Source organism: Erinaceus europaeus, chromosome 10, assembly GCF_950295315.1.
Source record: "Erinaceus europaeus chromosome 10, mEriEur2.1, whole genome shotgun sequence".
In the NCBI taxonomy this organism is placed as follows: domain Eukaryota; kingdom Metazoa; phylum Chordata; class Mammalia; order Eulipotyphla; family Erinaceidae; genus Erinaceus; species Erinaceus europaeus.
In genome coordinates, this window is record NC_080171.1 from 26,600,520 (window position 1) to 26,670,302 (window position 69,783).

The following is a 69,783-nucleotide window of genomic DNA, read 5'->3' on the forward strand; positions in this document are numbered from 1 at the left end:
AGAGACATCTAGAGACACTAGAGTGTAGCACTGCTGTAGTACTCTCCAAGCTCCCCCGCCCCCGCAGGTGGGGGTCGGGGGTCAAAGGCTTCAACCCAGGTCCTTAGGCATGGTAACATGTGCACTCTACTAGGTGCAACATGGAGAGGAGTTCGTTTTTAATTAGTGAGGAGGCCCACGCTGGAGGCCAGATTTCCCTGAATGTCCACTCAATGGGGTGAGCCACATAGGAAGGGGGTGCAGCATCGGAAGTGACTGAAGCAGAAGGTACTGTGCCCACTACCTTCTCCCCCGCTGGAAACAACACACAGCTCTTCAGCCAGAACCTCCTCCAAAACCTGCCTCCAGCTGTTGCAGGGACAGTCGGAGACTTGGGGAATTTCTGAAACTGGGGTTTTGATCCAGGGCAGGTCACCCAGTCAGTCATCAGTTTCCTCACCTGGAGACCTGGGACAGGATAAAGTCCGAATGGGTGGCTACGAGGCTGCTTGGGCTCAGCAGAGACCCCGGTTTGACTCACTAATATAAAGACGTGTGCATTTCGGGCAGCCGTGCTCCCGCCTCACCTGAAATAAACCCAGTGAACCCAGGGGCCTGGCGTGGATCCAGCCCACACGAGGAAACTCTTGCTGCCAACCTAGCAGCTGAACCCAGAAAAACTTGCTTTGTTGCTGACATTTTATTGGGGTGCACCCAGCTTAAGTTACAGCCGAGTAAAAGGATTCTTATGTATGCACCCAAGCAAGATCTGCAACGTGTCCGTAAACTGTCTTCAAATCCAGAAAAACAAAAAGAGGGGGATAGGTTCTGGTTTTCACCTCTCCTAGAATCTTAGGTGAGACACTTTGAGGTGGTGCCTGGCTGCCCCCACTGAGTAGATGGGGAAACTGAGGCTGGGGGCCGCGACACGGCCTTGGGTTCTTGCCGGCAGCGAGAACTTAAAGCTGGGAATGCAGAGAGCCCAAGGCGCTCGGGCGCGCGCGCCCCTGAGAACGAGAAGGGGCGGGAAGCCAGGGGGCGGTGCCCAGACGGGGGGCGCGGCTGAGCGCGGCTCCTCCTCGGGCGGGGCCCCCCTGCGCGCGCGCCGACGCCCCGCCCCCGCCGCCCGCGCGCGCCCTCGCCCGGCTAATTAGGCGCGCGGTTTGTTTACAAACACGGGCACCCCGCAGGTGCGCCCCGCCCCGGCCCTGAGCTGTCCGGGTCTCCCAGGGCCACCTCGGGCGCCCAGAACCCCGATGCGGGAGCGGCGCAGAGGCCGGCCGCATTCCCGCCTTTTCCGCGCCTCCCGGGGGCCCCCGGAGAGTCGCCCGCGGCGCGCGTCCGCGGCCTCGGGAGGGCGGGCTGCCCGGGTCCTCGCGTCGCCGCCACGCCCCGCCCCCGCGCGCCCCCCGGGCCAGCCCCGCTCGCGGCCGGGTCGGTGGGGCGGGGGCGCGCGGGGCGGGGCGCGGCGCCGGGGGGACCGGGACATGTAGTCCGCACGGCGCGGCCTCCCCTGGGCGGTCCCGGCGCGGGGTCGGCTTTGGACTACTACTCCCGCCAGGCGCTGCGGCGCAGCGCATGAGCCCTGCTCGGCTCGGCGCGTCTATTATGCTGCCCGGGCCGGCGAGCCAGAGAGGAGCCGGCCGCGCGGGCCGGGAGGGGACGGCTGCCGCAGCTGCCGAGGCCAAGTACGCCTTTCTCTTGCTTCCTTGCGCGCGCGGGGCGGAGGGCGGCACGGCGGCGACGGCGGGCCGGGCCGGCCGGGAGGGCGGGCGGGCGGGCAGGCCGGGGAGCGCGCTCCGGGCGCCCCGCGCAGGCCGCCGGCGAGTCCAGGGATCCGGGCGCCCCGGGTGCCGCTGCCACCGCCGCCTTTGTGCGCGGCCACGATGCAACAAAGCGCGGCGGCCGCCCGGGGCCCGCGCCCGCCTGGCCCGTCCGCGGCTCGGGCTCGGGGGCGTCGCCGTGGCCGGGGCGCGCAGCCGGAGTTGGCAGGGCCCCCCGCGCTCCTCCCGCCACCGCAGGGCTCCCCCCGCTCGCTCTGCCCGCCATCTTCCGAGCGGGGTGAGCGGGAGGCGGCGCTCGGGAAGCGGTGTCGTGCGCTCCCGGGCCGTGCTGGCTCCGTGGCTGCAGGCGGCTGGCGGGGGCCAGGCTGGGCTCTTCCCTCCCCACAGCCCGCGGCTGTGCGCGGGGGGCGGCTTGCACCGGGTCAGGCACCCCGAGCAGACTTGGAGCCGCTCTGAGTTGTGGATCGCGGCAGCCAGGCTCGCAGGACGCTAATCCCATCTTAATAATCGGGCAAGGTGGAGGTGGAGGCGTGGGGTGCTGCCTCTCTTTTCTCTGGGGGTGGGCACGGCATGACAGCGTGGCATAAGACCCCCCTGCGGGAGGAAGCCCCCCCACCCAAAGTCGCACACCCACACGGCCCTGGAGGGCTCCCCTGTGAATAAAACTGGGGCTGTGCACGGTCCTGTCTCCCCACCAGTTGCTCACGCGGGCAGGGCTAGGTTGGGGGGAGGGGGAGCGAGCCTTGGAGAGGTGAAAATGGGGGGCACCCAAAAGGGGTTGATTGTCAGCTGGGGCATGGCCTTGTCGTCCAACTTCCTTCTGCTCAGCTCAGTCGCCATTGACCTGCAACCCTTCATTTTGGATGAGAGATTTTCTGCTCAGGAGTGTCTTAATTGGCGTCCTTCCACGAAGATCTATGTGGGTTTTACCCCAAAGTTACACAGGAGTGATCTTATCAACCTCCATGGGCAAGCTAAGAGCTGAGTGGAGGAGGGGGAAGGGAGGAAGAATTCCTGCTCTTGCTAGCCCCTCCCTTCGAGGATTCTGAATAAAGTTTTCTTATCCCTGTTGTTTTGTAGACTTTCAGTCCTATTCTTTCCCAATGGGGGTCCTATCCCTGGGTCCCCTGGAGCGACCCAGGGTAGATCCTGACTCTAGGTGAAGTTGTGTGCGGTGGGAGAGGTTGTTTTGGCTTTTAAGGGGATAAAAAGCCTTGGTCCCCAGTGAGGATCAGTCCGAGAGGGTTAGGGACCTCCGTCCCCTCCCTCCAGGCAGCCCTGGGGCAGCCCGGGAATGTGGTCTCTCATTTGCAAATAAAGCTTAGTGTTTGCCATTTTCTGTCTTAATAAGTGCTGGCAGCTAGTGCGGGAGACTGGGCAGGAGGGCTCTTGAAGGCCCCTGTAACCTGAGGGCTTTGCACCTCAGTCCAAGGGTCTGGAATTCACCTCTAGCCTCTGAGCTGAGCTGCAGTACCAGCCCCAGCCCCAGCCCCAGCCTGGAAGTCCAGGGAGGACGGACTTCAGAAGTGTCCTCAGGGTACACATGCCTTGCTCAGTTCTTGTTTTGTTTGTAAGAAGTAGAGTACTGCCACGCATGCTTCGGAAGTGAGCTTTCAATAAAGGGCTGAATTTGTAAACACTCTGTTCCCGCCTTCTACTAGGAGAGGATCAGTCCTTGCAGGAAAGTGAAAGTGGAGGGGGGTGGGGGAGATGTTACACAGTGATCCGCCCAGCCCAGGGCTGCCACCCACCACTCCTTCCTGCACCCTCTTCCTCCAGCTGGGCGAGTTGCCAGCCCCAAGTCCAGTGCCCAGCAAGTGGTGAGGTGCATGGCCACTTCCTGGTTCTCGATGGCAAAGAGCCTGGGGGAGTGCCGGCCACAGCCCCCAAGTGGTTCCGTTGGTACAGGACTGACAGGACTGTTCAGCCTATAGGGGGGCCCTGGGGGCGGTGGGGCACCACCCAGACACCCTTCAGCAGCCATCGGACCTACCGGACCTACCCAAAGTTGCTTGCTCTCAAGGTGCTTAGTCTTGATTAAGTCATATGGGTTGGCAAAGGTGCCTGTTCCTTTTCTTGTCCTCAGGATCTTCGAGCACCTCGGCTTGAAGCAGCTATCACTGGACCTGGGCCACATGGCTTGGAGGTCAGAGGGACCAGACTGGCACATGCGACCGTTTGCACAGCCCCTGGCAGTCAAGTCCCCTGGCTCCTGCACCCTGCTTAGAGGATCCGCAACCCCTCCATCTGAGAAGTGGGGAGGCTTGCAGTCCTGTCTTGGGGTTACTCCCACCTGCAGCGTCCCTCCCTGGGGACAGAGTGTGTTTGGGGCAGAGATAACTTGAGCTGTGTGTTGTTTTTGTGCTGTGTTGACCTCTTTGGGACTTTTAAAATATATATTGGATAGAGACAGAAATTGAGAGGGAAAGGGGAGATGGGGCGGGGGAGAAAGAGACCTGCAGCACTGCTTGGAAAGCTTCCCCTGCTGCAGGTAATATATATATTTTTTATGAGAATCAGTTCTCCAGCTGACTGCTGGTTAGGATCTTTGTGACTGTACTGTGGGGCCAGGCCAAAACCATTTTAGCATTTTTGCAGACCACTGAAGTCTGAGAGAGACCATCAGGGGTTAAGTAGGGTCTGGGCTGTTCTTCCAGCACATTGGAGGCTGCTGTACTGGGGTACATGGCACCGGTTACCTCATCTAAGTATCCCTTGCGTGCCTGGCAGCTGAACTTGGCTTGGCGCTTGGTGTGATGTTGAGGCGCACACAGATAGGGCTGCAGTGGGGGCACCATGTGGCTACTGTGAGGCTGCGGGGCCTGGGAGCTCCCATCCCTGGAGCCTGGCTGTAGAGGAAAGATGACACTCGGCCTCTTGGCAGGAGAGTGTGTGCACAGTCTTGCAGGAGGGCTCTGGCTGAGCAGAAACTCACCAGGAGGAAGGACGCTTCTCTACACGGACTGAGAGGACCCTCCGACCCCAACACACACACACACACACACACACACACACACACACACACACACACACTTTATTAACAGGGCGAAAGATACATGATGTGACCAAGGGTGAGACGGGGCATGATCCTGCTGGGACAGGTGCTTGTCCTCTGCTCCTGCCATCTCATGGACACCTGAGGACATGGGCCAGGCACTCGGTGCTGCCCTGGGGTACAGCAGGAAGAGGTGGTTCAGAATTAACGGGGGTCCATTTTGGACTCAGGCAGAGCCCTCTGTGGTGGGGGTCACAGGGACCCTGTGCCCATCTCTGTAGAGGTAGATGCTCCCTGGCAGGCAGCATTCACGTTGATAGTGAGAGGGGAGCTCATGGGGGGGCACTGTCCCTCCAACCTCAAAGGCTGGTCTTAGTGGAGTGTCCCCGTGTTCTCTGGGTGACCCCTGTCAGGGTTCTGGGCTCCTACAGCCTTTCCATGGGCAGGAAGGTGTGTCCAGCTCCTGCTCTAGGGAAGCCTAGATATGGCTTCTGCATGGGGAGTCTGGTTTGGAGACCCCGCTAAGCCCCCGATTTACCCAAGGCTAATGCTACCTTCATGAGGGCAGGGCCAGTTGCCTCTTACTTTGGAAATGGACTGGGACTTGGTGCTCCTGGTCCCCCACTCTCCTTTGCCTTCAGTCTCACCTGCTAGATGGGGTGCTAGCTAACAGGGTGGGGTAGTCAATTTCCCAGTCCACCTTGCTGCCTCTTGGGCATCACTGGGGGGACACTGTATCCAGGTGGTCACTGGCCCTCCCCAGCAGGTGGCAGGAGTGGCTGTTGTATGTCTCTGGTCCTTAGTGTGGGTAGGGAGCTCTGGGTCCCCCAACCCTGACCCTTTGCAGTCCCAAGGGGTGGCTTCAGAGAGGCCTGGTAAGGCTGTACGGGTGGCTCTGTAGGGCCTGGCACAGGCGGCGCAGTGACTAGGCTCCAGGACCCTGACAACCAGGATGGTGACAGCACAGGCCAGGTGTAGGGCTTCAGGGCAGAGAGAGTATGTGGCCACCCCCTGGGCCCCAGAACAGCTTTGTTCTGGAAAGTGCTGGAGTTGGAGTCTCAGGCACATGACACTGAGCCCTGATGCTTAAAGCACTGACCCTGTCTATGTGGGACTGTGAGGGGCAGGGACAGAGAAATCAGTGGAACATGTCCTCCCCAGCACCCCTGGGCCAAGGGGCCTCCTAACACTTCCTCTTGCCTTACTGTGTCCTGGGGAGAGTTGGGGACGCTCGGTCTGCTGGCAGGGGGTGGGTGTTGTCTGTCCCATCTCTGGAGCCTCCTGTTGGTGTGTGTGTGTGGGGATTACACCTCTAGAAAGCAACCATGGTGTAGCATCTCTGTTCCTGGGATTGTTTTTCTGTATTGAGGGGTACCCTACCCTTGCCCCCTTTGGTTGAACTGTCACCACACTGCTGTTCCTGTAGCATGTTTTGGGGTACTGGTTGAGACTGACATCCCAACAAGAAGGGGCTCCTCAGAGGTGGGCTCCTACGGGTGGGAGGGTTGAGCGAGCCAGGGCTTCTAGGGTAGCCAAGGTGCATTCCTGTACATTGGGTGACCCTGGCCTGTTGGTGTTGGGGACCCTGCACTCAGAGAGCAGGGGTGCTGGGGCAAGTCTGGGCAGGGTCTGCGTGTCCCTGGAGTGGGTGCTGGGCTAGAGGCAGTAGCTGGTAGTATCCAGCAAGTGGGGCTCCCACCTGCCTGCTGCCTGCCCTTGGGCCCCTCGCTTGGCCCTCCCTGGTCTTGAAGAAGGCAGCTGGCCCTGTCTGTCTCCAAAGCCACCCTGCCTGCATAGATCTGGTTTCCTGTGGCTTGGGGGCCAGGCAGATGGCTGCTGCCTGTGTGGGGCTGCCTGTCCACCATTGGATGAGCTGGTCTTGTAGGATTGTCCCAGGATGTCCTGGCCTTCTCACTTTGTGCCCTTTCACCTCTGGGCCTGCACCTCCCCCTCCTCCATACGGAGCCCACAGGACCCCATCATGTCAAGAACAGAGGAGACCAGGGCAGTATGAGGCAGCAGACCCCTTGGGTTACAGAGCCCTCCCTCCTTCTTAGACTCCCCTGCTCAGGGGCTACCTCTCTGCAGGTCATTTTTGCTGGTGATCTGAGCAGGGCCAGGCACACCAAGGGATGATGTCTCCCCCCCATCTCTGCCTACATTAGGGTCGCTGTGTACACTGGGTGCTGCAGTGGCAGGGTGTTAGGCCATAATGGTCACAGGTAGGGCCCCCCATTTCTCCCGCATCTGTTGGGGGAACCCCAAAGACGGCCTGGAGTGTTTTTCTTTTTTTCTTCTTTTTTAAGAATTTATTCATTATTCGTGAGAGAGATAGGAGAGAGAAAGAACCAGATATCACTCTGGTACATGTGCTGCTACGGGTTGAACTCGAGACCTCATGGTTGAGAGTCCAATGCTTTAACCACTGGGCCACCTCCCGGACTGCTTCCTGGAGTGTTTTCTGACAGGCCCCAGGTCTAGTCAGTCTGCGGGGCTAGGTTGAGTCTTGTTCTGATTTCCAGCTCCAAAGAAGGAGTCAGCTCTCAGTCTAGTGGGCCCTGGGGAAGTAGCTGGGGAGAGACCCACTGCTGGGGGGGGTGTCGGGAGGGGTAGACCACCCCACCTGCATGTTGGCCTGCAGGCTCCTCCCCAAGTTCTAGCTCTTGGGGATCTCCCTGAACCCCAGCTCTGGGGTTTTCGCCTGGTGCTTGAGGGCTTTTGTGGTTTGCACATTTCCGCTTTGGGCAGTTCCAGATCCCCTCCATCAAAGGCAAGCTGTCTGACTTTCACCCAGATTTGCCTGTGCTGCTGCCCTGCTCTGGGAGAGGAACAGCAAGCAGGTCCCCTGAGCCTCAGTTTCTCCTGCCTTGCTATGCTTGACCCTGAGTGCACACTGCGTAAGGACTGTGCCATGTCCCCACAGCAGCACCAGCTTTGGGGTTGGGGTTTGGTAGGGTTGCTACAAGACAGGAGCCCTAGCATCATTTTGAGGGACTGCCCACCCTGAAGAGCATGTGGTCTATACCACAGGTCTGCTGCAGTGAAGGGGTGCTGGGTGCCGGTGCTTGGTGTTGGCTCGCCCCAGGAGGTCTGAATGTAGACCTCAGGCTCTTAACTCCAGCCCTGCCTGAGGCTCTTACACCCTCAACATGTGACATTGCCCACCCCCCCAGGGCAGGCGGGGGCCAGATGTTGCTTCTCACAGAGCTCAGGTGTCTTGTGTCTTAGAATATTCTGGTCTTAGAATACTGGAGTCCCTGACCTCCCCACCCCTACCCCCAGCAGTCCTGCTGTGTCCCAGCTGAATCCATCCCCCCTTCCTATCCTTTTCCCGGACAGGTGAGAAAGGTGCTGTCCCCCCAAGTTCCGGTTGTTATGCATAGGGGACACAGGAGCCTGAGCAGCTGAGGTAAAGGGGTCCACCCTCTTCTGGTGGTATGGAAGATTTCAAGCTGGGGGCACAGGGAGGAGCCCCCAGGTACACATCTGCCACTGGGATCATGCCTGTCCCATCCATGCCTCCATGCCCTATGGACTTCATTGATGAGCCCTTCAGGGCTTAGCTGGGGAAGATGAGCATGGAGAGAAATCATAACTGCAGCCCGGAATGTTAACATGGGTCTCAGTAGCTTAGCTTGCATTGGGTTGGTGAGGGTGTGAGCACCCCACTGTTCCCTACTTCCCATCAGCTGCATTTATGGCAAACCAGCTCCAGAGCCTCCTGCTGCCACCTCCCTCAGTACCCTTGGTGGCCAAGCCCAGGTGGCCAGGACTTAGGGGTGTCCTATGGGCCTTCTTCCCGGGGTGCCTCCAGTGGGTCAGCCAGCTGGGTTGGGGGGTCAGACTGGCCCAGGTTGTCCCCCCCACTGCCCAGGGCTCCTGCTGGCCTCTCCTCAGAGGAGGTTGCCAGTGGCCGAGAGTAGAGTAGACTTGGGAGGCCTTGAGCTTTATTATGCTCTGTCTGCCTGCAGTTTACCATCCTCCCTCCCCACGGAGCTGGCTCCTCAGCAGCCCCAGTGAGGAAGGCACGGTCAGCAAGGGACCTGTAGGACCGAGTATGTGTGAGCCCCCATTTCAGGCGGTGGAAGACAGCAGTGATGTCAGAGCGCATGACCTCTCAGCCACACACACCCTGCTGGGAGGACAGGGAGAGTCTGTGTGAGGAGCTCCTGTCCACAGCTTCTAGGGAACAGTGTGTCTCCTGGTGCTGGGTCCAGGGTGCCAAGGCTGTTCCTGGAGTCCTAGCAGCACCCCTCGATGCTTTGTCTGTGGAGCCCTGGGAGGGAAAGGTAGAGGCCCAGGTTGAGGGTCCGTATGGCAGCCTCAGCGTTTCCCCAAGCAAGCAAGCAAGGGTTTCCCGCTCGGGAATGGGAGCGAGTGTGTTCTGGGCTCAGTGATGGTGGACAGGGTGAACCAGGGTGCTCTGAAGGCTCCGTGTGTGGTATCCTTAGCTCGTGAGGCACTCATCAGTGTAAGGCCAGGATGAAGTGCCACCCACCCCTCCCCCAGATGTCACCTGGAGTCAGGGTTGATGTGCAGCCCCCCCCCCCCACTTTGGGCTCAGGCCCTGTGAACAAAAGTGGGGCCCTGGATTTCTCTTTATAAAAGATGGTGGGGGGGAGTCGGGCTGTAGCGCAGCGGGTTAAGCGCAGGTGGCGCAAAGCACAAGGACCGGCATAAGGATCCCGGTTCGAACCCCGGCTCCCCACCTGCAGGGGAGTCACTTCACAGGCGGTGAAGCAGGTCTGCAGGTGTCTATCTTTCTCTCCTCCTCTCTGTCTTCCCCTCCTCTCTCCATTTCTCTCTGTCCTATCCAACAACGACAACAACAATAATAACTACGACAATAAAACAACAAGGGCAACAAAAGGGAATAAATAAATAAAATAAATATTTAAAAAAATGAAAAAAAATGGTGACTTCACCATTTTAAAAAAAAAGATGGTGGGGGGTTTCATAGTGGGGTCACCTGCCTGAGTTCCCTTTGGAGGCATGCTGGACCATGGTGGCGTCTTCTCTGCCAGCCACGTGCTACGGGAATAGGTGGGGATGGAGGTGTGGCCTGCAGCTGCCTCTTCTCCAACCCTCCGCATTGGGTGAGGCCCTGGCCACCATCACCAACTAGAGCTGGTTCTTGTGATTACGATAGAACTTCACTCCCTCAAGAGGGTGTCGTCGCTCCTGTAGCCCATGCTTCTGAGAACCCTCGCCTGGCTCTGCTGGGTCCAGGTGCTAACTACTGCTTGTGAAACCCCCTACCCCCAAGCACCACAATTGCCAGGCCAAGAGTAGTGTCGAGTCAGCCTGTCACAGGCAGGCTGGTAGACCGTGCGCTGAGAGTGGCCCTGCTCCTATCTCACCCCCACAGCTCGCTCTGGTCCCACCCTCATGGTCCCCCCACCTGCCTGAGTGGCGCATCTCCTGTCTTCTCTTCATCTCACACACCCATACCACCCCTAGCTCCCACCCCCAACTCAGGAGCTGAAGTTAACAGTGGTTGAGAGTCGGGTGGTAGCACAATAGGTTAAGCGCAAGTGGCACAAAGTGTAAGGACCAGCATAAGGATCCCGGTTTGAGCCCCCAGCTCCCCACCTGCAGGGGAGTCGCTTCACAGGTGGTGAAGCAGGTCTGCAGGTGTCTTTCTTTCTCTCCCCCCTCTGTCTTTCCCTCCTCTCTCCATTTCTCTTCTGTCCTATCTAACAATGACGACATCAATAACAACAACAGTAATAACTACAACAACAATAAATAAGAGAAAATAAATTAAAAAAAAATTATAAAACAGTGGTTCTGTGATAGGTGAGGGTCAGCATGACTCTGACAAGTGGTGGGGACATTTATGGTGCCCACTGAGTGTGCTCAGGATACCTGCAGTGACCGGCCCCTCTTCTATGCCTGTTCAGGTGCTGGGGCCCGGAAATGGGATGCCACGCCCCCAAGGGGAGCACCGAGCACATCAGCACCTCCTTGAGCCGTTGCTGTGACAACTAGTGAGTGAGCAGCCGGAGAATGTCCACCACCACCGTGGTCGCCCCCACGGGCATCCCGGCAGCCCCGGGCCCTGTGAACCCGCCCCCCCCAGAGGTCTCCAACCCTGCCAAGCCAGGCCGCAAGACTAACCAGCTGCAGTACATGCAGAATGTCGTGGTGAAGACGCTCTGGAAACACCAGTTTGCCTGGCCCTTCTACCAACCCGTGGATGCCATCAAGCTCAACCTGCCTGTGAGTAGCTGCTTTGGCCTGCCTTATGTGCCCCCGTCCCCCGTACTGACTGCTCTTGTGGATTTGGCAAGGGTGCTGCCAGGCATGTTGGCCCATGGCCTGCAGTGACCAAAGAAGAGATGGATTGTTTGGGGTGTTGGGGGACTTGTGGCTTCATCAGGGGAAAAGATGGGGCCCTGTGGCCGGCGGGGTCAGGAGGTCAAAGCAGGGGAGCAGGGCCTCCATGTCTGCTCACTGCTCCAGGTCATCCCCTGCAGAATGATGCCTGTGTCCACTGAGGTTAGGGGCTCAACTGGTGAAGCTGCTTCCAGGAGCCACTGGTCTGACCCTCAGGCAGTTTTCTTGCTTGAAGCCCAGTTGGGAAACCCTGAACATTGTAAACAGCAGCCCTGGCTGGCGCTTGGAGCCTGGAGCCTGACCCTGCTCAGTCCCTGGCTCCATATTACCCCCTGATCATAGTTTGAGTGCAGGAGGGGCTTGGTCACATCTGTGACAAGCAGACCAGCTCTGGGGGCTGTCTCAGCTCCACAGCTCTGTGTCTGTGACAGTGGTCGCATAAAGCCCTTGGAGGGGTGAGGGGATTGACAGGAGATTGGATCGGGTCTGAGTGTTACCTCCTGCCCAAACTACACACCCACCTGTGCTTGGGTGACTAGATCTGGACCCTGCCCACCAACCAGCTCCCCCAGGAAGGCTGCTCTGTATACGGTCACCATGCTGGGGAATCTTGGAAATAGTTCTGTTGAACCCCCAGGTAACACATCAATCATCTCTTTCCTAGGATTATCATAAAATAATCAAAAACCCAATGGATATGGGGACTATTAAGAAGAGACTAGAAAATAATTATTATTGGAGTGCAAGTGAATGTATGCAGGATTTCAACACCATGTTTACAAATTGTTATATTTATAACAAGGTAAGAGGGTGAGTGCAGCATGGGCCCCGAAACTGTGTGTGTGTGCGTGCGTGTGTGAGAGACTGACCTGGCTCAAGGCTCCTCCTGGGCCATGGTGTCATGTGTGACTATCATGTGCTGCCCACCCTGGTCTGTGCCTTCTGTGGACCTCATTCCCATTGGCAGAAGAGGGAATTTAAAGAGCTCGTGTGTGTCCTTTGGTGAGGGGGGCTGATACATACCCCCAAAACGATCATACTGTGATGCAGAAATTCCATCATTCTTACTACGTGCACTTAACTGGGCCGGGTGTGCCACCGCGTGGCATCATTCAAGTGCTAAAGCAGCCACAGGAGGCTCCCATGTTGGATGGAATTTCTACCTCCACATATAATGCATCTCTTCATGATAAGGGGGACTCACGGATGGCTTTTAGCAAAAAGCAGGTTAGAGATGTTCCATGTAACTCTAGTTTTTGTTTTTTTTTTTAAGTATTTATAATTATGTGAGAAAGATACAGAGAAAGCTCATCTTGGCTGATGGTGGCACTGGGGACTGAACCTAGAACCTCACAGCCTCAGGCATGGAAGTCTTTTTTTTTTTTTTTTTGCCTCCAGGGTTATCGCTGGACTGAGTGCCTGCACTATGAATCCACTGCTCTTGGTGGCCTTCCCCCCCCCCCCACTTTTGTTGTTATTAGCTTGGACAGAGAGAAATTGAGAGAGGAGGGGAAAATAAAGAGGGGGAGAGAAAGACACCTGCAGACCTGTTTCACCGCTTGTGAAGCGACCCATGTGCAGGTGGGGAGCTGGGGGCTTGAATCCAGATACTTGCCTGGTCCTTGCGCTTCATACTATGTGTGCTTAACCCTGTGCGCCTTGGCATGGGAGTCTTCTGCAGAGCCCTTATGTAGTCTCCCCAGCCTATCTTTGTGGTATATTTAATAATTGTGGTCAAGTCTGTTTGACCAGAAAGCCGGCTGTGGGGAAGACTCTTCACGTGTTGAGTGGTGTTCTCTCTCTCCCTTTCCTTCTCCCTCTCTCTCTCTCTGTCTCTACCCGAGCACTGGCCAGCTCTGGTTTATGGTGGTCCCAAACCACACAGATATTTATTTCTTTACATTTTTTCAAGATGGATTTACTGTGTGAGAATGTGCTTCACACACGACAGAGTGAGGAGCCAGAGCCCCAGTCTGGTGTGAACTGTGCCTGGGTCTCAGGCATGCAAGTAATTTCCCCAGTTAACACAGATTTCTTAAAGGCTTATTTACTGTGCATATGTGAAAAAACTCCACGAAAGAGAGAGAGAGAGAGAGACAAGCCAGAGTACCGTTTTAGTACTTGTGACACTAGAAAGCAAACCAGGAACCTCCAGCCTGAAAGTTGATGGCTCTGCCAGTTGGGTTGTTTCTGTAGTCCAGAAGACATTTAGAGATTTATTTATTTAAATTCTTTTTGTATTTATTTATTTATTCCCTTTAGTTGCCCTTGTTGTTTTATTGTTGTAGTTGTTGTTGTTACTGATGTCGTTGTTATTGGATATGACAGAGAGAAATGGAGAGAGGAGGGGAAGACAAAAGGGGAGAGAAAGACAGACACCTGCAGACCTACTTCACTGCCTGTGAAGCGACTCCCCTGCAGGTGGGGAGCCGGGGGCTCGAACCAGGATCCTTCCGTGGGTTCTTGCGCTTTGCGCCACATGCGCTTAACCTGCTGCGCTACTGTCCAACTCCTGAGATTTATTTATTTAATGAGAAAGAGAAACAGATCATTGCTGTGGTACATCTGATGCTGGGGATAGTAGTTGAGACCTCATGCTCTTGGTCTAATGTCTTTTTTAAAAACATTTATTTATTTATCATTTGATAGAGACAGATAAATTGGGAGGGGTGGGGGAGATAGAGGGGGATAGAGACAGAGAGACACCTGCAGCCCTGCTTCTCCACTCGTGAAGCTTTCCCCATGCAGGTAGGACCAGGGGCTTGAACCCAGGGCCTTGCACATTGTTATGTGTGTATTTAACCAGGTGTGCCACCACCTGGCTCCTTTTGGGTCTAATGTTTAGCCACTGCACTACCTCCTGATTGACCCAACAGATTAAATTTTTTTTTTTTTGAAGATTTGTTTGTTAATGAGAGAGAGAGAGTGAAAGAACCAGAGTATTAACTCTGGCACATGGGTGCTGGGGGTTGAACTCAGGATCTCATGCTTGAGTGTCCAATGCTTTCCCCACTGTTCCCCCTTCTAGGTCCACAACAAGTTTGCAAATAAATGTTTTTCATGAGATACAGCCAGTGATACTTTCTGCAAATGCCTGGCTCCTTTCCCAACATGTAACCATAGCTCTCCCTGTGTCTTCAGCCCACAGATGACATAGTGCTAATGGCCCAAGCCTTAGAGAAAATTTTTCTGCAGAAAGTAGCCCAGATGCCCCAAGAGGAAGTTGAATTACTACCCCCTGCTCCCAAGGGCAAAGGCCGGAAACCGGCTGCGGGAACCCAGAGCACAGGTAAAGAAAAGAGTAGATGGATGGTGGATGGGTGTGGGCAGATACACTGTGTCCCCTGGGTCCCTTGGCTCCTGTCTGGGACCTGGTGGCAGCACTGAGATGATCCTGTGATGGTGGGACTATTTGTCCATTCTGCGGAGGGACTCATGACCTCACCGTAGTCCCAACCCTACTCTGAGTCCACTTGTTCCAGAAGCCTGGACAGACGCCATGGCCTTCATGCCCTCCTAGGGCTCTGTAGCCCATGTTGTGTTCTCTGTGACAGGAGTGGGCTGTGTTACCTATTGGGGAGCACAGGGAGGACCAGTATGGACACCTGGCTGGGAACCTGGAACCCAGATGCATCCTGATGGGGAGAGGCTGCTGGGTCACTCATTGGGGTCATTCCAGCTGGAGATAGGCACTCAGGGGCAAGCTGTTGGTTTGAGGAGCACCTGCAGGGGCAGCCCCGATACAAGACAGGGCTGGGTTCTCTGCTAAAGGGGCTCTTTTCCCCTCTGACATGCCCCAGAGGTTTCTAGACATGTCAGCCTCTCTCTCCCTGGCTGGCAGAGCCTTACACACTCAACCTCTTTTCTTGTCTCCAAGGTACGCAGCAAGTGGCGGCCGTGTCCTCGGTCTCCCCGGCGACCCCCTTTCAGAACGTTCCCCCCACTGTCTCCCAGACACCCGTCATTGCTGCCACCCCTGTGCCAACCATCACTGCAAATGTTACGTCAGTCCCCGTACTCCCAGCTGCTGCCCCGCCTCCTCCCACGACACCCATCATCCCTGTGGTCCCACCCACACCGCCTGTGATCAAGGTGAGCCAGGGGTCCAGGACCCAGAAGGTGGCCTCCTCTGCCTCTCTCCCCAGGTGTTGATGGCTTTTCACACAGGGGGCTGTTCTCTCTGCTCCTTGCAAGGTGGCCCAGTGCTCCCAAGCAGGTGGGGGCTCAGGGAGCTGAGGTCACACAGCTGGTATAGGTGGGCCATGCTTAACCACAGACTGGCTGGCCTCAAAACCCTAGCCTTGCAGTGCTTCGGGCCAGGGGGATGAGGGCCAAAGGTGAGGGATGGAGGGTGCCTTAGGGTCTTAGTGGTAGGGGAGAGCAGGCTGGCAGTCAGCTGCACCCAGCTGAGTGCAGGTGAGGTGCCAGCCCCTCGGCTCCCGCAGTTCCCGCTTCCTCAGTGCTCCTTAGCCCCAGTGCCTGTGTGTCTGCATCCCCTGCTTTCTGGGGGCTTCTCGAGGTAGGGCCCATCCTGGCCCAGTCAGGGATTGGAGGGTCTTACCCCCAGCCCCGCCCCCCCAATCTGATGTCTGTCGTCTTCTTCAATTTAACCCTCACAGCGGCCCAGTGGGGCAGACAGTATTTGCCCCATGTTACAGATGAGGAAGCAGGCACTCAGAGGGGTTACATGGCTCTCTCAAGGTAAACGCCACCCCGCCTGCTCTCCCTACCCTGTGGCCTTCTCTGCCTGTGCGTCTGGATGGCGCCTGGCCAGGCTGCTTCTCCCCGGCCCTTGGCTGGTTTTGGAGCATGTCCCATTCGTCATGGCCAGATGAGCCCGCAGCCCTCGGTGGCACACACTTGACATCCTGTGGGCCCCTCCCTGCCCTGGGGATGGCAGCTCCCCAGCCATGCCACTGTGCTGGAGCCTGGTACTGCCTGAGCTGAGGTGGGGGAGTGCTCTGAGCTGGTCTTGAGGAGGACCAGGCCCCAGGGCCAGGCTATGGCCCCAGAAACACGCTGGACCAGGACCTTGGCTCGTGCTGATATGTCCCTCAGAGGTCCTGCCCTGCCCCACCCCTCAGCATCTCTGTGGGTGCAGTGCTGACCATCCACTCACTGTGCCCCCGGGCTCCTTGGTCCTGACCTGCCACCACTGCCCAGCTCCTGCCCGCATGCCCTCCTGCCTCCTGCTTCCTGCACAGCTGCCTGTTTCCACAGAGCCTGTTTGAGACCCTGGCAGGGGGCTTCCCCAAGGCCTGTAATGGCAAGGAGCTCCTCTCCTTTGCTGTTCCTGAGCCTGGGTCCCACTTGGGGTCACAGCCAGCTGTGGAGGCCTTGGGCTCACAGCTGGTCAGGGCTGCTGGGCAGCTGCCGGTGGCTGCATGCTGTACCTCAGGGTGTGGAGGCCCCAGAGCTGGGGTGACTCCTTGGCCCTGGCAGTGCCCTATCGTTTGGAGCCCTCCCCACCACCAGCTGTGTGACCTTGGGACCCTCTCCTGCAGGAGCAGCTCGGGCAGGCATGATGTGGCTTCCCTGGGCGGGGTGGGTGGTCCAGCTCTCAAAGTGCTCCTGTCCCACGTACCTGGGTCGCATCTTCACCGCCCGCTCCCCTGTTGCAGAAGAAGGGTGTGAAACGGAAAGCAGACACCACCACACCCACCACATCCGCCATCACCGCCAGCCGCAGTGAGTCACCCCCACCACTGTCGGACCCCAAGCAGGCCAAGGTGGTGGCCCGGCGGGAGAGTGGGGGCCGTCCCATCAAGCCCCCCAAGAAGGACCTGGAGGATGGTGAGGTGCCCCAGCACGCGGGCAAGAAGGGCAAGCTGTCGGAGCACCTGCGGCACTGTGACAGCATCCTCAAGGAGATGCTGTCCAAGAAGCACGCTGCCTACGCCTGGCCCTTCTACAAGCCAGTGGATGCTGAGGCCCTGGAGCTGCATGATTACCATGACATCATCAAGCACCCCATGGACCTCAGTACCGTCAAGGTACGGTGGTGGCATCCTTGTTGCACTGGGAGTGGGTGCTGGGCTATGGGCAGCTGGTGGGGCTGCGGTGGCCATGTCTGTGTGACCTTGGTGTCAGGCCACCTGCCCTGTCTGCATCCTGGGTATTTGCTGTGGCCACCAGTGGCACAAAAGGGTCTCATCAGGCTGAGATAAGCAGGGCCCAGAAGCAAAGAGGAATTCTGCCTGCTGGTCACAAAACACCACTCCACGCTGTCATTTATTTACCTGGGCCAGCTTTCATTCCATGCTTCCCTTTTCCCATCCTGGTACATTTTCAGGTAACAGACAAGTGGGACTCTAGGGGTGGCACTTTTGTCCCCACAGGAGGGAAGGTGGCAGAGCAGAGACGTGGAGCCTGGCCCTCTTGTCCCATTCTAGCACTTCCCAGGGTCTTGCTGTAAGTCAAAGCCACTTGGGTCCAGGGTAAGAGTGGGATAGAGCCCATCTGTGATGGCAGGACCCTGGCTGGGCTAGGTCCTGAGTACCTGCAGAGGGGCTCCAAGCTCCTGGTCTGCCTTGGGCCTGGCACCCCTGCCCCCTGATGTGAATCAGCCTGGTCTAATGTGTGGTATTGTGAGGAATGCCATGGCAAAAGAGAAGCTCTGTCTGTCTCTGTCTCTTCTCCTTCTCCTCCTTCTCCCCCTTCTCTCCCTCTCTCTTTCTGTCAGGTTTAGGCTAGGGGCTCAGCTGCTTTGACACCAACCCGGGGCAAATTCCCCTTGGAAGCCTGTGGGCTCGGAGGCCAGATTGACCCGGCTGTCCAGGGCCATGGTCTTGATGATCCAGCACAGGGTTGGTCAGCCTGGTGGGTCTGTGGTGGCCACTGAGAAGGCTGCAGCCCTCTAAGTCCTATCACAACCCACAATGTCCTTCCTGCCTCCACTAGAGCCTGCCACTGTGCCTGTCTTTCCTCGTGAGTCGCTCACCCACGTGGCCGAGACCAGAGACCAGAGGGTGGTGGTGAAGGTGGAAGCCCAGCAGTGGCAGGTGGAGAATAGCCCCCCCCCCCATCGTGTATGCTTAGGCCTCAGCTTATTCCTCAGCCCCAGGAGAGTGGCCATTGGTCAAACTGGGACCAGAACTCAAGAGTCTCAGAGAGATCTGTGCACCTTGTGTGCCAGCTGGATCTCCATGTCTGGGCCACTCTGCTCCAGTAGGAAGGCCATACCAGGGGCCAGGGCCATGCAGCATAGGCACTACCGGGGCATTCTCCAAGGGTCAGGGTAGGGCATGCACTGAGACTGGGTTCTGGATGTATTCAGCCCCTCTGTAGGTCCAGGATGCTGGTAGGTAGGGTCCGACTCAGTCCATGTTGCAGTACAGACAGACACCCTCAAAGGGCCCTGACTGATGAGCTCTAGAAGTTGTTCCACGGTGGGGTGCTCCTCCTCTCCAGGCAGCTTACCTTCTTAAGTGTGTCCCTAACGCTGCCACCTTGTGGCGTGTCTTACATCTCACGCCCAGTTACTTGTGTGTTACAGAAGAAGATGGACAGCCGCGAGTATCCAGACGCCCAGGGCTTTGCTGCTGACATCCGGTTAATGTTCTCCAACTGTTACAAGTACAACCCCCCAGACCATGAGGTGGTGGCCATGGCCAGGAAGCTCCAGGTAATGCAGGATTCCCAGGGTGGGGGGGGGGGCACAGGGCTGGCACTGCAGAAAGACACCAGTGTCTCAGGACATCCACTCTGGAAGGCTGATGGCCAGCAGAGTGATGCTGAGAGGCCCTTGGTGGCCAGCAGGCCACCACAACCTTCCAAGAGTGCTGACTCAGGGCAGTGGGCACCTGTTCAGGCGGGAGGGAGAGAGGAAGAGTGGGTGGAGGCGGGCACAGGCTAATTGCTGGGGCCTGGGGCTGCTGTCTGGGTGCTGCTTGTTTGCACATGTGTGCAGCCTTCTGGTTTTCTGACAACAAAGGCAGACGGCACGTGGGAGGAATGTGGGAGCTGTTGGCAAGTGTAAGGAAAACAGTGCTTGGGACTGGCCTTCGACGCAGGGGCCTGCCATCCTCAGACACATGCCTCACAGATGTTTGCGTGCGCGCGTGTTCGCCCATGTGCGTGACCTGCTGCCAAAGGCCGGCCGCCCCCATGCTTTTCTCTACAGATCAATACACGGAATCCCTCAGTGTGAGCTGTTGCTTTTATTTATTATTATTTTTTTTACATTTTATTTTTTTATATTTATTTATTCCCTTTTGTTGCCCTTGTTTCATTGTTGTAGTTATTATTGTTGTTATTGTTGTAGTCATTGTTGGATAGGACAGAGAGAAATGGAGAGAGGAGGGGAAGACAGAGAGGGGGAGAGAAAGACAGACACCTGCAGACCTGCTTCACCGCCTGTGAGGTGACTCCCCTGCTGGTGGGGAGCTGGAGGCTTGAACCAGGATCCTTGAGCAGGTCCTTGCGCTTTGCGCCACTTGCGCTTAACCCACTATGCTACCGGCCGACTCCCTGTTGCTTTTACTTTAAAAAGCACCAGCGTTTCATTTTAGTATTGTTGTTTTTAAAGACATGCCTATTTTCTGAGGGGGAGGGAGCATCTGCTCTGCACATAGCATTCCAGCCAGCGCATTACCCTGGGGCCTCAGGCAGCACGTCCTGCACCTTCTTGCTGAGCCACCTTCCTGGCCACTGTTCCATTTTTAATTCTGTTGCTGGTGAGTGAACTCAGCCTTGTGTGTGCTCATTGAGCCGAGCATCATTCCTGGGTCTGATGTCTCCGTTTTTTATATAGAGGGAGGCAGGAGAGACACCATGGAACCACTCCACTATCTACGGAGCTTTTCTAGTGTTGGCCATGGTGGTCCCATGTGTGTAGGAGCTTGAACCCAGGACCTTCTTCATGGTAAAGGGCATGCTGTATTGGGTCAGCCATCTCCTGATCCCACCAACACTTTTTTCCCCCCTTTATTGGGGGATTAATGTTTTACATTCAACAGTAAATACAATAGTTTGTACATGTATAACATTTCCCAGTTTCCCATATAACAATACAACCCCACTAGGTCCTCTGTCATCCTTTTTGGACCTGTATTCTCCCCCCGACCCATCCCAGAGTCTTTTAATTTGGTGCAACATGCTAATTCCAGTTCAGGTTCTACTTGTGTTTTATCTTCTGATCTTGTTTTTGAACTTCTACCTATGAGCACATTTTTAAAAAATATTTATTTATTCCCTTTTTTTGCCCTTGTTGTTTTATTGTTTTAGTTATTATTATTGTTGCTATTGATGTCGTCGCTGTTCAATAGGACAGAGAGAAATGGAGAGAGGCGGGGAAGACAGGGGGAGAGAAAGATAGACACCTGCAGACCTGCTTCACTGTTTATGAAGTGACTCCCCTGCAGGTGGGGAGCCAGGGGCTTGAACCGGGATCCTTATGGCGGTCCTTGCACTTTGCACCACCTGCGCTTAACCCACTGTGCTACTGCCCGACTCCCAGTATATTTTTTATTTTAATGAGAGAGAAACAGAGGAAGTACAGAGAAAGATAACAGAGCACTGCTCAGCTCTGCCTTACGGTGGTGCTGGGGGGTTGAAGTTGGAACCTCAGAGGGTCAGGCCTGAATAGTCTTTTGTATAACTATTATTTGTGTCCACAGCCCCTCACCAGAATTTTAACTGTTGTATCATCAGGCTTTTTTTTTTTTTGGGGGGGGGCAGGGGCCGCAAAAGGCAAAAGCGATGACCAGGTATTCTCTGAGTACTGTTTCCTTTCTCCTGGACCCTGAAGGTTTTGTATGGTGTCCCTAGCTCTTTGTTCAGAGCATTTTGAATGTCCTGACCTGATCATCTCTGACCACCCAGAGCCCAGACAAAGGTTGAGGAGAAGCCCGGTGTTTCTGACTGCCTATGGGGGCAGGGGCCTGTGTGCCGGCTCTGGAGACTTGGCAGAACTGTCCTGCAAACCCTGGCATCCCTGGAGGAATCCACCAGAACTAGGCCTACTGTGTCTTGAACCCAGATAACTGCAGGACACAGTGCAGTCATTGTTCTGTCAGTCAGCTGTGCTCCGGCCAGCTCATGAGGAAGCCAGGCTATGCCAGTTGCAGACAGCAAGCAGGGCAAATAGCAGCTCCGATTCCCATGCCATGGAGGGCATGCTCCACCAGGAGGGTGAGGATGAGGCCTAGCCATCATTTCTGGTGACCACATGGTGACTGCAGACTCAGCTAGTTAGTTGTAGCTCGTGGATTAGAGGACGTGACCGTTTGGTGAGAGCCTGCTCAGCGGGGCTGCAGTGCATCTGCAAACTAGATTGAGGTGTGCGCATATGCAGAGAAGGGTCTCCCCATTCTTGTGGTCTCTCTGAGATGAATTGGGGCTGCCTGTGGGTGGGACCTCCCTGGAGAATGCACCCCTGGGCGCTCTGTGTGGGTCTCACAAAGGACTTTGTTTGCAGAGATAGTTTGGGCAGGACAAGCCTTTCACATTTTGAGCCAACTCGTGGTGCTAAGTTGCAGATCGCTGTGCTGCTACCATGAGTCAGGGTGGAGAAATGGGGTGATATAAAGATTCCCAGATACACGTGGCTGGGGCTCTCCTGAGAACTTAGTGCTCAAAGTCATGTGCTCGTTCTTTAAATTATCTTTATTTATTGGATTGAGACAGCCAGAAATCGAGAGGGAAGGGGGAGATAGGGAGGGAGAGAGACAGACACCTGCAACACAGCTTCACCACTTGCAAAGCTTTCCCCCTGCAGGTGGGGAGCAGGGGCTCAAACCCAGGTCTTTGCATATTGTAACATGTATGTTCAACCAGGTGCTCCACCACCTGACTCTGAAGTCATGCACTCTTAACTGGCCCTGAACCAGAGGCTGGAGATCCCTGTCTCCTCTGGGGACTTGCAGCTGCTTTCTAGAAGGCTGTCTCTGGAAGCCCTATATCCCTGCTTCAGTGCCCACTGGGCCCCAGGGAAGGAGAGCAAGCTGGGGCATGCTCGGATGGGGGGGCGGGCTGTAGGGAATTTCGAGTGGACCGGACCATAGGCAGCCTGTTCTTCCACAGGACGTTTTTGAGATGCGTTTTGCCAAGATGCCTGATGAGCCCGCAGAGGCTCCCACACTGCCTGCCCCCACGGCCCCCGTGGTCAGCAAAGGCACCGAGAGCAGCCGCAGCAGTGAAGAGAGCTCCTCGGACTCAGGCAGCTCAGACTCGGAGGAGGAGCGGGCCACGAGGCTGGCGGAGCTACAGGAACAGGTGAGCAGTCAGCTGGGGGAGCAGTGCTGAGACCTGACTCACCACGCAGCAGTCTGGGACCCCAGGGATCTATGTGGTTCTGGTGGGCCTGGCTGCGTTCTCAACTCCAGGAAGTTCTGTGGGCACTAGTAGAAAGCGTGTCCTCAGTGGGAGTGGAAGTGTCCCCCTCCTGCCTCTGATTAGCTTTACACACCTACCCCTCTGTGCTTGGCAGCCAGCAGGTGCTACTTTCTAAGGCCTAAGGCAAGAAGCTGAGAGAGCAAAAGGGAGATGTTCGTTCCTTCACCAAGGCAATGCTGGGCCTCCCGGGAGGGCCAGCTCCTCCATTTGCCAGGGGCCACAGAAGCCCTTTGCTCAGCTGTTCCTACAGCATTGTCTCCCAGTGCCCTTTTTTTTTTTTTTTTTTTTAAGATTTTTATTTGTTAATGAGGAAGATAGGGGGAGAGAAAGAACGAGATGTCACTCTGGTATATGTGTTGCTTGGGGATTGAATTCAGGACCTCATGCTTGAGAGGCCAATGCTTTTATTCACTGCGCCATCTCCTAGACCACTTTTTCTTAACTTTTTTTTGTTGTTATTTTTATTTGATAGAGACAGTCAGAAATTGAGAGGAAGGGGGAGATATAGAGAGGGAGAGAGACAGAGGAGACACCCGCAGTCCTGCTTCACCACTTGTGAAGCTTTCCCCTTGCAGGTGGGGACTGGGGGCTTGAACCTGGGTCCCTACACATTGTAACATGTGTGCTCAACCAGTTGCACCACCACCCAGTCCCCCTCATTCATTTTTTTAAAAGTTTATATATATATTTTTTCCCTTTTGTTGCCCTTGTTTAGTTATTATTGTTGTTGACATTCATTTTTTAAATAGAGAAAGGCAGAGAAAGAGACCACAGCACCAAAACTCCCTTCAGTGCAGTGGGGGCCAGTCTTGAACTTCATTTAGACACATGGCAAAGCAGTGTGCTATCCAGTGAGCTATTTTGCTGGGCTGTAAAAATGCAGTTTTGGGAGTCTGGCGGTAGCGCAGCGGGTTAAGCGCAGGTGGCGCAAAGCGCAAGGACCGGCATAAGGATCTCGGTTTGAGCCCCCGGCTCCCCACCTGCAGGGGATTCACTTCAAGCAGTGAAGCAGGTCTGTAGTCAATCTTTCTCTCCCCCTCTCTGTCTTCCCCCTCCTCTCTCCATTTCTCTCTGTCCTATCCAGCAACGACGACATCAATAACAATAATACTAACTACAACAATTAAATAATAAGGGCAACAAAAGGGAATAAATAAATAAATATTTTAAAAATAAGGGCAACAAGAGGGAATAAATAAATTTACAAAAAAAAACTTAAAAAAAAAAAAGCCCAGCTGCCTCAGCAGCCTGAGGTGGCAAGGGTGGAAGTGGGCTTGCTACTGACTGCTTCCCCGCCTGTCTGCCTTCCAAGAGTGAGTGTGGTAGGGGGCACTCCTAATGCCGTCCCATAGCCCCAGCTGCTCCAGGACCCCAGCCCCAGCTGCCCAACTGAACCACCTGCCCTTTTGTAGCTCAAGGCTGTGCACGAGCAGCTGGCCGCCCTGTCTCAAGCCCCAGTGAACAAGCCAAAGAGGAAGAAGGAGAAGAAGGAGAAGGAGAAGAAGAAGAAGGACAAGGATAAAGACAAAGAGAGGCACAAAGCCAAGTCCGAGGAGGAGAAGAAGGCCAGGGCGGCCCCACCTGCCAAGCAAGCCCCGCAGAAGAAGGCTCCAGCCAAGAAGGCCAACAGCACCACCATGGCCAGCAGGTGGGCACCTGGGCTGGTCACCTAAAGATGGGGGAGGTTGGAATTGGGGGGCTGGGACTTTGCAGGACTTCTCTGCTAGGAAGATGGTGGGGCTCTGGAGGGTACCAGCACCTCCCCCACCCAACCCTAGCCCTCTGTGGGGCTGACCTTCACTGGGCATGGGAATAGTTATTCTGCCTGGGGGTGGGGTGGGGGGATTGGTCAGCATCACAACGTTTTGTAGCATTTTTTCCCTGAGTTTTACTTGGGGGTGGCGACAGTGGGCACTGGCAACTGAGCTGAGCTGAGGGCAGGCCTGGGCCTAGATTCAGCTCTGATGAGTTGAGTCTCATTAGCTCCTTCTGTGGCCAGTGGCCCTGAGGGATGCCTACCACTGTCCCTGAGCAGGGTCAACACACAGCCTAAAGGACAGTAGAAGGTGTTCCATGTGGGGGCTGGGTCGGGGGCACCACAGCTGGAACTGGGAAGGGGGCCAATGGTATTTGAAGATGGAGGTGTCATCATGGTTTCAACTGAAGGAGGCTGGGTCCTTGGCTGGCAGAGAGTGGACTCGTGAGAGGCAGGACTTGGGGGGGGGGCTGTGTGGAGGTCACAGTGGTTACTCAGGCAAGAGTGGGCCCAGGGGTGATGGAGCTGGAAGCTTTGAGAACTGCTTGGGGCACAGTGGCCAAGCTGAGGCAACTGGAAGTAGAAGGGGCATGTTGGAGTGAGGGCCAAGGGATTTTTGGCCACTAGGGTGGCAGGGGTGCCATCAAGATGGGACAGTAGGAATAGTCAGGAGGTATTCTTAACTTTCCTTTCTGGAGTTGGAAGCATTAGTCAGGTCTTGTGACCTGTCAGTGCTGACCTCAGAAATGAGTTGGGAAGTGTTGTCTTCTGTTTCCTGGGATAGGTTTAGAGAATTGTTATCAGTCCATAAATGCTAGACATCACTTTCTGAATGGAAATATTGACAAGACTATAGGATAAGAGGATACATTTCTACACAGTGCCCACCTCCAGTGCTCCATATCCAATCCCCTCCCTTGATAGCTTCCCTATTCATTATTCCTCTGGGAGTATGGACCCAGGATTTTGTTTGTTTGTTTTTTGCCTCCAGGGTTTTCTTTGGGGCTCAGTGCCTGCACTACAAATCCACTGCCCCTGGTGGCCATTTTCCCCATTTTTGTTGCCCTTTTTATTGTTGTCATTGCTGTTGTTGTTGGATAGGACAGAGGAAAATCGAGGGAAGACAGAGAGGAAGAAAGATAGACACCTGCAGACCTGCTTTACCGCTTGTGAGGCGACCCTCCCCTGCAGGTGGGGAGCCGGGGTCTTGAACTGGGATCCTTACACTGGTCCTTATGCAGGGAATCTGGTACTTTGGGGCCTCAGGAATGAGAGTCTGTTTGCATAACTATTATGCTATCTACCCTCTGCCCATGTTGGAAGGTTTTTGATCATGAGTTTAGTTTTCCTCCTCCTCCTTTTTAAAATAGAAATTGAGAGAGGGGCCGGGTGGTGGTGTACCTGGTTAAGCACACATATTACAGTGCACAAGGACCTAGGTTCAAGCCCCTGGTCCCCACCTGTAGGAGGAAAGCTACATGAATGGTGGAACAGCGCTGCAGGTGTCTCTCTGCTATCTCCCCCTCCCTTCTCAGTATCTATCTAATGAATAAATAAATAAAAATCTATAAAAAAAAAGAAAGAAAGAAGTTGAGAGGGAAGGGAAAAGATAGACAGAATGATACCTGTAGCACTAGTTCACTGCTTAGGAAGCTTCCCCTTACAAGTTGAAACTAGAAGGAGCTTGAACCTGAATCCTTGCATGTGGTGACATGTACACTGTACTAGTTGCACTATCACTTAACTCCCCTTTTTTTAAATGAAAAGTTACAGTTATTTATTCATTAAGGGGTGGGGAGATAGAGTATGCCATAGTATCACTATGGCTCATGTGATGTCAGGGATTAAACTTAGGACCTCATGCTTGAGGTCCATCTTCTGCAAGTGGGGACAAGGGGTTAGAAACCCAGGTGCTGGGAGTCGGCAGTAGCACAGTGGGTTAAGCGCACGTGACGCAAAGCGCAAGGACCAGCGGAAGAAAACCTGGGTGCTCAGGGTAGCGTGCATACCACTACCTCTACCAGTGGCTTCACCAATGGTGGTTGTTGTTTAAGGTTTACTTATTAATTAAAGTGAGATAATAAGTAGAGGAAAGAGAATAAGAGCACCATTCTGGCATATATGAGGCCAGCTATTAAACTAGAAACCTCACACTCTAGAGTCTAATGCTTTATCCACTGCACCACCTCCCAGGCTACTACTTCAGTTCTTTTAATAGATACAAGCCAGGGCATCTGTTTCTTCTAGAATTAATTTTGGTAGTATGTGCCTTTCTAGTTGTTGTTCTCTTTGACCTAAATTGTGAAACTTGTGAGCATGGGCTTGTTTATCATTTTCTCTTGCAATCCCTTTCATGTCTGTAGGCTGCAGGATAGTGTGTGTGTGTGTGTGTGTGTGTGTGTGTGTGTGTGTGTGTGTGTGTGTGTGTGTGTGTGTGTGTGTGTGTGTTTGCACTTGTCCTTTTCAAATAGTAGCCTTGGTGGGTTCATAGGTCTAGGTGTAGCTGGATTTAGAGGATAGGTCATCAGGCAAGAGTGTCAACTTGTTTTCCCTCTTTCTTTCATTATTTCTTTTTAAGAATTTTAAAAATACATTTTATTTTATTTTATGAGAGAGAGAGATCAGGACACTGTTTAACTCTGGCTTATGGCAGTGCAGGGGATTGAATCTGGGACTTTGAGAGTTTTTTTTTTTTGTATCACCACTATGCTATCTCTCCAGCCTTCATCCTATGCCACTGACAAGTGTATCCAGGAAGGACGCTTTTTAAAAATTATTATTCTTTCTTTATTGGAGGATTAATGTTTTAAAGTTAACATTAAATACAGTAGTTCGCACATGCACATCTCCCAGTTTTCCATATAACAATACAACCCCCACTAGGTCCTCTGCCATCATGTTCTAGGCCCCCACCCAAATCCACCCCAGAGTCTTTTCCTTTGGTGCAGTACACCAACTCCAGTCCAAGTTCTGCTTAGTGTGTTCTCTTCCGATATGGTTTTCAACTTCTACCTATGAATGAGATCATCCCATATTCATCGGAAGAATGCTTTTGAAGCTTGACTGCAATGAGATTTGTCAGGAGGACTGCATGGCATCCTGTCCTATAGGTTGTGACAGATGGGGGTTGGCATACTGGACAAGCAGTGCGGAAGCTGACAGCATAAAAGGCAGTGCCAGTATCGCGTGGTGTAAAGGTACACACAGAGTCAGTGCAGAGGCAGCACAGTTCACCAGTCCCCACTCCCATCCCAAGCAGGCGTGGCATGCTTGTAGATACAAGGCCACAGAGTAAGAGATGCTGTTTCCTTTCCTTTGTTCCTGACATTGGACCCCACAGCACCATCCGTGTGGTGTTGGGGTGCCATTTCTGAACTCCATGCATAGCAAGGCAATTATCTTACCCACTGACCTCTCTCTAGCCCCCCAAATCATATTAATGCTCAAAAACAAAGGGGCTAAACACAGAATAATTGTTAGCAATAAATATCTAAACAAATAGATAACCAAGTGTATGTTAAGCCCTTTAATAAACTAGATACATGCATCTGGCATTTTTAGCTTTTCTCTAAGGGGAAAGAATGGAAGAGTTGAGGAAAGAAAAGGAAGTAAGGAAAGAATTAAATATCCCATTTCTGGGTGTTTGTGCATAAGACCTGAAACCAGGATTTGAAAAAATATTAACCCCTTGTTCATTGTGGTACTATTCACAGTTGCCAAAATGTCATTGTTCTTTCTTTCTTTTTTTTTTTTTTTATAAAAAGAAAACACTGACAAAACCGTAGGATAAGAGTGGTACAACTCCACATAATTCCCACCACCAGAACTCTGTATCCTCCCCTGATAGCTTTCCTATTCTTTAACCCTCTGGGAGTATGGACCCAGGATCATTGTGGGATACAGAAAGTGAAAGGTCTGGCTTCTGTAATTGCTTCCCTGCTGAACATGGGTATTGACAGGTCGATCCATACTCCCAGCCTGTCTCTCTCTTTCCCTAGTGGGGTGGGGTTCTGGGGAATCGTAGCTCCAGGACACATTGGTGGGGTCATCTGTTCAGGGAAGTCTGGTTGACATCATGCTAACATTTTAAACCTGGTGGTTGAAAAGAGAGTTAACATAGAAAGCCAACAAATTGTTGACTAATCATGAACCTAAAGGCTGGAATAGTGCAGATGAAGAGTTGGGGGAGGGTCTCCATTTTGTAGATAGCTAGTAGGCATATTTTAGTCATATTCCAAAGGGCCTGTGGCTATACTAGTTTTTTTTTTTTTTTTTCCCACTGAGCCTGACCTTTGGGCGAGTATGAGTTGGGGGTTCTTTCCCTGCAGATTGTGGTAAGAGATAAAGCCAAGGATCACCCCAGCATGCTATTAGCCTATGAATAGCACATTTATTGCATGACAAGCAAGAGTTTTTATAGGTTGGTCTAGGGGGGATAACAGGGAGACTATGGCCTAGCCTTATATGGTCAGGAATGTTAAGGGATACCTTACATGGTCAAGACAGCAGGGGATAGAGAGATGATGAGGGTCTTCCCAGTAACCGTTGGGTAAGTGGTCAAGCTAGTTTGGAGAATGAGGAAGCGAAAACTGCCAGCTAGCACAGAGGGGATGTGGCCCTTGCACGAGAAGGAGACTCAGGGACCCATTCGGCAAATTCCCTCTTGCTCACCCCATAGAGGAGAAAAGCCCCTGGGGAGACTGACAGAAGGTGTTTACCTCCCAGGCATCCAGGGGTCCCCCCTGTATGGCCCACGCCATGCTCAACCTCGGCTTATGCAAGGCCCCACATCTCCCCCTTTTATTTAATGGCTAGGTGTTATGGGTCAGTATCGGCAAAGGATTCAATATCCTCTAGAGGGATGGCAGTATAGGGGTGAATTGAGACCCTCTGGACAGTAACCTTAATGATATCTTGTAAATGCCTCCTAAGGAACTGGATAAGGCAAGGGTTGCAATAGTAAGGAGGGGCCTAAGAGGGGGAGGAGCCAAGAAAGCAGCGGGGAGTTAAACCAAGAGTCAGAGTTGAGAGGGCGGTGTTGGCCCCTAAGGTTGAGGCTGTTTTTGTGAAGTCCTAACATTTTGTTCAACCAGTCCAGACTCATTTATAAAGAAACAGCATTCTTCTTGGAGGGCCAGGCATGTACTCCCTCTTTCCACTGTCAGAAGGTCTAGGGCACGTAAGTTCTGAAGGGCCTATCTCGAAAGTGAAGTAATCTGCCGTTGCAAGGACTCAAGGCCTTCTGTCATGAAGTCTAGGGATTGCTGAAGTTGTTCCTCCAGGAGTCCAGAGGTGTGATGGGTGTGGCCGAGGGCACCACCAGCAAGTCCGATAGAGGTGGTCAGCCCAGTGCCAACAATGAGGGGAAGAAACACTGCTCGTTTAGTCCTGGTGAGGGACGGCAGCCACTGGAATTCGCCTTGTTCGTACAAGGTGAGCTGTGGAATTTTCCCATGTAGAAAGGGATAGAAGTGAGAGGGGGCAGTTCAGCCAAGGAGGAGGAGTTAGGTAAACTAGCAAGATCCAGTGGAGTATGGTTCAGTGGCGTGGCGGCAAGGAATGGTCTGTTGAGGGAAGCACATAGGAAGCAGCTGGAAGTTTTGGGAAGGATGGAGGATTGGTTCAGGAGAGAGATGGCATAGTGCAGATTCGCAGGCCAAGATGAAAGGTCAAGGCTGGGTGGTGAGGCGAGAGCATGAGAGAGGGCTTATTCTTGTTTGGTTATCTTATTCTGGGTTTGGACGGCTCTGGGGATGGGGATCAGCTGTCGGGAGATAAAAATACTGGCTGTGGGGAAGGAGGAAAACATGGTAGAGTATAGTTTTCTGGTAACTCCATTAGCCCATCTGTTATCCCATGGGTCATGGATGGGCAACTTGAGGGAGCCTAGGCCAGAGAAATACTGTTTCTTGGGCCTCTTATGAGCTATAATAAGCATGTAAGCATCAGGGACCCCATGAATATTATATGACCAATAGCGGCATCTTCCATAGTAGTTGACCCACTCTAGGTAACTCCTGGTATTGTAAAAGGGGAAGCAAACATAGGGACATCCTTGGGTACAGTGGGAGCAAGGTGTCACAGAGGCAGGGGTGACTGGGATGGTGACGGCTGACTGGCACCCTTGGATGGAGCAATTCCCAGTTCCTAGAATCTTGTTGATCCCATTGTAAGTCTCCCGCACCTGAAACTGTCAGAGAGTAGCAGGTGCAGCAGAGGTGGAAAGGGCGCATAGTAAGACAAGATATATGGAAAGGGCAAGGGGTAAAAGAGGGGCTATAGGAGAGTTATGTCCCTGGGCTCTGTGTATCAGGTTTTTCAGGTCATGCCATGTCACATTATGAGTCCCAGGGGCGTTGTCCTACCGGGCTAGCGTGGGGGTGTCTCTTCTTGGGCTTGCACCCTCTGGGTTGGAGAGAACGTGACCGGAACCAGTCCGGGCTGCTACTCACTCAGCAACACGAGAGAGATGACTCAGGAACAGAGCTCATGGTAGCAAGGCGATTCGATTCTTTATTGGTCAGAGAGCCAAGGCTTTTCAGAGTCGGACCCAGAGGTGGCAAGTCGGAAACGGAAATGGTTAGAAAAGGGGCGGAGAAAGGCAAAAGGGGCTGGGAAAGGTAGGAACTTCTTAGCAACTATTGCGAGGGTTTTAACTGGTAGGATTAATAATACTCTGCAGGCAGGGAGGGTCTTGAGGGTAGAAAGAAGATAGATCAAAGGTATGGAATGGGTGGGGATCTTTCAGGCAAAACAATGATTATTTAGATAATAAGGGAACAGGCCATAGTCTCAGGAATGCAGGGTGCTTTGTGAGGCAGGGAGTCTGATAAGAGGAGGCAAACCTTGGGGGGTTGTGTCCCTCCTTGCTTGACCTCTCAGTAGAGAGAGAGAGACTGACAGGATGGATGTCCCCTCAAGTCAAGCCCTGCCAAGCTCAACCACATCCTCACAATTTCCCAACACTGGGGGGCGTTGTCCTTTGGCGGGTCTTCCAGTGTCTTCTGTTCTTTGTTAGGGAGAGTCGTGTCATCCTGTGGGCACGGACATGGCAGGTAGGGACCCAGATGGGTTTTGGAGTCCTGTGGAAAAACACATGCAAATCCGCTTCCCATGGTTAGCAGGGGGTCTGACCCCTTCCATCTGACCTATATAGCAGGGAGGAAGTGGGGAGCTTGCCAGTGGTTAACTATAAGGGGGTTTTCAGAATTTTTTTTTTTTTTGCCTTCAGGGTTATCACTGGGGCTTGGTGTCTGCACCATGAATCCACTGCTACTGGAGACCATTTTTTCCCCTTTTGTTGCCCTTGTTGTTCTATCATTGTTGTGGTTATTATTGTTGTTGTTGCTGTTGTTGGAGAGGAGAAAGAGAAATCGAGAGAGGAGGGGAGACGGAGAGAGAAAGATAGTCACCTGCAGACCTCCTTCACCACTTGTGAAGTGACTTCCCTGCAGGTGGGGAGCTGAGGGCTCAAACTGGGATCCTTACGCCGGTCATTGTGCTTGGAGCCACATGCGCTTAACCCGCTGCGCTACCGGTTTTTCAGACTTTTTATAAATATTAAATGTAGCAAGAGCCTTGGCCAGCTGAACATTCGGGGGGGGGGTGTATTCCCCCTTTTTATTTTATTAATTAATTTTCTAGGGTTTGGTGAGCTCTCTCGATGATACCTTGGTCTTGTGGATTGTAAGGAATACCTGTGGTATGAGAATACTCCATAATGAGCAAAAAGGCTTTGATTTGTAGGACCATTATCAGTTTTGATCTGTAAGTGGAGGCCCATAATAACAAAACAAGATACACCAGTTTGGGCTATAGCCCAGATGATCTTGGAAGTCTTTAAGGTTGGTATGGGTACAGCAGCAAGAATGGGTCTTTGGAGAGAGGCACACACCAAACAATGAGAGGCATTCAAACAATGAGAGTTTGAAAATTTTAAGTTTTGGTAAATTTTGAAAAGATTAAGTGAATTGTATGTTGGAGGAGTATATAAAAAAATCTAGGGATATGAGTGACCTTACAGGTCAGTACACACCCATGAGTAAAACATACAAATATTGTTGTTAATTCACATAAGCTGAAATTGGACTACATATAAGGACATTTCTTATATATTAAAATCTTACCATATGAGCACTTGGTTCTTCATGTGAAGGCTTGTCATAGCTGTAATCATTCACTTGTGAAGAAAAAACTTGTACCAAGTTAGAAGTTCACTAGAATTGATAACTCAATGATTAAAATTGGCTTAAATATCTTTATATGATTTTGGAAGGCCTTTTCAACAATAAAAATGTTTATCATCTCTTTAGTATGATTTAAGGCTGCTTAAACAATTTAAGCACAATATTAGAACTTAGTTTACTGTTAGGATCTTAGTAATTTATTTATTATAGATTTATCCCAAGATTATTTAATTACTTGTATATACTCTTCTATTTTAGTTTTATTTTTATCTTTTATGTAACACCCTTTGGCTGGTTATGAATAAGGGTGGATACCCATTTATTGGGGAAACTGACGATACTTCCTAACCGACTGAATCCACATGGATCCCAGTCACTTTCAAAGCCAGCAACAAGCAGACATCAGGCTCAACCTGACGCTGTTGACTGGCTACGGAAGAAGGGCAAACGCTAGAAGAAGAAGGGTGGATATAAAACTTTATTCGATCTTACACTTTAAGATTCTGATATGGGCATTCTCCTTGGACAAACAGAGGCCACCAGCAAGCCTCGTGTGCCCTGGATATTTATAGTCTTATTAAAAGAAACCCTTAGAACTTGAAGGGGCCTTATTTAAAACAGAGACCTTAAAGGCCAAGAAAAATGGCTGACGTTTTAAAATGCCACAGTTTTTCTCTGACTCACAGAACACTCCCCAGCCCTAGGAGGAGGAGAGGTTGGGGGAGCTCCCGACCAGAAGGTGGTACTTGTCAATCGCTGGCGCAGGGTTGGGGATAAGTCTGTTACGGAAGGAGATAAGATCGGTATGAGGTCCCTCCCATACAAGAATGTAAATTCCTTTAATGATATGCAGGAGAACGGCAGCTTTCACTGCCTCCAGGCAAATGGTAGAGCTATTAGCCATGCCCTGGGACAGGACCAGCCACTCAGCCAGTCCTCTGGCCCCAGAGTTGAGCACTGTGATAGAGAAAGCAAAGCATTTTGCAGTTGCGGAACCCTGGTCAGAATGGCTGAAGCAAGAAGTAAGCCTCTCTGGGGGGAGCCCCAGATATGCATTGTCTTTTTGACCACATGGTGGTCTTGAAGTAACCGCCATTTTCCAGATTTTTTCTGGATGATAAATACCAGGGTATTCCAAGGGCTACAAGAATGGCAAATGTACCCTAGAGCAAGTTCCTCTTGGATCAGCTCTTTAAGAGCAGACAGTTTTTCCTACATTGCCATGCCACTACTCACCCAGACCGGGGAGGGGCTTAATGGGATTGCCGTGAAGGTTCTGATCACGGAGGTGGTACAGGTGCTCCGTGTCAGAAGGTGGAGCAGTCGGCAAAGATGGGGGATCACAAGAGGAGGGCAGAAGGCTTGGCATAAGGTGGCGGGGAGGATATTTTGACTTAGATGGAGGGAGAGTCCATAGGGGTCTGAGGTGCCTTGTAGGCCTCAGCAAGACAAGCGATCTCACCTTTATGTTATTGCTGCCTCTTCATCAGAGTCTGATTCAACCTTTCCACTAGTGGGGGAGGCCTTGGAGCGGCCTAGCGCCAGGGCGGGTGGAACTGAGGGCTCGGGGTATGGGGGGAGGGATGGAGGGGGTTTTAGAAACAGGTTCTGGGGGATGTGTCTGAGATTGGGCTAAGAGGGAGATCTGTTCTTTTAAATCTAGAATCGCTGCTTCTAGAGCGGCTGAATCAGACTTGCAGTGGGAGGCAGTTTCCTCAGATTCAGCTGAATGCGTGGGAGGGGTGTCTGAGGAGGACTTTTCAGCACCTTTTAAGGGGGGCCCAGCACACTGTCGGAGAGCAGCGACAATGGCCAGAAATTGGACAGGAAGTTCTATGAGCCCCTCTGACTCTTCTTTACAAGCGAGATATGCGACCCTAGCCCAACCGTCTGAGTCATAGACATTATCAGTGGAGAAACACAGGGCAACCTGAAGGACAATATCCCAGAAAGAAAGGGCTTGTTTTTTTGAGAGCGAGTGGCAAGGAGAGCAGCACAGAAACAGCGAACCTGGGGCTCTTTCTGGTGAGTGGGGCGGTTGTGCATGACAGAGAGAAGAAGAATGGAACCTTAGTGTGAGGAAGTCCACTTTGTCCTGACACCCGAACGGGCTGTCGAGGTTCAGGCAGATGTTGGGGGGCCTTTGACCAACACCAGTGGGTACCCAGGCCAGAAGGCTGTCAGTTGTTCCCCAGCATGTCTGATTCTTCGCGACAGGTCTTCACGGAGAGAGTGGGGAAGGGTCCGCCACCCGTACAGGCAGTCAGACAGAGGGGAGACCGCCTTTGGGAAACACCAGAGGGTGCCCTGGCCAGAGTTCCTCAGTTGCGACCTCTCTTATCTGAGTCTTCGCAGCGGTCCACTTCCAGAGAGAGAGAGAAAGAAAGAAAGAGAGACGGAGATCTGCAGCGCCCCTGATAGAGGGCTGCGGGGGCCGAGCGGCCGAGGGGTACTCACCAGAAACCACCTCTTGTCTGCTGCATGTTCAAAGAAATCTCCCTGTTCAGGCGCCAGATGTCGGGGTCCTGGTGAGGACCCTGCTTCTCAATCCAACTGAGTCAGCTGACCCACTCTCTTGCGCACCAGAGGAGAGGGCTGAAAGGTTCAAATCAAGGGCAGCAAGGGTGAGTTACGAACTGGGGGTCTTTCCCTGCGGATCTCGGCAAGAGACGAAGCCAAGGATCGCCCAAGGACACTATTTGTCTATGAATAGCACATTTATTGCATGGCAAGCAAGAGTTTTTATAGGTTGGGGTTGGGGGGGAGAACAAGGCGACTATGGCCTAGCCTTATATAGTCAGGAATGATAAGGGATACCTTACATGGTCAAGACAGCAGGGGATAGAGACATGATGAGGGTCTTCCCAGTAACCGTTGGGTAAGTGGTCAAGCTAGTTTGGAGAATGAGGAAGCGAAAACTGCCAGCTAGCACAGAGGGGATGTGGGCCCTTGCATGAGAAGGAAACTCATAAGGGGGCTGAGACCCATTCAGCAGATTCCCTCTTTCTCACCCCATAAGGATAAGCCCCTGGGGAGACTGACAGAAGGCGTTTACCTTTCAGTCATCCAGGGGTTCCCCCTGTGTGGCCCATGCCATGCTCGACCTCAGCTTATGCAAGGCCCCACATCTGATATTTAGGTCCAAGTTATTGTCTGGGGAGATGATGTCATGGCTGGAAAAAGGACCAGAAAGCTGGATCATGGAAGAGAGTAGCTCCCAAATATGGGGAAGGTATATAAATATTGTTGACTGTAAACCCCATCGATTTGACCTGATCTGGGGCCCCTATTCAGCTTAGGAGCCTATGTGACCTCTGCATCCCTGTAGATCTGAGCTCCCATTCTATAGTCATGAGTAGGAACATTCCAAGCTGCCCCAATATCAGGATCCATCTTCCTCAGGTGTAGCATAGAGTATGTTGTCCAACTCCCCTTTGGAGGATAGAACATTCTCTACCATTGTTGATCCATGTAGAGGGCAAGGTCCTATGGGGGCCCCAAAAGGGGTCAGTTTTGTTGTTCCTGATAGAGATGACTGGTAACAGTGGAGAGAGGGATTTATTCAAGGTCTAGGCCCATCATTATCTGTTTGGGAATCTCAGGACTCCCTGAATAGGGTCCCAGATGATGGGGTGGCCTGATAGTGACAAAAGAGTCATCGTTAAAGTATGCCAGTCTCTTGCCCTTATTCAGCTTTTGCAGTCCTTTCTCTGATAAGGTTATCTTTGGAGTGAGTGAGAGAACTGTAATAGGAAGTAGGTAAGGAGGGTATCTAAGTAGACACTATTTCATTATGAAATTTATACTGACTCACTACAGACTACTGTGTACTTTTGCTTTCAGGTATATATTTTGCCTTTATTTATTTATTGTTGTAGTTATTGTTGTTGATGTCATCATTAGATAGGACAGAGAAATGGAGAGAGGAGGGGAAGACAGAGGGGAAGAGAAAGACAAATACTTTCAGACTTGCTTCACCGTCTTTGAAGAGACCCGCTGTGCTACCGCCTGACTCCCTTAGAGCAGCTTCTGTGTATATAGCATCCTATACTGGGTGTTTCTTTGCTTAATATATTTTATTTTACATATTTTGGATAAAGACAGAAATAAACTGAAAGAGAAGTGAGAGGGAGAGACACCTGCAGTACTGCTTCACTGCTTGTAGGTGGAGATTAGGGACTTGAACCTGGATCTCTGTGCACTGTAATGTGTGCGCTAAGCCAGATGCATCACCACCTGGCCCCCTGGCCCCTGGGTCTTGTTTCTTGTTCAACCCAACTGTCCTTTTCCTCTAAGTGCCATGTCTAGACTGGCTATCTGATGTAATTAGCCTGTCCCCTTGTGTTTGACTCCTCTGTCCCCTCTCCCAGTTTTGCTTGGATCATCTAAATGTGGAGGTTGCTTTTGAGCTTTGGGGCTGGAGGTGTCTTTGGGACACTGAGGGGAGCTCACTGCTCAGTTCTGTCCCAACGTCCACCTGAGCCCCCCACCCCACCCCCGCACTGCCCAGGAGCAGCCTCTGCCCTGACGCCAGAACAGGGGCTTTGCGTCCCCAGAGCATGTGTGCAGCCCTTGGGCCATCTGGCTTTTCTGTGGGAGGCCATTTGAGCACATCTTCTGATCAGAAAACCCAGTCCAGGGAGGGGGGGGCTGGACAGGAGATCCCCCACCACAACACTGTTGGCCTTCTGCTTCAGACAGCCGAAGAAGGGCGGCAAGCAGGCATCAGCCTCCTACGACTCGGAGGAGGAGGAGGAGGGCCTGCCCATGAGCTATGACGAGAAGCGGCAGCTCAGCCTGGACATCAACCGGCTGCCTGGTGAGAAGCTGGGCCGCGTGGTTCACATCATCCAGTCACGGGAGCCTTCACTGCGGGACTCCAACCCCGACGAGATTGAGATTGACTTTGAGACCCTGAAACCCACCACTCTGCGGGAACTCGAGAGATATGTCAAGTCCTGTTTACAGAAAAAGCAGAGGAAGCCATTCTGTAAGTGGCACTCAGCCTCTTCTGCCCCATCTATGCTCCTGCCCACACCACCCACCACTCCAGAGGAAGCTGCACCCCAGCCAGAGTCCCTTGGCCTCCTCACTCAGGCAGTCTGGATCCCTGGGACACCTTCACCCCATTCATCCGGTACCAGCCGAGGGCCTTACCCTAGACCTCCCAGGCGCCCTCTGCTAGTGCAGACCTGTCTGTGCCAAGGTCGGCAGTTAGTCTGTGTGAGGGGACAGCTTGGGAGGACAGGGTACTGGCACCAAGCCTGCCTATGGCTCTCTTGTGCTTCGTCTTTCCTGGGTGCTTGGCCTGACCAAGTCAAGGTGCATAAAACCTGAACCCTCAGCAGAAAGTTGCCTGCCCATTGGTGGCACAGGTGTGCTAGGTGGCGGGGGCCAAGTTTGGGCCAGGTGCCAAGGCTGAGGGACAGCCATGGTTAGAGACGCACCATGAATTACAGGCTCAAAGCACTGGGTCACTGAGCTGTGTTTCTGCCATGCCCCTGTTTGGGGTGGAGAGAACCTGTCCACTTGGGAAGGCCTAGGGGAATCACAGGAACAGCCCTCATGTAGGGGCCTGGCATTGTATCTGTATGGAGGTTGGTGGGGTGAGGAGCTACAGTACAAGATCTAGCGCATCCTGGGCTGTGACCCTAGCACTCAGACCCACCCTTCCCTGCACCCACCCGCCTGGTTACATCTCATCTCACCTCAGCCTCTCGCTTCTTCCCGTAGCCACAAGTGGGAAGAAGCAGGCAGCCAAGTCGAAAGAGGAATTAGCTCAGGAAAAGAAGAAGGAGCTGGAGAAGCGACTGCAGGACGTCAGTGGGCAGCTGAACAACAACAAAAAGCCTGCTAAGAAAGGTGCCTGCCTCACCTGGTTCCCTGGGTACCCTGCCCCTGGCCACCTCTGCCACACTCTGCCCGGTGGACACAGTCACCCACTTGGGAGCTGGTATACCCCAGCGTGTGGCTCCACCAGGTAGCAGACCATGTGTCCTCTTGTGAGGCACCTGGCCTCCTGAGCCCTGATCTTCAGACAAGGGGCTAGCCTAGGGCTTACAGGGAAGCTGAGCCTATGGGAGGTCTGTGGCTCTGTGAAAGAGCCCCTTTACGGCCCCTCGGGGGTAGGACCCCATGACTCAGGACCTCCACCCACCCAGGCCTGGGGATCATACCTCCTTTGCCCCAGGCAGTTCCATGGGATCCCAGCACCTTAGTGAGCTCAGAGTGGAGGTAGGTGCCCACCTCAGCGCCAGACCTGTGCTTTGCTGATGGCAGGCCGCGTGTAGGAGAGCATCCTTGGCCTCTTTTTTTCTGGAGGCTAAAAGGAAGGGAGGGCACAAATCTTTTTCTTCCCCACCCAAGGATGCTGGTCAGTGATCAGTTGGTGATCATTTGGGATGCCCCAGTCAGCACATCATCGTGGGTGTTGAAGCCAGCACTAAGACAGGCTTCACAGGCTGCCATTCGTTCCCCCCCTAGATGGAGACGTATAGGACAGGTGTTGGGAGGTAGGGTAACTCCATCCTGGGATTCTCTGGATCCTCCTGTGTTAGCAAGGACTCAGTGTCATTGAAAGGGCTTGTTAGGAGTGGCAGAAGCGTTCCTGTCACTCGGGACATCCCAGGGGTCTTAGCTCTGTGCACAAACCCAGACTGACCCTGCCACCCTGAGCAGCCAGAGCCTTGCTTCTTCTTCTTCTAGCGTTTGCCCTTCTTCTGTAGCCAGTCAACAGCGTCAGGTTGAAAGCTGTCAGGAGCTGCTTGTTGCTGGCTTTGAAAGTGACTGGGATCCATGTGGATTCAGTCGGCTAGGAAGGATCGTCAGTTTCCCCAATGAATGGGTACTCACGGGATGCACCACGAGAAGGTCGATCCAAGCCTTGCTAAACTACAGCCGTGTCCACACCTCAGTGTGTCCCAGCTGACGTGTTCATGTTTCCCAAGTGGCCGAGTCTAAGAACAATGGGTCAGGGTGTGGGTGGTGTGTGCTGAGGTGGGCTAGTTCCCGGGCAAATAGTGATTAGTGGAAGGGCAGATAGGGAGAGGGCTGCCACCGCACTTCTCACCTGCTCGCTCTCCTCTCCCTCAGAGAAGTCGGGCTCGGTGCCCTCTGGAGGGCCATCCCGCCTCAGCAGCTCCTCCTCATCCGAGTCTGGGAGCAGCAGCTCTAGCGGTTCAAGCTCAGACAGCAGCGACTCGGAGTGACCGGACTGGCACAGACCTGGACAGACCCGTGGGCATCGCCCCCACCACACTCTGCAGTGTCTCCCCTCTGGTTAATATACTACTTTTGTTCCATGGTGTGCAGGCTTTCCTTTCCATTCAGTGTTACGGGCTCTTCCAGTTTCTGCCTTCATAGGTCAAAGGTCTGACTGTAAGAGGAGGTGTGCATCTGCAGAGGGTCTTCTCCTCATTACCAAGTCCCACCTCCTGAAGACACTGACCTCCGCTGCCAACCATCAGCTGCAGAAGGAACACCCAGCAGCCACTGTCTGAAGGCTCCTCTCGGCAGGACTGACTCCCTTTCTTGTGCACCGCCCATCTAGTCTGAGGCTCAGAGGGAACCTGTCAGGAGGATGTCTCCCCCCCAACCCCTCCTCAGTTGGCCCTGTGTGAAGAAGGCTTTCAGCTCTGCAGATGGGGGTCTCTCCACCGATGGGCCTCTGAGTCCAGGGTTGTCTCTTCCTGCCAGTTCTGGATGTGCCTCCCCGGGAGACCTGGCTGCAGAGTCCTGGGGCAGGGCCCAGCATAGGCTTCTCTGGCCTCTGCTGGCAGGCGCCCTCATGAGGGAACATGATGGCTTCTGGTGCGGTGTGCAGCTTTCCATACACTGAAACTTTTACCTCAACTTAGGAAAAAGAAAAAGAAAAAAAAAAAAAGACCTTTTTTTTTGTAAGGTTCAATTTTCTACGAAAGCCCAGCCCAACATGTCCCCAAGCTGTCAGCGTGGCTGCACACTCCACCCCGACATCCCTGCTTTCTGTATATACGAATACTTTATTTATTAACACCATTGGTCATTTTTTTAAAAAAGAAAAAGAAAAAAAGAAAAACTGTAAAAGAAACGCATTTTTACAAATAGCAGAAATGTAGGCCTTTTTCATGGTTTCAAGACCCCCTCCTTCCCCCACCCCACCCCCTCCCGCTCAAATGATGGACCTCTTACCTCCAGGTGCTAGTTCTGTGGCCTGGGCTGGTGCTCAGTCGTGTCTGTGCGCACCCTCCCCCCCCCCATCTTGGGGTCTTGGGGCTCTCTGTTTCTCTCTCTCTCTCTCTCTGTGTGTGTGTGTGTGTGTGTGTGTGTGTGTGTGTGTGTGTATAACCTGACATAGGTTGAGACACCTTCCAGCTGTAGCACATTCTCTAGTCCTATTTTATTATTATTATTTTTGTTTGGTTTTTGTTTTGCCCATTTAGTTCTTTTGTATTTACTCCTGGTCACTCTAGGACTGTTTTTAAAAAGAATCCACTTAGGGAACCCCAGTTATATAATATAAACTTTGTAATCTGAGAGGGAAAAATGTATAGTAAATCTAAGTCTTGATTTTTAACTTTCTATTGTAAAAAAAAATAATAATAATATACAGAGTTTAACAGAAGGTTATGTTTGCTTTGGTTTTTTCCAGAGGCTGCCCTCTGGCCTGAGTGCAAGGGTGTCCCATACTGCTGGCCAGGCCCCCAGCCTGGGCACCTTTCATTTCCCTCCTCCAGGGGAGGGGTTCTGGCCCTCATGCCTGTGCAGTCTTCCCACCTGGCTCTCTCCTGTTCTCTCCCCAGGGGTGGGAGAGCCTCAAGGCCCAGAGCCTTCTGTTCCTACAGGCCACACAGGACTCCCTGCTCCAGCATTTTCCACACAGCCCAGGTGTGGTTGAAGTGGAGGCATGGGATACTGGGTGGAGTGGGGTGATCTGACCTGGATCCTGTAGTGAGTTCTTTCTGCCAGTGTTCCTGGGTGGAGAGAGGGACTACCCAGCAGCATCCTAGTCAGTTTCTCTTGACAGCTCATAAAATCGATTCAGATCGCGCCAACCCTCATGGCCGTGGCTGCCCCGGCCGTTGTAGAGAATTCTGGAGGGGATGGATGGTGGAGGACCATTTCTTTTTTCTAACTGCTGGTGTGATTCTGTTACTTGGTGAGTTTTTTGAGCCAGTTTGTCCAACTTTTAATTGTTCTGTTTGTAAAAATATATATACATGGGTTTTAAACTTGCCATATTTTAGAGTTACCTTGTGTTTCAAGTGTCTCTTTAAACAGATCTCGAGTGGATTATTTTAAACGACAGAATCAGCAGAGCCTTCAAGCAGGATCTCACTGGCAGTGAGGAAGTGTGCACTTGGGTACATGGCAGAGCCAGAGCAGGGTCTGGGGGTGCCTGGAGCCCCACTCCAGCTGTGGAGACGGAAGGGTCTAGGATGGGCCAGTGAGAGGGAGACTTCTGACCCTGGAGGGAGCACCAGTTCTGTGTAAGGTGCTGGGTACTCCTCTAGGAAGCATCACCAACTCTTAATGTTCCTAGTGCTTTCTGTCCAGACTTCAAAACAGATTTCAGGGTTTGGGGGCGCCCCTCACCACCCTTGATTGAGGTCAGCCTGTGGGGTATTGCTTTCCCGTTTCTTTTGGGAATACTGTAGTTGGATAAGCAGAGACGGTCTAGAATTACAGGGTAGCCTTTCCCAGGCTCTCGCCCAGGAGGAAAGGACTGAGTGAAGTCTCTCAGCTGATGCAGTGGAACACTCACCTGAGCCCCAGGCAGGGCAGCTGACTTCGGTAGTTGGTTCCAGAGACCCTGCTCAGCTTACCAGCTCTAAGATAGACAGTTTCCTCTCTCCCCCCAACCCCTTTTTTTGTTCGTCACTGTTTTTGTTCTTTTGCAGTATCCATGTCTTTTATTATAGTCGTCTAGGAAGAAACACCACCCATGTGTGATTGAGGATTTGTTCCATCCAGGGGAGCGCTGTTCCTTCTTACTGGCTAACACTTCCAGGAATTTTTCCTTTTTTTTTTTTTAATATTTAAAAATGTTAATTTTTCTGTATGGTGTGCATGCAAGTTTACTGTAACTTTTTTCTTAAAAACTTTTTTTAGTGCCGTTTCTAGTATATTCCTGTAAATGTCAGTTACTGAACATGAGTCCAATGTAAGTAGTTTTAGCTTGTTTATTGCAATGCTGGCCTCAACACAACAGAATTTTAAAAAATGGTAGAAAGTACTCTTTGATGTTTCTGGTAATCATGGACCCTTCTCCTGGGGCATTTGTTTTGTTTTCGTAATAAAATTAAAAAAACAAATCTGCCTTTGCCTTTTCCTGTGTCAAGATCTCAACTGGCTCCCAGCCGTGTGTGTGTGTGTGTGTGTGTGTCTGTGTCTATGTCTGTGTCTGTGTGTGTACGTGCTGCGTGCCCTAGCAGCAGCAGCCACCGCAGCCTCCCCAAGTAGTACATGAGGACAGGATGACAAACCCTGTGACTCTCAGTGGAAACGTGTGAGGAGGGTTCAAACCAGTTGTGTACACGTTTCTGGTTCTCGGCCTTCACAAGTTCGAGCCCTTTTCCTTTCATTTCATTGAAACTTGCCAGAAGCCTGCTTCTAGTCCCCACTTGGTCATTCTTTATGGGTAGTGCCTTCCCCATCAGACTTCTGCCAGCCTCAGTGTGTACCCAGGCACCAACCTTGTCTAGTAACTGTGCTGACACATTTCCATGAAACCACATCAGCCGGGTTCATCTGCTCCCTACCAGCACAGAGGCTTCATGGAAAATTAATGGGGTGTCACAATAAGCAAGAGCTTGGAAACCATCTCCCTGGTGGGAGCCAGGCTCACTCATAGCATTCCCAGGAAAGACTCCTACTTGAGGTATAGTGAATGTGGGGTCCTGATGACTTCCAGGGGCTCCTGATGGGGATGTTCTTCCCGAGCAGGCTTGGTTGAACATCCTCCAGAGTGCTGAGCAGCCTAGCTCAGGGGCACCTTGCCAGCCCAGGAAGGTCTTTGTCAGCAAGCATGACAGGACCCGAGGGAGGCTGTGGCCACCAGGCCTGCTAACGGGCTTTTGATGGGGAGAACGCAGCCCAACCTGGCCGTTGCTGGGCTGCTATTTGCCAATGAACTTTCACAGTTGCAACAGGAATGCGTACAGTGCAGCTCAGGACCTGTTGTGCATGGTGACTGGCAGGTATGACTGGGCAGCAGAGAGCCCGCCTGGGAGCTCCCAAAAGCACCATTGGCCAGATAGCAAAAAGTGTGAGCTACCTGTCCATTCTCAACACTCAAGCAAGATACAAGATACAGGAGCAAAACTCTGACTCCATGAGCAAGATGGGGGTGCAAGGGGCTATTTCAGAACTGCCACTGCTCACTGTGAGTGGGGGACACACTAGGGCTTTGCAACCAGGCTCTTAGCAATCGTAAAACATGACTGTTAAATCCTGAATGCTAAATTAAGATGTAAACAACCGTGAAGATAAAAAAAGGAGAAAGAAGTAGACAGAAGAGTCCTAAAGGGTATTTATTTAGAAAAGAAAGCTCAGCTTGGACAAAAGCCATTTCCACATTCACATGGCCGCAAAGACCAATGACAGCAAATGGCAAATCCTGTTAAAATGACTCAAACGTTACCCACCCTGGTGGGCACCAACGCACAGCTTACAGAGAGGTCAGGACACCAGCCACCAAGACTGCCTTTTTTCAGCCCCATGGTTCCATTCAAAACCACACCCATCAACTAACGGGATGTAAAAAGCACTGTTTGCTTTCACTAGCCTTTTCTTGATGTCCTTGTCCATGAGTCTGAAGTGTCTGAAAGTCCCCACGGTATATGAGAGGTGATGACCATTTTGGTAACTGGACTCAAAATGAAAGCCCAGTGGAGTTCCTCCCCACTGCTGCTGGCTCCTGAAGTCCAGCTGAGCCTCTATGCCACTGACCCCTTCACCTTTTCTCTAGACGTGGCTCACTCTTGCCCAGCTAGTGAGAATACTGCAAACAACCCATACAGAGGTGAAGAGGGGGTTTGTGACAAGGAAGTTATTCCTGCTTGCTTATTTGGCACCGCAGCAGAAAAGCAGCATTTGCCTGAGTCCCAGCCTGGCCTGGAGGATGAGAATGGCTCCCAGGATGTAGCTGTAGCTGGTGTGAGAAGGGCTGGGAGCTGCGCCTGGGAGCCTAAGAGCCTCGGGACCTTACCATGTGGCTCAATTGTCACTGTTACTACACTACACACTTCTCCCTGTTGTGCAGGACAAGACAGCTGAATGAAACATAACTGGTTTTCTGTACAGCTCGGGTTTCACACTGGGATTACATAATTGTGCAGAACTTAGACCGACCTGTGTCCCGGGCCTCCAGCTTGTTTCTGTCCCGGACCAGGATGGCCTCGTTTCCATACTGGGAGTACCACATGCTCCGGCTCCGGCTCAGGTAGGTGCCAGGGGGTACCAACTCCAGCTTCTGCTGCTGCTGCTGCCAGATGAGCAAGGAGGTGTCTCTGTAGCGGCAGCGGGCATATCTCTCAGAAAGGGCTTTCTCTGCCAGTGGGGCACGGCCGCTCATTGCTGGCTGGAGCCTCCTGTTCCAAACTCAGCTTCCCTGGTGGATGGTACCAACCTTCTACACAAAACTCACAAGTTTCTCTGAAGCTGGGATGGAAGGTGTCTTACTTAAGGGTAGAAATGAGGCACTCAGGTCATTCATAGGCAAGGCCCTTAGGATGACAAGGGGACCTGAGAGGCGGCACTTCAGAACATTCTGGAAAGCCATCTAAGAGCTGTGAGAAGGGGCTCTCAGAGTGGCAGTCGGGGCCCAGAATTCCCTGATGACAGTCCTGTGTAGTTCATCGCTTCATCAGGTGTGGAATGACTGGAGAAGAACCCGCCTCAGGAGGTGTCAGATGTCTGGAACAATTCTGACTCCACCACCTGGTAAGATGCCTCTGGTACCCTGGATACAAGGACATTATGCAAGGGGACCGAAGTGGACAGCAGTCTCCAGGACTGGCTTTCAGCACAGCATGCTGGGATTTGGGGCCAGTGCATCAGTTGCTATTGTGCTGATCTGGGACTCTTCCCCAAGACTATGCTGCAGATAAAGGGACATCTCATCAGGGGTGGGGGAGAAAAAGGATCCTGAAGCCCTGCCAGGTGTCCACCACAGACTCACTTTCTTTTCTTTTCTCTTTTCTCTCTCCTTTTCTCTTTTCTCTTTCTTTCTTTCTTTCTCTCTCTTTCTTTCCTCCTTTCTCTTTCTCTCTCTTTCTCTCTTTCTCCTTCCAGACCACTCAGCTACAGTGGTGCTGGGATTGAGCCTCAGGCATGAGCGCACTTTGTAGAACCACTGCACTATCCCACTCCACCCCCACTACATATACACCCCACAAATCTGTTCTTAATTCTTTCTGGATCAGTGTTGAACCCAGCTGCTGACACATATTTCTACTAGTTACTCTGATTGGACTGAGTTTCAGTGAGACAGGTGTCTAGTATTCCTTCTTTTATCCACTGGCAGTGGTGGTGGTGGGATCTCTTGTGGGCATGTCCCAGGAGTCTCTACCTGTGCAGGTCCTAAGAGCTGGAGAGGACCTGCACCTCCAGGAACAGCTTCTACATACGGGATACCAGATGCCACTGGCACAGGCTGTCCACTGACCCACTCACCCGCACCCTCTTCCAGGCATCCTCTTCCAGTCCAAGCACGGAACTCCTGAAGCAGAAAGAAAAATGCCAGGTGAAATCACACGGGGACCCCTTACCCCCAACACACACACACACACACACACACACACACACACACACACACACACACACACACATGCCCATGCTTTCCCAGCACAGCAAGGTTACATTTTTTCTTTTTAAAAAATGTTTAAACTTTATTTTATTTTGATAGAACAGAGAGACATTGAGAGGGAGGGAGAGATAGAAAGGGAGAAAGGGCCAGATGGTGGTGCACCTGGTTGAGCACACAAGTTACAGTGTGTAAGGACCCAGGTTCCAGCCCCTGGGCCCCACCTGCAGGGGAAAAGCTTCAGGAGCAGTGAAGCAGGGCAGCAGGTGTCTCTCTCCCTCTCTATCTCCCCCTTCCCTCTCAATTTCTGATTGTCTCTATCCAAAAAATAAAGGTAATAAACTGTAAATTTTTTAAAAAAACATTGGGTTGATAGTATGATGGCTGTGCAAAGAGACTCTCTCCTGCCTGAGGTTCTGTTAGTCCCAGGATCAATCACCCGCGCCGCCATAAGCCAGAGCTGAGTAGCGCTCTGGTTAAAAAAAAAAAAAAAAAAAAAGGAGGGGAGACACCTACAGACCTGCTTCACTGCTCCTGAAGCTTCCAACACACACACACACACACACACACACACACACCACACACCACACACCACACACCACACACCACACACACACACACACACACACACACACACACACACACACACACGGGCTGGGGGCTTGGACCCGGGTCCTTGCCCATGGCAATACTTGCACTTTACCAGTTGCGCCACGGCTGGGCCCCTTTCCCTTTTTTTTTCCATTCTGCACCGCCCAGTCCCACCCTCACTGCGGACTGAGTCCCCCTCAACCTCTGTTCCCCTTCCCCAGCAACATGCCTCCCCGTCCGGGCCCGCGTCCACCCACCAGCCCCCCACTCCCACCACTAAGCCGGGCTCCGCCAGGACCCACCCCACCCCCAGCCCGGAGGCCTTCCCAACACTCGGGGTCCCCCCAAACACCCCCGCCCGCCACCGCCAAGCTACAGCTGGCGCCTGCGCCCGGGATCCCCCGTGACAGGTCGCCATAACCTCTCCAGCTTCCTGTCCCCTCAACCCACCTCCAGCGCCCGCCCAGGCCCTCCCATCGCCCCGCAAGTCCGCCACTGTCCGCTCGCAGGAGCCGCCTTGGAGACGCCCAAGACCCGCCGGGCCTCTGGGGCGGGTGGGAGGGGCAGGGCTTTGCGGTCGCGTCTCCATGGCAGCGCCGCAGCCAACCCTGTGGAGCGCCGAGCCAGCAGGCGGCGGATGGCTGGAGTCATGGATCGCCCTGCGGAGCTATGAATGCGCGCAGCGCAGGTGGTGTAGAGGGCGTCGGGGACCTCAGTGCAGACCAAGCCCGCGAGTCCTGCTCACCGACGCCCGCGGCTATGCGCGGCTGCCTGAGTGCTGCGGTCACTGCTGCTGCTGTCGAATGAACATTTTTCACTCTTTGGTGTCCAGAAAATTAATTACATGTGCCCCCTGGCACAATCTCAAAAGCAGGGATGGCGGCCCAGGAGGTGGCCAGGGCTGGTGGCTTGGGAGGTGTGCAGTCGCTAGGTCAATGGACCCACATACCTGACGTCCCGAGTTGCACCCCCAGTATCATATATGCCAAAGCAATGCTCTGGTTCTTTTTCTACCTTTTGTGAAAGAAAGAAAGAAAGAGAGAGAGAGAGAGAGAGAGAGAGAGAGAGAAAGGAAGGAAGGAAGGAAGGAAGGAAGGAAGGAAGGAAGGAGAAATACATTTTTTTAAAGGCCTATATGCATAGGTGTTGTGGTCTCTTTCCTTCTCTGTGTATCTAAAAAATGAAATAAGTAAGATGATAAAAGACCTAAGCATCTCCGAGGTGGAACTGTAGGCAACAACTACCAACGAGTAGAGGCTGGCATTGTGATGACTTGTAAACCTCAAGCTGGGACTTAGACTTTTTGGGGAGGCTCTGTCTCCTGCAGCTGGTGTCTCTGAACTAACAATAGGGACACTCTTGGAGCTGAGACCCAGACCCCCCCCAGGAGGAGTGCCAGCTGCCTGCTGCCTCTGTGACAGAGGTGACAAAGGGGATATTTTGTCCCTGTGGGAAGATGATGTAGGTTTACTATCCAGAATAGTAAGAGGGCCAGCAAAGTGGGTCACTTGGATAGTATGCTGCTTTACCATGTGCACAGGGTTCAAGCCCCCATTACACTGAAGGAAATTTTGGTGCCACTTTCTCCCTCTCCCTCCTCCTCTCGCCTCCCCCATCTCCCCCTCTTTCTTCCTCTCCCTCTCCTTACCCTACCCCCTCTTCCTGCCCCTTCCTCCTTCTCCTCCCCTTCTTCCCTTCCCCCTCCCTTATCTCTGGCCCCTCTGTCTCTATCTTTAAAAAAATGGTACAAAAACTACTGTAATTTCATAAGAGACAAAGTGATGATTTAGAAGTGGGGGGAGGAGAATTGGGATTATGGGCAAGGACCTGGGTTCAAGCCCCGGCACTACATAGAATGACAAAGTAGGCCCTACAAAAGTGGAATCACACATACAGAAATCCCAGGATCACAAAAAGAAAAGAAGGGGGCCGTGGTGCACCAGGTTTAAGTGCACATAGCTCAAGGACCCGGCCTCCCAACCTGCTGGGGAATCGCTTCATAAGTGTTGAAGCAGGTCTCTATCTTTATCCCTTTCTATCTTCCCCTCCCCTTTTCAATTTATCTCTGTCCTATACAAAAAAAAAAAAAAAAAAAAAAAAAGCCCTCAGGAGCAGTGGATTCCATCTTTAACCCTGGAGGCAAAAAATGTAAATAAAATTAAAATAATATTAGAAGGGCAATTGAGGAAATGGCTGCGTAGGTGGAACAGTGCAGGACTTGCATGCTTAGGCCCAGGGCTCAAACTGTGGCACTGCATGGTCAAGATCCATGCTCTGGCCTCTCTCTCCTATGAAATAAATACATCTTTTAAAAAATAGCCCCAGCTTCCCACCTGCAGGAGAGTCACTTCACAAGCAGGTCTGCAGGTATCTATCTATCTCTCCCCATCTCTGTCTTCCCCTCCTCTCTCCCTTTCTTTCTGTCCTATCCAACAATGATGACAACAATAATAACTATAACAATAAAATTTTTAAAAAGGGGGGAGTCGGGCGGTAGGGCAGCGGGTTAAGTGCACGTGGTACCAAGCGCAAGGACCGGCATAAGGATCCCAGTTCCAGCCCTTGGCTCCCCACCTGCAGGGGAGTCGCTTCACAAGTGGGGAAGCAGGTCTGCAGGTGTCTATCTTTCTCTCCTCCTCTCTGTCTTCCCTCCTCTCTCCATTTCTCTCTGTCCTGTCTATCAATAACAACAACAATAATAACTACAACAACAATAAAAAAACAACAAGGGCAACAAAAGGGGAAATAAATATAAAAAAACAAGGGCAACAAAAGGGAGTAAGCAAATCAATCAATAAATAAAACAGTAAAGAACTACTGGAGAGATATCGCAGAGGCATATCATACCTGAGCCACAAAGGTATCAAGTTCAATTTCCAGTACCAACATATGCCAGAACATGAAACTTTCATTTCTCTCCCATGAAAATAAAATAAACGAAAATAAAATAAAAAGAAAGAAACAAGGCAGTCAAGATAGCTCATCTGTGAAAGTGCCTCTTTTATTATGAATGCATGCCATCCAGATTTTTTTTCTTAATTTAAAAAAATATTTATTTATTTATTATCTTTTGTTGCCCTTGTTGTTTTATTGTTGTAGTTATTATTGTTGTCGTCATTGTTGGATAGGACAGAGAGGAACTGGAGAGAGGAGGGACAGAGAGAGGGGAGAGAAAGATAGACACTTGCAGACCTGCTTCACCACCTGTGAAGCGACTCCCCTGCAGGTGGGGAGCCAGGGCTCCAACCAGGACCCTTAAGCCAGCCCTTGTGCAGGGCGTCACGTGCACTTAACCAGCTGCACTACCACCCAACTCCCTTTTTTCTTAATTTTTATTGTATTTATTTATTGGATAGAGATAGTCAGAAACTGAGAGGGTGGGGGAGATAGAGATAGTGAGACACCTGCAACACTGCTTAACCACTTGCAAAGCTTTGCCTCTGTAGTGGGGCCCGGGGGCTCGAACCTGGGTCCTTGCATACTATAACATGTGAGCTCAACCAGGTTAGCCACTGTACCAGTCCCATCATCTAGCTTTCAGTCTGGTCCTCACTGCACTGGAGGAAGAAAACGTCTGTATGTGACGTCTTTCCATCTCTCTGTCTCTCTGTCTGTCTGTCTGTCTGTCTCTCTCTCTCTATTAGAAAATGGCACTCTGAAGAAGTGAAGTTCCAGAGGTGGTGAAGGGAGGAAGAGGTGATCAGGGAACCTTAACTTAAGGGGGAGTCAGGCGGTAGCACAGCAGGTTAAGTGCATGTGGCGCCCTGAGCAAGAGCTGGCTTAAGGGTCCTGGTTTGAGTCCTGGCTTCCCACCTGTAGGGGAGTCGCTTCACAGGTGGTAAAGCAGGTCTGCAGGTGTCTATCTTTCTCTTCTCTGTCTTCCCCTCTTCTCTCCATTTCTCTCTGTCCTATCCAACAACTGTGATATCAATAACAACAACAATACTAACTACAACAATAAAAAACAATGACAACAGAAGAGAAAATAAATAAATAAATATAATTTTTTTTTAATGTGAGGGGGCCCAATGGTGGTATACCTGGTTGGATGTACACATTACAGTGCTCAAGGACCCAGGCTCAAGCCTTCATTCCCCTCCTATAGGGGATAAGCTTTGTGAGTAGTGAAGCAAGTCTACAAGTGTCTTCTTTCTCCCTAATTTTTTTTTCTTTTTCAATTTTTATCTCTATCTAATACATTAAAATTTTTTAATTGTTAAAAAAAGTTTTATTAAAAAATGTGAAATTCCCACACCCATAAGAAGGCCTTGGGGCAAAAAGACTAACTAGTGGCCTGGGAAGTGGCACCGGGGATAAAGTGTTAGACTCTCAAAGATGAGGTCCTCGGGAGTCGGGCTGTAGCGCAGCGGGTTAAGCGCAGGTGGCGCAAAGCACAAGGACCGGCATAAGATTCCTGGTTCGAACCCTGGCTCCCCACCTGCAGGGGCGTCGCTTCACAGGCGGTGAAGCAGGTCTGCAGGTGTCTATCTTTCTCTCCTCCTCTCTGTCTTCCCCTCCTCTCTCCATTTCTCTCTGTCCTATCCAACAACAACAATAATAACTACGACAATAAAACAACAAGGGCAACAAAAGGGAATAAATAAATAAAATAAATATTAAAAAAAAAAAGATGAGGTCCTAAGTCGCATGTACCAGAGTGATGTTTTGGTTTTTGGTTCTCTTTGTTTCATAAATAAATTCTTTCTTTTTTTTTTTTTGCCTCCAGGGTTATCGCTGGGGCTCGGTGCCTGCACTACAAATCCACTGCTCCTGGTGGCCATTTTCCCCATTTTGTTGCCCTTGTTTGTTTTTTTTTTGCTGTTGTTGCTATTATTGTGGTTATTGCTGCTATTGTTGTTGGATAAGACAGAGAGAAATTGAGAGAGAAGGGGAGGACAGAGAGGGGAGAGAAAGACAGAAACCTGCAGACCGGCTTCACAGCTTATAAAGTGACCTCCCTGCAGGCTGGGAGCTGGGGGTCAAACAGGGATCCTTAACACCGGATGCTTGCACTTCGTGCCATGTGCACTTAACCTGCTGTGCTACTGCCTGACCCCCAAATAAATACATAGTTTAAAAATATGAACTAAATTGGGCCAGGTGGTGGTGCATTGGGTTGGGCACATATGTTAAAATGTACAAGGACGCTCTTCCCCCTCTCTTTCTACCCTCCTCCTCCCTTCCTATTCCTCCTCTTCTTTTTCTTCTCCTCTTTCTCTCTCTCTCTCTCTCTCTATCCCAAAAAAGTCATCCCAAAGCAGTGAAGCCCTAGCAACAACACCACAAAGATAAGAAGAGAGAGGACTAGTGCTTCAGTGTTTTTCTCTGTCCTGCCTCATAAAAAATATTTTCAAATCTCTTTTGTGAATAGTGTTGAGTTCTGTTCTTTTTTCTCAAGATTGTTTTGGCAATTCTAGGTCTTTTCTGGTTCCAGATAAACATTTGTAGCATTTTTTCTATTCTCCTAAAAACTGTGCTTGGGATCTTCATGGGGGTAGCATTAAATTTGTAGATGGCTCTGGGTAATATATTCATTTTGATGATGTTAATTCTTCCAACCCATGAACATGGAATATCTTTCCACTTCTTTGTGTCTTTTTCAATTTCCTTGAGTAGTGACTCATAATTTTCAGTATACAAGTCTTTCACTTCTTTGGTTAGGTTTATTCCTAGATATTTTATTGTTTTTGTTGCTATAGTAAAAGGAATTGATTTCTGGATTTCAATTTTTTCTAACTTAGTGTTTGCATAGAGGAATGCCACTGACTTTTGAATGTTAGTTTTATAGCCTGACACCTTACTGTATTGCCTGATGATTTCCAAAAGCTTCTTGCTGGATTCCTTAGGTTTTTCCATGTATACTATCATGTCGCTTCTGGTGTTTTTTTCTTGCACATCAGTGAGAGAGATTTTTTATTATCTTTTATTTATTTATTGGATAGAAACAGCCAGAAATTGAGAGGAAGGGGGAGAGAGAGGGAGAGAGAAAGACAGAGAGAAACCTGCAGCACTACTTCACCACTTGTAAAACTTTCCCCCTACAGGTGGGAACCCAGGTCCATGTGCATTTTAACATGCACTCAACCAGGTGCACCACCACCAGACCCCAAGAGAGATTTTTAAAGGAAGAAAATTAAAGTTATGTGGAAATAGAGAGCAGTTAATGCCAGAAAGCAGATAATTTCACTTACAAGTGCTACTTTGTAGACCTAAATCCTATAGAACAAGCACATTTCTGCATAGTTGGTTGGCAATATCTACATCCTGGTCTGTGCTTATCATTTCCTAACTATCTGACAATGCTATCCTATACTTAATTTGTTGCATTGGAGTGTCTCTTGACTCTTTTTAACCATAATATATTCTTGCTGCTACCCCCTACCCACCGTTTAATTTAGAAAAGACCTGATCATATGCTCTGTAGAAATCTCCAGATTGCATTGTCATGAGCTATTCTCTTCTCTGTGTGTTCTGAAAACTGAAAGTGGGCTCTACCCATCCCTCCCCTCTCAATTTCTCTCTGTCTCTGTCTAATAATAAATCAGACAGGGAGAGGTATAAGATACCTGCAGACCTGCTTTAGCTCCCCTGAAGGTGGGGAGCGTGGGCTCAAACCAGGATCCTGACGCAGGTCCTTGCATTTAGTACAATATGTGCTTAACTGGGTGTGCCACCATCTGACCCCCTTCATCCCTTCCTTCCTTCCTTCATATACATATTTTAATTTTATTATTTTATTTTATTTTTGCCTCACTGGGGCTCGGTGCCTGCACTATGAATCCACTGCTCCTGGAGGCCATTTTTTCTCTTTTGTTGCCGTTGCTGTTTATCGTTGTTGTCGTTATTGTTATTGTTGCCATTGCTGTTGTTGTTGGACAGGATAGAGAGAAATTGAGAACGGAGGGAAAGACAGATAGGGGGAAAGATAGACACCTGCAGACCTGCTTCACCTCTCATGAGGCGACCTCCCTGCAGATGGGGAGCTGGGGTTTTGAACCGGGATCCTTATGCCAGTCCTTGAGCTTTGCGCCATGTGTGCTTAACCTGCTGCACTACTGCCCACCTCCCCCTATTTATTTTTATTGCCACCACTGTTACTGGCTGGGGCTTAGTGCTGGTCATATGTTCCCTTTTTTGTTTTATTTAATAGGACTGAGATAAATAGATGAAGAAGAGAGCGAAAGATAAACCACTACAGACCTCTTTACCACTCGTGAAGCATCCTCCTTGAAGGTGGGGAGTGGGGCTCAAACCTTTGTCCTTGTGCATCATAATGTGTGAGCTCAACCGGGTGCACCACCACCCAGCCCCCAATTTCATAATTTTTAACATCTGACCTATATTCCATTGTTCCATTGTGTATATATACCACAACTTTTTTCTTTCTCCCTTCCTTTCCTTCCTTCTTCCTTTCCTTCTCTCCTCCTCCTCCTCCTTCTCCTTCTTTCTTTCTTTCTTTCTTTTTTTTTTTTGCCAGAGCACTGCTCAGCTCTGGTTAATGATGGTGCTGGGAATTGATTGAACCTGGGACCTCAGAGCCTCAGGCATGAGGTTCTGTTTGCATATCCATTATGCTATCTCCCCCACCCTATACCACAAGTTTCTCAGATATTCAATCTGTCATTGGACTTCTGGGTTCATTCCCAGTTTTGGACTAGGACTTTCAGGGGTTGTGTGCTATGAACTTCCTGCCAAGCAACAAAGGTACACTGCCGGGCTGGCTAGCTTCACGGGCGGGAGACAGACGACCAGAAACTCATGGCTGGGCTGTACGCAGTATCTCTTTATTCATGTGGAACACAGCACAATCTAAGCTATCTAAACTATATATAATCACAATCCCGTCCTTATATATACACTCGCTAAGTAGGGTGGAAACAGGATGTGACATAGAGAGGGTGGTGCGAAAAGACAGTGGTGGAAATCAGGGTGACTACAAGAGGGGGCGGAGCAAAAAGACATCGTGAACCAGTGGGGATTAAACCAATGCCCTGCAGGCAGGGCGGTGCTTAGTTAACAGTGGTTATGTAAATAGAATACAGTGTTAAGCAGGGGGGATTAAACCAATGAAACAGAAGGGGTCTTAGAAGCATACCAACAGCACACAAGCACATACTGTGTGCCTCCCCCCTCGTTCCCTTTTTCTCTTTCTGCGAGGAGTGCTGGAGATTGAGCCCAGGGCACCCTTCATGCAAAGCAAGTGCTCTGCCACTAATCTCCCTGCCACTCCATCTCAACATTAGGACTGGCCAGTGGCATTGGGTCTTGGCGGCCTGCCTCACCAACACAAAAGCCCCCTTTGGTCTCTCACAGGGTTAAGCTCAGTTGCCATTACCTACCATAGCTTAGGCTGGTTATCTCATCAGAACTTCACACTGGTGCTTCTCTGACTCTACTGTCACTTTGGCCTTTATTTCTTGGAATTCTTCCACAGGGGAGAACCTGTATCATCTGTGACTTGATCTCCTTCAGTCTCTGCAGGAAAAAAGCATGCACTCTCTCACTCACCCTCCACCTGGCAGTTTTCCGAATACTGTTCTAACATCTAACAGATGGTGTTCTAACAGCTCCTAGCATATATACGTGTGTGTGTATACATATATATATATATATATATATATATTTGGATAGAGATAGAAATTGAGAGGGGAGGGGAAGATAGAGGAGAGAGACAGAAAGACACCTGTAGCACTCCTTTACCACTTGTGGTGATTTGCTCCTGCAGGTGGGTACCAGGTACTTGAACCTGGGTCCTTGCACACTCTAATGTGAGTGCTTGACCAGGTGCTCCACCACCTGCCCCCCTCCTTTTTTATGCCTCCAAGGTTATCACTGGGGCTCAGTGCCTGTACTAGGAATCCACTGTTTCTGGAGGCTATTTTTTTCAATTTTGTTGCCCTTGTTGTTTATCATTGTTGTCATTATTATTATTGTTGCCACTGCTGTCGTTGTTATTGGATAAGATGGAGAGAAATCAAGAGAGGAGGGGAAGACGGGGGGGGGGGAGATATACATCAGAAGAGCTGTTTCACTACTTGTGAAGCAACCCCTCTGCAGGAGGGGACCCCGGGGCTTGAACCAGGATACTTACACTGGTCTTGCACTTCTTGCCATATGTGCTTAACCTGCTGTGCTACAGCCTGGTCCCTGTTGTTGTTGCTGTAATTGTTGTTATGTTATTGTTGTTGCTACTATTGTTGATGGATAGGACAGAGAGAAAGCGAGAGAGGAGGAGAAGACAGAGGAGAGAAAGATATACACCTGCAGACCTGCTTCACTACTTGCAAAGTGACTCCCCTGCAGGTGGGAAGCCAGGGGCTCAAACTGGGTAACTTGTGCTTTTCACTATGTGTGCTTAACCCAGTGTGCCACCGCCCGACACCTCCCCCTCTTTATTTTATTCAAAACTCAGGTTTAGGGGGCCGGGCGGTAGCACAAGCGGGTTAAGCGCATGTGGCGCAAAGCGCAAGGACCAGCATAAGGATCCCGGTTCAAGCCCCTTGCTCCCCACCTGCAGGGGAGTCGCTTCACAGGCGGTGAAGCAAGTCTGCAGATGTCTATCTTTCTCTCCCCTACTCTGTCTTCTCTTCCTCTCTCAATTTTTCTCTATCCTATCCAACAATGAACGACATCAATAACAACAATAATAACCACAACAAGGGCAACAAAAGGGGGTAAATGGCCTCCAGGAGCAGTGGATTCATGGCGCAGGCACCGAGCCCAGCAATAACCCTGGAGGCAAAAAAAAAAAACCCTCAGGTTTAAACAGATATCATTATGACTTCATAAATTTTAATGCATCTGGTATCTCTCAGTTGTGTTAATTTTATTCTTGACAATCAAGATTCATCATGTTTTTGGTAGGGCCATAATTTCTTTAGGAATTTCTTCTATAGTTATCTGTTAACTTTCATCTCTCTCACTCTCTCTCTTAGATCACTGCTCAACTCTGGCTTAAACTGGGGCTTAGCAGCTTCAGGCATGAGTGTGTCTTTGCATAACCATTATGCTATTTCCTCTGTCCCATAATTTCTTTAAAATTTTTTTGGGGGGAACAGGCAGTGGTACACCTAATTAAATGCACACATTACAGTGTTCAAGGACCCAGGTTCAAGCCCCTAGTCCCCACCTGCAGAAGGAAAGCTTCAGAAGTCGTGAAACAGGGCTGCAGGTGTCTCTGTCTCATTCCCTCTCTATCTCCCTCTCTTGATTTCTCTCTGTCTCTACCCAATAATAAATAAATAAAAACATTAAAAAGAACATAATTGCATGGAGATAAAGAAATTGAGGAGGAAGGGGAAGACACACACACACACACACACCCCTATAGCACTGCTTAACTGCTGGGCTAGCTTCACGGGTGGGAGAGAGGATCCAGGAACTTATGGCGGCTGGTAATACACTTCTTTATTCACAAGGGAACACTCCAGAGTCGGGTGTGAGCACAGTGGGTTAAGCCACCTGGCACCAAACTGCGATGGCTGCCTCCCACTCTGCATGCCAGCCCTTCTCCAGGTTGGGACACAGGAGAAAAAAAAAAAAAGAGGAGAGGAAGAAGAAGAGAGCGAAACCAGGAAAAGAAGTGGGTTTTATGGAATAAAACCAGAAGTGGCAAGTCTGGAACAGAGATGGCTAGGAAAGGGGGTGGAGAAAGGAAAAAGGCATGCTGGGAACTTCCTTAGCTACCATTGCTATGGTTTTAGCTGGCGGGAATTAGCAATACCCTGAGGGGATAATGTGGTGGGGAGACCTTTAGTCATTTATAAGACAAAGCAGAAAATTGGTATGTAGATAAAGGGACTGGCTATACTAGCACAGGGTGGTTTGTGGGCCCTGCCTAACTCAACCACATCTGCACAATTTCCCAACTTAGCCTCTGCGCAGCTTCCCTCCCCGCCCCCAACCCCTGCATGTGGGAACCTGGGGCTTGAACCTGGGTCATTGTGCATGGTGACACATGCACTCAATGGGGTGTGCCACCGCCTGGCTCCTAACTTCTTTTAAAATTTTTTATTTGTTTTAGTTGAGAGAGACCAGAGAGACACTCCAGTCATATGCAATACTGGGGTAAGGCACACAAGACTGAGTCACCATCTTGTCCCTCTGTCCTTCCTGTCACTCTTCTGTGTGTCTGATAAGGATACTTGTTACTGGACCTGGGCCTCCTCTCCTCAAGAAATCAGCTTGTTACATCTGCAAAGAACTCTTTCCAAGTGATGTCGTTTTATAAGTTTCAAGGTTTGATGTAAACAGAACACTGTGAATGGGAGAAGCTTCGTAAGTGGTGGAGTGGTGCTGTGGTGTCTCTCTTCCTCTCTCTCTGTCAACCTCTAAAAAACAAAAAAGGCTCATGGTTCAAGAGGTGGCACAGTGGCTAAAGCATTGAACTCTCAAGCGTGAAGTCCTAAATTTAATCCCTGCCAGCACATGTACCAGAGTGATGCCTGGCTCTCTCTCTCTCGTCCTATCTTCTTCATGAATAAATTAAAAAAAGATTTTTAAGTCTCTATTGGGAGCAGTGTAATAATACAGGAACAAAAAACTTAGGGGCAAAAACAAATAAATAGACAAACACATAAATCATATATATCACGACGGAAAGAAAAACAGAGAAGCTGAGCTGGATCTGGCCCTGGGCAGGTGGAGGTGGAGTAGTGTGTGCACCCAGCTCATACACTTTGGCAGCACCCTCTACGCTGGGCCTGTCTGCCAGTCTTTCAGTGAGTAGAAGGCTCTGAGCTGCTATCTAGAGACGTAGTGGCCAGGGGAGCAGTGTGCCCTCCCTGGCTGTTCTTCCTTCTCCAACAGCACTGGCGTCCATAGTTCAGCCGTGGGAACATGAAGAGGTTATAGAGGCAAGATCTGGGGTCTGCTCTGTGTTCTCCTAGGCCTCATGACACACAGGTCTCCCGCAGAGGAGTCTGGGATAGACTGGGCACCACCACCAGGTGGGGAGGGCCTGGTCCCTGACACTGTAGAGATGGTGAACTACCACCTTGGCCCACTAGATGGCGCCAAGAAACCTGTGCCCTAGAGCACGGTCAAGGGGACTCTTGGGAGACAGACCCTCGCTTCAGGATGCCAGCCCTGGGCAGCTCCTCATGGGAGGACAGTAGGAGTGTGTGCTGGGGATGAGGGGGAGGCTTGTGATGTCCAGTGGCCTCTTCTCAGAAACAACCCATGGGTCAGGAGATAGATCCCTGGGTACAGCACACACTTGATTTTGTGTGAGGACCTGGATTCTAGCTCTGGGCACCACATGGGAACAGGTCACATAGCATATAGGAAATTCTATCAATGGTGGAGCCATGCTGTGGTGTCTTTCCCTGTCTGAAGTTGAAAGGAACATTTTGAAGTACACTTTCTGTAGCATTCGCTGCATTCACATTGGTGTGAAGTTGTCATTAGTATTACCTTCAGAACTCCCCCCCCCCAGCCCCCCAGGGCACTGCTCAGCTCTGGCTTAAGATGGTACAGGTAAAGCAATGAACTTGGGCCCTTTGCAGATGCATAAAAGTGTTTTTGCATCACCATTATGCTTTCTCTCCAGTCCTGGAAATCTTTGATCTTTTCAAATTTGACATAGTCTTCATTAAACACTCACCCCTACAGTCCCCTCCTCCTCCCCCAGCTCCCAACTCCCAGTCCTAGGCTCTTGTCACCCCCTTTCCACATCCTGTGACTACAGATAGGCTGAATCCCAGCATTCCTGTGAAGGAAGGCAGACAATACATTGCCTGAAGTGTCTGGCTTTTGTCACTTTGCTTTGGGAGCTCGGCCAGGTTCCGGCATATTCTATCTAGCACGCCATTGTTTTTCTCATTGGGTCCACATTCCACTGTGTGGAGGGTCACGGGGCTGTTTGCCCAGCTCCCGCCCTTGACACCCTGAGCTGCCTGTTGGCTGTTGTGACCTGCACTGCTGTGAACATGAGTGTCCCAGTCTGGGACCCTGCAGCCTGGGGATTACCTCCTGCAGGAGGGGACCAACCTATGAAATGATGAAGGGTGGAGAGACCAGAAAGGGTCCCTGAGGATGGAAGGGACAAGTTTCCTTTCGCCACAGTCCTTGCTTGGGCTGGCTCTTGCTCCAACACTTTCTCTCCACGATCTCAGGGCCACCATGTAAGTGGATCTCTCTAAGCCCCGGCACAGCTGCAGGAACACAGACATGGCTGTGGACAAGGCCATGACACTGTGTGACAGGACTGGGCTGCAGGGGTCATATTGTCACATTGTGAGATCAGGTGTGGATGGTCCAGCAGAGGAGAGCTGGATTCTTAGAACCATTTAATTTTTTTCTAAATGGTGAGTTACTATTTTTATTTTTTAATATATTTTTTTAAAGATTCACTTACTTATTAATGAGAAAGAACCAGACATCACTCTGGCACATGTGCTGCCGGGGATCGAATTCAGGACCTCATGCTTGAGAGTCCAAAGCCTTATCACTGCGCTACCTCCCGGACCACATATATATTTTTAAAATATTTATTTATTCATTCCCTTTTGTTGCCCTTGTTTTAGTGTTGTAGTTATTATTGTTGTTGTTATTGATGTCATTGTTGTTGGGTAGGACAGAGAGAAAAGGAGAGAGGAGGGGAAGACAGAGAGGGGGAGAGAAAGCAGATTTGCTTCACCGCCTGTGAGCGACTCCCCTGCAGGTGGGGAGCCGGGGGCTGGAACTGGGATCCTTTAGCTGGTCCTTGCGCTTTGCGCCATGTGTGTTTAACCAGCTGTGCTACTGCCCGATCCCCCCATTTAACTTTAAAAAAAGTTTTATTTATGGGGCCAGGCGGTAGCACACCGAGTTAAGCGCACATAGTGTGAAACGCAAGGACTTGCACAAGGATCCCAGTTTGAGCCCCCGGCTCCCCACCTGCGGGGGGTGGGGGGGGTCTCCTCACAAGCAATTGTCCGGCTGCGCTGCGGGGAGAGGGGGTCGGGAGCGAAGAGGGAACACAAATCTTTATTTGCGCTGGCACCTCAGAGTTGGGTGAGAGAGAAGCAGGTTGGGCCACGTGGAGGTAGTGAAAATGGCCGCCTCACGCAGTAACCTTTCCTGCGTCTAAACACCAAAGTGAAGCGAGGCAAGAGAGCGAGGTGGGGAAGAAGAAGGGCTTTTATGGGAGTAGCTCTCACGAGAATGGGAAGGGGGAGGAGTAACCAAAGCATTCCAAATAGACAATGCCCTGAGGGCACAACATGGCGGAACTGGCACTCTGAGGAACTGGCTACTCTAGCAGTAGCCTGAGGGGACAACATGGCAGATGTGACTGCATCTGCACAATTTCCCAGCAAGCAGTGAAGCAGGTCTGCAGGTATTTCTCTTTCTTTCCCCCTCTCTGTCTTCCCCTGCTCTCCCAATTTCTCTGTCCTATCCAACAACAGCAGCAACAACAACAAAGGGTGGGGGGGAAGGCCTCCAGGAGCAGTGGATTCGTAGTGCAGGCACCAAGCTCCAGTGATAATCCTGGAGGCAAATATATATTTTGTTTTGATGAGAAAGAGATACTGAGAGAGACCACAGCACTGCTCAGCTTAGGTTTATGGTAGTGCAGGGATTGAACCCGAGACTTTGGAGCCTCAGGTTTGAAAATTTTGCTATCATCCATTTTAATAATAGAAAAAAAGAAAAAAACATTTTCTTTCTCTTTTTCTTTCTTTTGTTTCCAGGGTTATTGCTGGGGCTCAGTGCCTACACTACTAATCCACTGCTCCTGACAGCCATTTTGTCCCCCCCCTTTTTTTTTTTTTTTCTTTTTTGGATAGGACAGAGAGAAATTGAGAGGGAAGGGGAAGATAGAGAGGGCGAGAGAAAGATAGACACCTGCAGACCTGCTTCACTGCTTGTGAAGTGACTCCTCCTATAGGTGGGGAGCCGGAGGGCTCAAACTGGGATACTTACACAGGTCCTTTTGCTTTGTAATACGTGCATTTAATCCGGTGTGCCACTGCCCAGCTCCCATATTTATTTATTTATAAATGAATGGAGACAGAACCAGAGCAGCATTCTGACATATGTGATGCCAGGGACTGAACTCAGGACCTCATGCTTTTATGTCCACCACTGTGAACTACCTCCTGAGCTGCAAATATCATTTAACTAAAAAAAATTTTTTTTAAGTTGCCACCAGGTTTATCACTGGAGCTTGGTGTCTGCAAGACGAACCCACTGCTCGTGGTGGCCACTACCCCCCACCCCATCTTCCCTTTATTTAATAATGTTACGGAAATACCTACAGAACAGCTCTGAGTGTTACAGCTCTAGGGTGAGGCAGATCCAAAGGTGGAGACTGAGGCCGAGACCGCATGGAGGGCAGGGAGATAATTTACTTTCCATTACGGAGTTATAGGCTGATTTCCTACCAGACCTGCACAAGTTTGTCCCTCAGCACCCAGCTTTTATACTGGGCGCGGCACAAGCGGCGCGGCACAAGCTGATTGGCTAGAAACAATGTCCATCAAGGTGCTGACAATAAAGGTGAGAGCAGGTTGGCTACCATCAGAGCTAGCCACTCAGATGCTGGAATGTAGAAGTGGGCGTCTACCAGGAGCCTATAGATTTTTCTTTTCAATAAGACAGAAACTGAGAGGACAGGGGAAGAGCTGGGGGAGGAGAAAGAGACAACTGCCTCCCTGCTTCACTTCGTGTAAAGCTTCCACACTGCAGATAGGGACCAAAGGCTGAACCCAAGTCTTTGCACTGCTGATAGGGATCAAAGGCTTGAACCCAAGTCCTTGCACATGGTAACATATGCGTCTACTGGGTACATCACCTCCTGGCCCTGCCACTCCATTTTAGTTAATTTTACAGGTGGGACGAACCCGAGGTATGTGAGTCTACATATATTTGATGCAACCTAAACAGAGATCAAACTCTTCTGGTGACAACTTAGCTTTCAAGTTGAAATGTTCTGAGAGTGTAAAATGCACACTAGGTCTCAAAGTGTTTACTCTCAAAAGTATGTAAAAATCTATAAAAAGTTTTTTTTTCCAGGTGTCCAACAACCGATGAGTGGCTGAGCAAGTTGTGGTATATAGTCACAATGGAGTACTACTCAGCTGTAAAAAATGGTGACTTCACCGTTTTCAGCTGATCTTGAATGGACCTTGAAAAATTCATGTTAAGTGAAATAAGTCAGAAACAGAAGGATGAATGAATATGGGATGATCTCACTCTCAGGCAGAAGTTGAAAAACAAGATCAGAAAAAAACCAAAAACACAAGTAGAACCTATAATGGAATTGGTGTATCGCACCAAAGTAAAAGACTCTGGGGTGGGTGGGTGGGTGGGGAGAATACAGGTCCATGAAGGATTCAGAGGACCTAGTGGGGGTTGTACTGTTATATGGGAAACTGGGGAATGTTATGCATGTACAAACTATTGTACTTACTGTTGAATGTAAAGCATTAATTCTCCAATAAAGAAATAAAAAAAGTTTTTTTTTTTTTTTAAATCATGGCTGGGGCATCATTGCTCCTGGCTGATTTTCTTTTTCCAGCTTTGGAGACACAGACAGAGAGACAGAGGGAGAAAAAAAAAATACACCACAGCATCAAAGCTCCCTCTGCCACAGCAGGCACCGGGCTTGAGCCTGGATCATGTACTTGGCAAGGCAGACGCATTAGCCAGGCGTGCTATTTCTCCAGCCCCACCTTTAGGTGATATTAAAACGGATTCCACTGACAGCAAGTTATTGTCCAGCCACAAAAAGTCCTAAAAGAACAGTGCTGAACCTTGATATCATGCTAAGGGTGGAAGGCAGATACACAGTGGATGGCTCCTCTTATAAGAAACAGCCAGAACTAGCAGGTCCTTGGAGACCTTTGGGGGTGGGGGTTGGGGCCCAGGTGTCATTCTGGGGTGATGGAATGTTCTAGGTCTTAGAGCATTCCTGCTGAGATCTCTCAGGAGAACCGGAATATCCCTTTGAGGTGGCCTGACTTCAGGAGGACTGAGGGCACTGTCCCTGTCCAGGTGAAAGGGCAGGACTGGGCACCATACACAGCCAGGGAGAACTCTGAACCTAACTGTGCTCAGCTGGGCTGGGCTGTTTCCTTTTTAGTAGGGGCTTGTTGGGCAGCCTCCCTGCTCTGCTCCATCACTGATACTATGGTCAATTTACATAATAATTGTTTTGCCCGAGACCCACCCTGCCTGCAGGGTATTAATTAATCCCACCAGTTAAAACCTTCTCAACAGTTGCTATGGAAGCTTTCTACCTTCACACTCTTTCCTTTTCTCCACCCTCTTTCCTAGCCATTTCCTTTTCTGACTTGCCACTTCCAGTTAAAGATGTATATAATGGTGTTGTCTCGGATCAATAAAGACGCATTGCATTCCCGCTCCACCATGAGTTCCTGGTTCCTCTCCTGCATCGCTGAGTAAGCAGCAGCCCAGGTTGGCTCCGGTCGAGTTCTCTCCAACCCAGTGAGCACGTGCCTGGGAAGAAACACCCTCACGATAGCCTGGCAGGAGCTAATGTTTCCAGTGGCTGGAGTGTCCCAGCTAAGCCCAATGAGGCTATCCCATATCATTACTCATAACTAGTTGTGATATGGGTCACCCCCTAGTCAGACCGGACCTCCATCCTCTGCCCTCCATTGTGGACCCATAGAGAGGGAGTTCTCACAGAAATGGGGAATCATCCACAGTTCTGACATCTCAGCCTCCTGCCCAAGCCCCGTCCCCCTTCCCCCAGGAGATGAGATCCCACTGCCTCCTTCCATCTGTGAGACCCGGTGTGAGAGAACCCCTGACTCAGGGGTGCCTCTCAGGAGAGGCCAGAGCCTGGAGTCAGGCTCAAGGTGCCCCCAGACAGTCCATACAAATACCTAATGCTGTGACCTGAGTTTGGGGTTCATCCCCAACAGAAGGGCAATTTTACTGCTCCTGACCATTTGAAAAAATTCAGATGGAGTGACAAAGATAGAGAGAGGGAGAGACAGCAGAGCTTCCCCCATAGCCATGGCTCTTCCCATGTGGCAGCGGGGCTCAAATCTAGGCCACATGCAAGGCAAGCTCTTATGTCTGGGACTTAAAGCAACAAGCAGGGAGAAGCCTGCCTTTGGCCTTCTAGACCCAATGTGGCCCCCTCCCTCCCTCCCACGCCCAGCTATTCCCAGGGAGCGTAACCCGACTCCTGGGCAGACCAGATGGTCTTTTTCTATACCTACAGTTGCCGAGGAAATTGTGACAGCTGGATCTGCATGATGTAACCCCAAATGGAATTTGCAAAAGGCGTGCGTTCCTGTGGCCTGGACATAAGAACAATTCCTTCACCCAGTGGTGTCGGGGAAGAGCCAAGACACTCCCTTCCCTTTCTCCCAGGAACAGAGCCGGTGCTTGGGAGGTGGATGGAGGAGGTGAGGGAGGACGAGCACAGCTGGGAATGGATGGACAGATAGACAGATGAACAGTGGATGGTGGACAGAGGGAAGGAGGAATTGGTAAAGGAACAAAGGAGGGATGGACAGACGGGATGGAATGATAGCTAGAGGGGTGGAGTGATGGACTGATGGTGGGGAGTGGAGAGTGGTGGAGGGGTGGGCCTTGGGCTGCAGAGTGAGGTCTCCCTGCTCAGCCCATAGAGAAGGCCAGTGCTGGCTGGGAAGCTGGACTGGGAAAGGGCAGCTGGCCTGGCAGTGTGTGGCTCTCTGAAGCTGTGTGGGAAGACGCTTGGAGTGGGGCCGGGTGGTATACCCGGAGGAGTACATATGTCACCATGCATGATAACCCAGGTTCAAGCCCCAGGTTCCCACCTGCAGGGGGGAAACTTCGTGAATGGAGGAGCAGTTCTGTAGGCATCTCTCTTTCTCTCTCCCTCTGTACTTCCCTCTCCCCTCTTAATTTCTCTCTCTCTCTCTCACCTTCTATCTGGAAAACAAATCAAACGCATATACACATTTTGTGTATATATATATGATGGGTTTTAAAATAGCTGTAGGGCTCTTCCAAGCTGTAGATTGGTTCAGATTCATTTGGTGTTTCATTGGACAACTGTTCTTCCCTACCTCTGCTGCGCATGGGGCCCTGTTTGCAGTGCTACATATGAACTGGGCACAGGTCAGAGATGGTCTATCCTGCCATAGGGCTGTTCATCTAAATGGTTGAGAATGATCAATTCCAACAGCACACTTGGTGGAAGAAAGCACAGGGAGAAAAATTGAGGCTGATGGGTGAGGGGGTGTACTGTGTATCTCTCCTGCCTGGTACAGCAAGTGCAAAGGTCCTGGGGTGGAGGCTGTGGGGAAAGGAAGTCTCAGAGGGAGTGGGCATGCCCTTTGGATACACAGAGAGGATTCCTCTCTGAGCAGGCGCGTGACAAGATGCCACCAACTTTGGGTGGAGTCCTTACTGGCAGCTGTGGACAGATGGCCAGGGGGCAAAGGTTGTGCAGGTGAAGGCTGTCGCAGGAGCAGGGGAGGGTTTTCTAGGTTCAAGCCACTCCACTGAATCAGGGCCCCAGCTGCCCACCTCTCCTGGGTCCTTTCAGCATTCAGTCTTGGGAACTTTGCCTGACAAAAAGGATAGCAGTTGTTGTTTTCACCGGGCTGGCTTCACGGGCGGGTAACAGACGACCCGGGACTCATGCTGGGTTGTACGCAGTATCTCTTTATTCATGCAGGACGCAGCGTAATCTATACCAAGCTAAACTAAACTAAAACTAAAACGAACAATGTTGTCTTATATATACTTCCCAAGTAGGGTGTGAACAGGATGTGACATAGAGAGGGTGGAGAGAAAAGTGACTGGCGAAAATCAGGGTGTGACAAGGAGAGGGGTCGGAGCAGGCAAGAATTCTACCACTGAACCACCAATGCCCTGGAGGGAGGGTGGTGCTTGTTAACAGGTTATGTAAATAGAATGAAGTGGTTATGTAAATAGAATAGTGTTAAGCAGGGGGGATTAAACTAATGAAACAGAAGGGGTTTTTAGGGAGTCGGGCTGTAGTGCAGTGGGTTAAGCGCAGGTGGCGCAAAGCACAAGGACCGGCATAAGGATCCCGGTTCAAACCCCGGCTCCCCACCTGCAGGGGAGTCGCTTCACAGGCGGTGAAGCAGGTCTGCAGGTGTCTATCTTTCTCTCCTCCTCTCTGTTTTCCCCTCCTCTCTCCATTTCTCTCTGTCCTATCCAACAACGACGACAAAAACAATAATAACTACAACAATAAAACAACAAGGGCAACAAAAGGGAATAAATAAAATAAATATTAAAAAAAGAAAAGAAAAAAGAAAAAAACTTTTAAAAAAAAAAAAGAAGGGTTTTTTAGAAGCATACCAACAAGCAGTGGTTGTTGCAAAAGCAGATCCCACTGAAAACATACTGTTTCTGTCTTTTTTCTTTATTGGGGGGATTAATGGTTTTCAGTTAACAGTAAAATACAGTAGTTGGTACATGAGTAACATTTCTCAGTTTTCCAGATAACACTCTAATTCCCCATCTAGGTTCTCTTCTGCCATCATGTTCCAAGATTTGAACACTCCCCCTCCACCCCTGCCCCAGAATCCTTTACTTTGGTCTTCTTCTTCTTCTAGCGTTTGCCATTCTTCCGTAGCCAGTCAACAGCGTCAGGTTGAGCCTGGTGTAAAGTTTCGAGACCTCCTTTGAATCTGGAGAGGTGGCAGTGTTGACTATGTGGGTCATAGTCTGTCTGTAGCCGCAGGGGCAGTTCGGGTCGTCTCTGGCTCCCCAGCGATGGAACATAGCGGCACACCGGCCATGGCCTGTTCGATAGCGATTGAGGAGGGCCCAATCATAACGTGCTAGGTCAAAGCCAGGTTGACGCTTGCAGGGGTCTGTGATGAGGTGTTTGTTCTTTACCTCAGCTGACTGCCAACTCTGTTTCCAAGAGTCTGGAACAGAGAAGTTCAGTGTAGGCGTAGGAGACCAGATTGGATGACGAGACGTCAAGCGTTGGACAGGGTGGGTGAAGATATCTGCGTATATTGGCAGGTCCGGTCGAGCGTAGACGTGGGAAATGAACTTAGATGATGCCGCATCCCGACGAATATCTGTCGGGGCGATGTTGCTAAGAACTGGCAGCCATGGAACCAGGGTGGAATGGATGGTTCCAGAAATTATCCTCATGGAGGAGTATAATTTGGAATTGACCAAGTGGACATGGGGGCTACGGAAACATACTGGGGCACAGTATTCTGCAGTGGAATAGCATAATGCCAGAGATGATGATCGTAGTGTGGAAGTGCTCGTGCCCCATGAGGAGCTGGCCAGTCTTGCAATGATGTTATTCCTCGCACCCACCTTTGCTGCAGTTTTTATGAGATGTTCGTGAAATGACAGAGTGCGATCGAGAGTAACGCCAAGATAGACTGGCTGGGCTTCATGCTGGATTCTCGTATCGTCAAGCTGCACATTAAGCTCACGCGAGACCGAGGCATGGTGTAGATGGAAAACAGATGATACCGTTTTTGCTGTGCTAGGAATTAGTCACCATTTTTTACAGTAATCAGATATCAGAGACATGTCTTTCGTGAATGTTTCCTCGAGGATGTCAAACTTGGATGCCTGAGTTGCACAGCAGATGTCATCGGCGTAGATGAACTTCCTTGAAGAAGTTTCTGGGAGGTCATTGATGTAAATATTAAATAGCGTAGGAGCCAGAACAGAGCCCTGGGGGAGGCCACTTGAAACAAGTCTCCATCTGTTAGACTTGTCACCCAGATGCACCCGGAATCTTCTGTTTTGGAGAAGAAACGATATAGTGTTGGCCACTCATGGAGGCAGGCATCTTGAGATCTTGACTAGGAGACCTCGGTGCCAGACCGTGTCATAGTCTGCTGTGAGATCAACAAAGACAGCACCCGTTTTTAAATTCTTCTGGAATCAATTTTCAATGTAAGTTGAGAGGGCCAGGACTTGTTCGCAGGTAGATCTTCCTGGGCGGAAACCAGCTTGGGCGGGTGATAGGAATTTCTCTGTAAGAGGAGAAATACGTGACAGAAGCAGCCTCTCAAGGAGTTTGTAACACACTGAGAGGAGAGAAATTGGACTATAGCTGGCGGCCAGTGTTGGGTCTTTCTTTGGTTTCAAAACCGCTATAATCTTCGCATGACGCCAAACTTTGGGCATAGACTCAGATTCCAAGATGTGGGACAGGAATGAAGCGAGCCACTTCTTTGCCGCGGGACTCAGGCTAAGAATGAGTTCTGGGGTGATGTTATCATAGCCAGCAGCTGATCCCGGTTTAACCCTCTTCAAAGCGTCTTCCAGTTCAGACAGTGTAAAGGGAGAGAGTTTTGGAGATGGACAAGATAACCGGAAGTGGGATGACCACTCATGGGAAATTTCTCTTTTCCAGACTGGGTCGATCTTAGCACGTCCAACTTGAGTTAGGTGACTTTGGTGCAATACACCAAATCCAGTCCAAGTTCTGCTTTGTGTTTTCCTTTAACAGTTTTCTTTTTTCTTAAATATTTATTTATTTATTCCCTTTTGTTGCCCTTGTTGTTTTATTGTAGTTATTATTGTTGTTGTTATTGATGTTGTTGTTGCATAGGACAGAGAAATGGAGAGAGGAGGGGAAGATAGAGAAGGGGAGAGAAAGATAGACACCTGCAGACCTGCTTCACCACCTGTAAAATGACCCCCCTGCAGGTGGGGAGCCAGGGGCCCGAACAGGGATCCTTATGCAGGTCCTTGCACTTTGCGCCACCTGCCCTTAACTTGCTGCACTACCGCCCGACTCCCTCCCTCAACAGTTTTCTAAAGAAGAGATATATATGGCCCACAGACATGAAGAAATGCTCCATTTCACTTATCATTAGACAAATGCAAATTAAAACTACTCTGAGATTCCACCTGTGAGAAAAGCCTGCATCAACAAAACAGGAAATGACAAGTGTTGATAAGGCTGTGGAGAAAAAGGGACTCTGCTATTCTACTGGTGAGAATGCAAACTGGTGCAGCCCCTCTGGAAGACTGAACAGCCCTTAAACAAATAAAGATGGAATTACCTTATGATCCAGCAATACCATTCTTTGGCACTTACCCAAAAGACACTCAAAAAACTA

The 69,783-nt window shown here is 50.9% G+C and overlaps 2 protein-coding genes across 5 annotated transcripts; one reads left to right on the forward strand and one right to left on the reverse strand.

Annotated features, from left to right (window-relative positions):
* The first annotated feature begins 1,517 nt into the window (after positions 1-1,517).
* BRD3 (bromodomain containing 3) lies at positions 1,518-42,665 on the forward strand. The gene is made up of 12 exons (XM_060199341.1): positions 1,518-1,667; positions 10,662-10,980; positions 11,762-11,899; positions 14,239-14,386; positions 14,975-15,189; positions 16,719-17,090; positions 18,593-18,721; positions 22,120-22,311; positions 23,844-24,079; positions 37,071-37,363; positions 38,107-38,235; positions 39,466-42,665. Exons 2-12 carry the CDS (start codon positions 10,768-10,770, stop codon positions 39,579-39,581), a joined length of 2,181 nt encoding a protein of 726 aa, XP_060055324.1. The 5' UTR covers positions 1,518-1,667; positions 10,662-10,767; the 3' UTR covers positions 39,582-42,665.
* A 1,193-nt stretch (positions 42,666-43,858) lies between these two features.
* Positions 43,859-47,321, reverse strand: BRD3OS (BRD3 opposite strand). 4 transcript variants are annotated; one of them, XM_060199343.1, is made up of 3 exons: positions 47,198-47,286; positions 46,027-46,072; positions 43,859-45,313 (listed from the first exon to the last, which is right to left on the reverse strand). In XM_060199343.1, exon 3 carries the CDS (start codon positions 44,924-44,926, stop codon positions 44,675-44,677), a length of 252 nt encoding a protein of 83 aa, XP_060055326.1. In that variant the 5' UTR covers positions 44,927-45,313; positions 46,027-46,072; positions 47,198-47,286; the 3' UTR covers positions 43,859-44,674. The 4 variants fall into 4 exon arrangements, with proteins under 4 accessions (XP_060055326.1, XP_060055327.1, XP_060055328.1 ...); XM_060199344.1 differs by having other exon boundaries at positions 43,859-45,451; positions 47,198-47,255; XM_060199342.1 differs by having other exon boundaries at positions 44,925-45,451; positions 45,923-46,072; positions 47,198-47,321.
* Between the last annotated feature and the right edge of the window lie 22,462 nt (positions 47,322-69,783).

What these genes read in the sequence shown, in the direction of transcription:
- BRD3 (XM_060199341.1), top strand. Translation starts at nt 10,768, where the DNA reads ATGTCCACCACCACCGTGGTCGCCCCCACGGGCATCCCGGCAGCCCCG. An exon ending in ATTGTTATATTTATAACAAG is followed by an intron (nt 11,900 to 14,238) that starts GTAAGAGGGTGA and finishes CTGTGTCTTCAG; the next exon opens with CCCACAGATGACATAGTGCT. An exon ending in TGGCGGAGCTACAGGAACAG is followed by an intron (nt 22,312 to 23,843) that starts GTGAGCAGTCAG and finishes GCCCTTTTGTAG; the next exon opens with CTCAAGGCTGTGCACGAGCA.
- BRD3OS (XM_060199342.1), bottom strand. Translation starts at nt 47,224, where the DNA reads ATGGGAGGGCCTGGGCGGGCGCTGGAG. An exon ending in GGCCTGGGCGGGCGCTGGAG is followed by an intron (nt 46,073 to 47,197) that starts GTGGGTTGAGGG and finishes TTTCTGCTTCAG; the next exon opens with GAGTTCCGTGCTTGGACTGG. An exon ending in AGCTCTTAGGACCTGCACAG is followed by an intron (nt 45,452 to 45,922) that starts GTAGAGACTCCT and finishes CTTTATCTGCAG; the next exon opens with CATAGTCTTGGGGAAGAGTC.